General features: G+C 44.6%; 1 protein-coding gene across 1 annotated transcript; it reads left to right on the top strand.

Annotated features, from left to right (window-relative positions):
* Window positions 1-4,074: 4,074 nt before the first annotated feature.
* Window positions 4,075-21,897, top strand: PSMB1 (proteasome 20S subunit beta 1). The gene is made up of 6 exons (XM_043456905.1): window positions 4,075-4,254; window positions 7,254-7,361; window positions 12,216-12,297; window positions 14,632-14,761; window positions 20,534-20,640; window positions 21,610-21,897. The coding sequence occupies exons 1-6, from the start codon at window positions 4,142-4,144 to the stop codon at window positions 21,793-21,795; spliced, it is 726 nt and encodes a 241-aa protein (XP_043312840.1). The 5' UTR covers window positions 4,075-4,141; the 3' UTR covers window positions 21,796-21,897.
* Window positions 21,898-51,125: the final 29,228 nt, after the last annotated feature.

Raw genomic sequence — 51,125 nt, 5'->3', positions numbered from 1 at the left:
CGCCCGGCTTTCCGGTCCATCACCAACTCCCAGAACTTGCTCAGACTCACATTCATCGAGTCGGTGATGCCAACCAACCATCTCATCCTCAGTCGTCCCGTACTCCTCCTGCCTTCAATCTTTCCCAGCATCAGAGTCTTTTCCAATGAGTCAGTTCTTTGCATCAGGGGGCCAAAGGATTGGAGCTTCAGCATCAGTCATTCCAATGAATATTCAGGACTGATTTCCTTTAGGATTGACAGGTTTAAGCTCCTTGCAGTCCAGGGGACTCTCTAGAGTCTTCTCCAGCACAAGAGTTCAAAAGCATCAATTCTTGTTCAAAAGCATCGATTCTTTGGCGCTCGGCTTTCTTTATAGTCCAACTCTCACATCCATACATGATTACTGGAAAAACCATAGCTGTGACTAGACAGACCTTTGTTGGCAAAGTAATGTCTCTGCTTTTTAATACACTGTCTAGGTTGGTCATAGTTTTTCTTCCAAGGAGCAAGCATCTTTGAATTTCTTGGCTGCAGTCACCATCTGCAGTGATTTTGGAGCCCAAGAAAATAAAGTCTGTCACTGTTTCCATTGTTTCCCCATCTATTTGCCATGAAGTGATGGGATCAGATGCCATGATCTTAAGGTTTTTGAATGTTGAGTTTTAAGCCAGCTTTTTCACTCTCCTCTTTCACTTTCATCAAGAGGCTCTTCAGTTCCTCTGCACTTTCTGCCATAAGGGTGGTGTTATCTGCATATCTGAGGCTATTGATATTTCTCCCAGCAATCTTGATTCCAGCTTGTGCTTCATCCAGCCTGGCATTTCACATGATGTAGTCTGCACATAAGTTAAATAAGCAGGGTGACAACATACAACCCTGACATACTCCTTTCCCTATTTGGAACCAGTTCATTGTTTCATGTCCGGTTCTAACTGTTGCTTCTTGACCTGTACACAGATTTCTCAGGAGGCAGGGAAGTTGGTCTGCTATTCTTATCTCTTTAGGAATTTTCCAGTTTGTTGTGATCCACACGGTCAAAGGCTTTGGCCTAGATAATAAAGTATAAATAAATGTTTTTCTGGAACTTTATTGCTTTTTTGATGATCCAGTGGATTTTGGGAATTTGATCTCTGCCTTTTCTAAATCTAACTTGAACATCTGGAAGTTCTCAGTTCAAGTACTATTGAAGCCTAACTTGGAGAATTTTGAGCATTACTTTATTAGTGTGTGAGATGAGTGTAATTGTGCAGTAGTTTGAACACTCTTTGGCATTGCCTTTCTTCGGGATTGGAATGAAAACTGACCTTTTCCAGTCCTGTGGCCACTGCTGAGTTTTCCAAATTTGCTGGCATATTGAGTGCAGCACTTTCACAGCAGCATCTTTTAGGACTTGAAGTAGCTCAGCTGGAATTCCATCACCTCCACTAGCTTTGTCCGTAGTGATGCTTCCTAAGACCCACTTGACTTCACATTCCAGGATGTCTGGCTCTAGGTGAGTGATCACACCATTGTGGTTATCTGGATCATAAAGATCTTTTTTTGTATAGTTCTCCTGTGTATTCTTGCCACCTTTTCTTAATATCTTCTGCTTCTGTTAGGTCCATACCATTTCTGTCCTTTATTATGCCCATCTTTGCATGAAATGTTCCCTTGGTATCTCTAATATCCTACGGTTCATTTAGGCATAATCACAGGTTGTAATGCTTGTTAGCTTGCTTCCTTTGTACTTCACATAATCAATGAGGTTGTGTGCTCCTTAAGGACAGGAAAGATTTTACAGAATTTTTGTATCCAAGACAGTACCTGAATAAATACAATACTTCTCTGTCCATAACCATCAAAGAAAACCCTTTCTTTTACCCTTTGTTTACAGTAAAGTATAGGAAAAGTTTTAATTAAAAAAGTACTTTTCAAAACTCTTTTTCTGCTTCCAGAATTGCATGTATATATCAGGTAGTCCATTCTATATTAGTCAAAGGCTTGCTTGTTTTTTTAATTAACATTCTTAAATTGTAAAATATGATATTCACATAAAGTATGTAGACATGTATACAGATTAATAGATGGTATTAAATCAAGTAAGGGCAGTACAGGAACCAAGAACTTCCAGATGTACAAGCTGGATTTAGAAAAGGCAGAGGTACCAGAGATCAAATGGCCAACATCCGTTGGATCATAGAGAAAGCAAGGGAATTCCAGAAAAACATCTACTTCTGCTTCATTGACTTCGCTAAAGCCTTTGACTGTGTGGATCACGACAAACAATGGAAAATTCTTAAAGAGATGGGAATACCAGACCAGCTTATCTATCACCTGAAAAACTTGTATGCAGGTCAAGAAGCAACAGAACCAGACATGGAACAATGGACGGGTTCAAAATTGGGAAAGGAGTACATCAAGGCCATACGCTGTCACCCTGCTTATTTAACTTATATGCAGAGTACATCATGCAATATGTGGGGCTGGATGAACCTCAAGCTGGAATCAGGATTTCCTGGAGAAATATCAACAACCTCATATATGCAGATGATACCACTCTAATGGCAGAAAGCAAAGAGGAACTAAAGAGCCTCTTGATGAGGATGAAAGAGGAGAGTGAAAAAGCTGGCTTAAAACTCAACATTCAGAAAATGAAGATCATGGCATCCGATCCCATCACTTCATGGCAAATAGATGGGGAAAAAGTGGAGACAGTGACAGATTTGATCTTCTTGGGCTCCTAAATCACTGCAGTGACTGCAGCCATGAAATTCAAAGACGCTTGCTCCTTGGAAGGAAAGCTATGACCAACCGAGACAGTGTATTAAAAAGCAGAGATGTCACTTTGCTGGTAAAGTCTGGATAGGCAAAGCTGTGATTTTTCCAGCAGTCATGTACACATGTGAGAGGTGGGCCATAAAGAAGGCTGAGTGCCAAAGAATTGATGCTTTTGAACTGTGGTGTTGAAGGGACTCTTGAGAGTCCCTTGGACAGCAAGGAGATCAAACCAGTCAATCCTAAAAGAAATCAACCCTAAATATTAATTGGAAAGACTGACGCTGAAGCTGAAGCTCCAGTACTTTGGCTACTTGATGCAAAGAGCTGATTCATTAGAAAAAAACCCTGATGCTGGGAAAGAATGAGGGCAGGAGGAGAAGGGGGGCAGCGACAGAAGATGAGATGGTTGGATGTGACCGACACAATGGATATGGGTTTGAGTAAATTCTGGGAGATAGTGAAGGACAGGGAAGCCTATCGTGCTGCAGTTTATGGGGTTGCAAAGAGTTGGACACGACTTAGGGACTGAACAACAGCAACAAAGGGTTCCCCTGGTAGCTCGTTGGTAAAGAATCTGCCTGCCAATACAAGAGACACAGGAGATGGGTGTTCGATCCCTGGGTGAGGAACATCCCTTGGAAGAGGAAATGTCAACCTACTCCACTATTCTTGCCTGTAAATATCCCATGGACAGAAGAGCCTCCTGGGCTATAGTCCATGTGGTCGCAAAAGAGTCGGACACGCCTGATCAACTGAGCAGGCGCACGTTAAACCAAGTAAAGAAACCCAGTATTGCTAGCACTACAACCTCCAACCCATCCTTAGCCAAGCAGGACCTTTCCCTTTAGCCAAAGTCAGTTTATTTTCTTGCTTTGGCACATCCCTCAGTTGCTTTATCCATTCTGCAGTTTATGGACATTTAGCTCATTTCCAGTTTGGGGCCATTAGGAACATCTTTATGAACATTCTTACACGTCTTTCTGGCCAGGGTACATACCTCGGCGTGAAACTGCTGGGTCATGATGTGTGTGTATTTTCAACTATGTCAAGTAATGCCAGCCCCTTTTCGAAATACAGCTGTACTAATTTACACTCCAATAGAGTCTTCGAGTTTTCGTTGCTCCATAGTTTTTCCAATTTCTTTGTAAGCTCAGACTTTAAAATTTCTACCCATCACGAGTGACTTCGAATGTTTGCCTGGAAAAGAAAGCCTGCACGTCACTGCCAGGTCTCTTCGAAGAGCGGGCGCTCGCTACCAACTGAAAGGCAAGGGCTCTGGCCTCCAAGAGCAACGACTGGCGCGAGATAGAGCGGCCGGAGGCAGCGCCGCGGAAACCGGAAGCGGCACAATTTCCGGTCGAGGCAGCCATCTTGCCGTGAGACAGCAGGAGCGGAGCCACGGGATGTTGTCCTCCGTTGCCGCGTACTCGGGCGCGGGCCGAGACCTGGCCATGGAACCTCACAGCGCCGTGGGCCCTTTGCAGCTGCGCTTTTCGCCCTACGCTTTCAACGGAGGGTAAAGCCCGCAGAGCCGCCGCTTTCTCTTTCTTCCTCCATATCCCTGCTTAAGCCTGTCTGCCTGCCGCTGCCCCTCCAGTCTCAGGCCTCCCTCTCCGAGGTTTCTCGGCTATGTCTTGTTCTTCAGGGCTTCACCTTATAGGCCGGTCACTGGATCTCGGTGTGGACGGCCAGCTTTACGTAGACAGCAGATAGAAATTTGACACCTGATCTCCGCTCTGGAAGAGTTTTAAAAATGGACCTAACGTTTCCTTTCTGTCTGAACGTGTTTCTCGATCCAGCAGGCACGGGGCAGGTTGAGCAGCTGAGATTGAAGAGTTAGGTTTGATTGGCCATGTGATTAGATGTAGTTGTATCTAGCTAAAAGGTCTAATCAAATCACCATTTTGAGTTCTTTTAAATAGCAGGTAGGATTACTTGCGCAGACTTAGTTTCATTGATCAGTGTTTATTTTTAAGGGTTAACATAAGTTCAGGGAAAAAATACTCAGAAGGAGGACCTTTGATTATGTGTATTCTTGCATGTTGTATTTAAGTTTTCCTTTTTTTTTTTTTTTTAACTTCCCAGCTTTATCTTAATACTTTTCCTTGATAGTGCACTAAAAGAACTAGGGTTGTGGAAAGACACTCAGTTAGGACTCCTAACTGCGAAGAGCTGTGTATTTAAGCATCATTTATAGTTTGCCAGCCAAATTTTGTACTTTGAAAGGTACACACCCAATTAATTAATCTGGTAATCTTTAAAGACCATCTGATGAGCAGATTAATTACTCAGGTCCTTATGGGTTTGAGGGCTTCCCTGGTGGCTCAGATGGTAAAGCGTCTGTCTGCAATGCTGGAGACTCGGTTCGATGCCTGGGTCGGGAAGATCCCATGGAGAAGGAAATGGCAACCCACTCCAGTACTCTTGCCTGGAAAATCCCATGAACAGAGGAGCCTGGTAGGCTACAGTCCATGGGGTCAAAAAGAGATGGACACGACTGAGCGACTTTACTTACTAAGCTTTAGTTTATGGGTTTGAAATTTTAATGTAGATTTTTGGGGTACTTGCAAAGAGGGTGGAAGTCTATGATTTTAGCCTTGTCTCTGACACTAAAGAGCAGTGTGTTCTTTGGTACCTACCTCTCAGCTTCTTGAACCCAGATTTCCTTATCTTCCTTTAGCTACTCATAGTTTGAGAGAAGAATCAAAAGAGAAGCATTTTGTAGATTGAAAACAGGTATCTTTTTAATCCTCATGATGACTGACTGTTAGATAATATATATCTCAATTTTACAAATGAACTTGGGCCCTTAGAGAACCCCAGGACTTGAATCCATATCTGTGTTGCTATGAAGTTTATGAATATTTTTATCATTGCACTTTTAAATATTTCCTGTGACAACTAATGAAGTGGTGGGATCACAAAATGAGTTATTAGACCCATTTCATGAGACAGTTGGAGATTCTGCTTGAGACTTATAAGGTATTCAGTATTTATTGCTCACTTTCTAACCTTTGTAATCCAATTACTGCTCTAAAGTTAGTGCTTATGGCTTTCTGATATTAAATTACCTTTTCTTAGTCTGTGTTCTTTTTCTTGCTGGCTCTTGGGCAGCCTTTGCTTCTACAAAATAAGACTTAGTCCTGTGTCTTTTTCTACTCTGACTGAATGTGGTTAAATTCCAAGTGATTAGCCTGTGCATTTGTCACTGAATACTTTAGGATTATGCCATTTAACTCGGTCAACCTTTAACACAGGAACTGCTAGTATCATCAATTTGATAATTTGTCCAAGGTCACAGAGCTGTTAAGTGGCATGAACAGGTTTTGGGTAACTTCAGAGTCCAGGTGATCATACTTACGCCAGAGGGATCATAGCTAACACTTAACTGGAGGACCAGTTATGTTTCAAGCACTGGTATAAGGCTTGACAATTTAGTCCATTTAATGCTTGTAACACCCAAATAAAGTAGCTACTGTTGTGATCTGTGATATGTGTTTGAGGACATTGAGGCCTTGAGAAGTTAAGCACTTGACTATCTCATATCCTCTAAGCAGGAGAGCCAGACTTCGAACCCACACAGTCTGCTTTTAGAGCTCATCCTCTAGGCCCCCACTGAACAGAGCCACAGAGGGAAAAGGTTGTTCTTTGTTGGTCCATTTTCCAACAGATGCTTGGGTGTCTCCTGAGTGCAAGACAATTATATAAGGACTTGGATATAAAGAAATTAAAAACATTAAGTCCTGGGACTCCCCTTGTGGTCCAGTGGTTAAGACTGCCCTTCCAAAGCATGAGACACGGGTTTGATCCCTGGTTGGGAAACTGAGATTCCACATGCTGTGTGGTGTGATCAAAAAATAATAATAAAAACCACATTAAGCCCCTTTCTTGAGCTCAGATATCTTGTGTTGTATCACTATCTACACCTACCCCAGCAGGCAGGGCCATGGCCTTTGGCCATTTTATAGAATCAGTAATTGTTTAATGATACATATTAATCAATGATATGTTTAATTTTTTGACGATAGTGATAATTTAGTGATGTTTGTGCTTAGTCGCTCAGTCGTGTCCAACTCTTTGCGACCCCTTGGTCGCATGGACAGACTCTGTCCATGGGGATTTTCCAGGCAAGAATACTGGAGTGGGTTTCCATGCCCTCCTCCAGGGGATCTTCCCAACTCAGATATCAAACCTAGGTCTCCCACATTGCAGGCAGATTCTTTACCAGTTGAGCCACAAGGGAAGCTGGATGTTTCTGTAATCTTCTGCTAAGGAACCTTTGCTCTGATTTGACTTGTGTTTTTAAGGGAATCCTTAAATTTTGTTTTTTTCCCAGATGACTTGTAGCCAGGGATCCTTTCCCATGACCTTTTCCTCTTCCATCTGAATCCTGCACTTGATTATATCTAGTAGATTTTATCTCAGTATGTGCTATGGAGCATTCTCATATTGGGAAAGGTGTTATTAATGTCCAGAAGAATTCATTAATTTTGTTTTTCCTTCTTTTCTCCTCAGTACTGTATTGGCAATTGCTGGAGAAGATTTTTCAATTGTTGCTTCTGACACTCGATTAAGTGAAGGGTTTTCAATTCACACACGGGACAGCCCCAAATGTTACAAATTGTAAGTAAATATTTCTAAGGACATGTTTTCAGCACCTTGTGATGATTTAATGCAGCGAGAGTCAGGTTTTAAATGATGTGTTTCATGAATTTTTAGGTTGCCTGTTTGGAGCTTAGCTTGCATTTTTGTTAGAAAATTATTTTCTAGTAATTCAGTATGTAGTCTTCGTGATATTTTCCATATCTAGGTACCAACAGTGTTTTTGGTAACAAATATTTTTTACTCAACATCTTATAAAAAATTCAAATATACAAAAAGGTAGGATAATTTTGTAGTCAGTGCTCATATACTATCATGTAGATCTTATCAGCATTTTATTGTTACTACTTTATCATGTATTTTAATCCTTCTGTGGGTCCTTTAATATATTGGATTCTTTTTTAATCTGCACCTTTAAAAAAAAAAAAACCTAAAACATTCAATCTACCCATATCTTAAGCAGTTATATATATCCATAGCTCACAGTTTTAGTGGGTGGCTATGTTTTTTCTAAAACATAAGAAAATAAAGTCATGTGTACTGGGGGTGGGGGGAATCTGCATAAATTACTAACTAAGTGCACCTTACATTAACAGTTAACAGTGCTTTGTATTTAACATTTTTGGACACAGTTGAAAATGGTGGTTACTCTTACGTTAGTACACAAGCACTTCTTAATCCTGTATTCTAGCAGGAGTGGACTGATGAGGTTCAGGTCCTTTGGGTGGGCCTTGTGGTGCTGCAGGGCATGGCCCAGCCCACACCGTAACCTAAAGAACAGTTAGCTTGTCTTCATCTTCCCAGTTCCATTTCTGTCCACTTCCATCTTTTGATACCCTTTTCTCTTCTCTGACTTGTAGCATGGTGGTGATTTAGTTGTTAAGTCATGTCCGACTCTTGCGACCCCATGGACTGTAACCTGCCTGGCTCCTCTGTTCATGGGATTCTTCAGGCAAGAATACTGGAGTGGGTTGCCATTTCCTTCTCCAGGGGGGTCTTCCTGACCCAGGAATCAAACCCTGGTTTCCTGCGTTGCAGGCAGATGATTTACCGACTGAGCTATCAAGGAAGCCCTTGTAGCATAACCATGCAACAATTTTTGTCTTTTAAGATGTAACTTTTATAAAGTGAAACTAGTAAATATCATGAATAAAACTTAAATACATAATGTTATAGATACTGTCCTTGTACAAGAGTGTGCTCATCTTTGTAACATTCTGTTTTAGCTTGTGTGCCTCCTGAGTGCGTACTCTCTTTTTTTTGTGTGAGTACTCTCTCTCTTTTTTTTTTTTTTTTAAATGAAATACTTCAGGTATATATAGAGAGAACAGTATTACTTCTGTGTTCCTGTCGTGCATCTCAGGCACTGGGTCACACATGAATTGATAGCATGCTCCTGATCCCATGCCCTTTGGGGCTCACCTAGAGCCTAGCCCACCTCTTCCCCAACTTGTTTGAAACTTATATTTACTCTTTATTCTTTACAGAAAAACTCTTCTTCATTTAGGTACCTAGGTATTTGGCAAAAGCATCTTGAAGCTCAGATTTTGGCTTACCCTCCTGGTACTATCAGCCATTCTTGGTAGTACAGGCAGTGAAGCCTTATGGTATATTGTGGTCTTTGGCTCAGTGCAGTGAGGTTGGTTATAGAGAGATCAGGAAATGCTGGTGATGACCCTAGAAGTGTCAGTGGTCTCCCCAGTTGGACAGGTATGTTTTGTGTGAATCATTCTTTTATTTCTAAAAGAAAGGGCCTCTGCTGATCATTTCTTGATGAGATGGGTTTAGGTTTCCTTATAAATATCAAGACTTAGGAATTAACTTTTGAGGCTTCAGTTCATTTCAGTTGCTCAGTCGTGTCCAACTCTTTGCGACACATGGACTGCAACATGTCCGGTCTCTCTGTCCATCACCAGCTCTCAGAGTTTGCCCGAACTCATGTCCATCGAGTCAGTGATGTCATCCAACCATCTCATCCTTGTCGTCCCCTTCTCCTCCTGCCTTCAGTCTTTCCCAGCATCAGGATTTTTTTCACTGAGTTCTTCTTCACATCAGGTGGCCAAAGTAATGGAACTTCAGCTTCAGCATCAGTCCTTCCAATGAATATTCAGGACTGATTTTCTTTAGGATTGACTGCTTGGATCTCTTTGCAGTCCAAGGGACTCTCAAGAGTCTTCTCCAACACCACAGTTCAAAAGTATCAGTTCTTTGGCACTCAGCTTTCTTTATGGTCCAACTCAGATCTGTACATGACTACTGGAAAAACCTGGGCTGGAAGAAGCACAAGCTGGAATCAAGATTGCCGAGAGAAATATCACTAACCTCAGATATGCAGGTGACACCACCCTTATGGCAGAAAGTGAAGAGGAACTCAAAAGCCTCTTGATGAAAGTGAAAGAGGAGAGTGGAAAAGTTGGCTTAAAGCTCAACATTCAGAAAACTAAGATCATGGCATCTGGTTCCATCACTTCTTGGGAAATAAACGGGGAAACAGTGGAAACAGTGTCAGACTTTATTTTTGGGGGGCTCCAAAATCACTGCAGATGGTGACTGCAGCCAAGAAATTAAAAGATGCTCACTCCTTGGAAGGAAATTTATGACCAACCTACATAGCTTATTAAAGAGCAGAGACATTACTTTGCCAACAAAGGTCCATCTAGTCAAGACTATGGTTTTTCCAGTGGTCATGTATGGGTGTGAGAGTTGGACTGTGAAGAAAGCTGAGCGCCAAAGAATTAATGCTTTTGAACTGTGGTGTTGGAGAAGAGTCTTGAGAGTCCCTTAGACTTCAAGGAGTTTCAACCAGTCCATCCTAAAGGAGATCAGTCCTGGGTGTTCGTTGGAAGGACTGATGCTGAAGCCGAAACTCCAATACTTTGGCCACCTCATGCGAAGAGTTGACTCATTGGAAAAGACCCTGATGCTGGGAGGGATTGGGGGCAGGAGGAGAAGTGGACAACAGGATGAGATGGCTGGATGGCATCACTGACTCGATGGACATGAGTTTGAGTAAACTCCAGGAGTTGGTGATGGACAGGGAGGCCTGCTGTGCTGCGATTCATGGGGTCGCAAAGAGTTGGACACGACTGAGCAACTGAACTGAACTGGCAAAACCATAGCTTTGATTAGACGGACCTTTGTTGGCAAAGATACAGAAAAATTTTATCAAGTACTCTCTGGTGTACAACCCAAAGTACATTTGGGTTGTATTTGTTTTGTTTTGGAGAGTCATTAAAATAATGTGTATGCTTACACGTGAACCTAGAGCTTATCTTCACAAACTTGCATGAGTATATCTGTAGCAGTGGAATTTTTGAGTGAAAGTGATGTGCATTTAAGTTTTTAGTACAGGCTGTCAAACATCCTTTCTAAGAGTTGGATCAGTATACACTCTTTCCCACTTTCTGAGAGTACCCAATTTTCACAACCTCACTAGCAATAAACATTATTATTCTACTGGGCTGAAATCGTCTCTTGTTTAGATTTTAATTTATGAGTGGTATGGAGGCTCTTTTATATGTTTATGGTAACTTGTGTCTCTTTTTATATGACTTTCATATAATTTAGGGGCTTCCCTAGTGGCTCAGACAGTAAAGAATCTGCAGGAGACTGGGTTTGATCCCAGGATCAGGAAGATCCCCTGGAGAAGGGAATGGCCACCCACTCTAGTATTCTCGCCTGGAGAATTCTCCTCCTGGACAGAGGAGCCTGGTGGGCGACAGTCTATGGGTTTGCAAAGAGTTGAACACAACTGAACACTAAAACTTTCATGTAACTTACCTGTCTTTCCATCATAGGTTTTTTGTTTTTTGTATTGGGGTATTATTGACATTTGGGGGCTTCCCAGGTAGTGCAGTGGTAAAGAAGACAACTGCCAATGCAGGAGGTACAAGAGACGCAGGTTTGATCCCTGGGTCAGGAAGATCCCCTGAAGTAGGAAATGGCAACCTGCTTCAGTGTTCATGCTTGGAAAATTCCATGGACAGGAACCTGGCAGGCTTCAGTCGTGGAGTTGCAAAGAATCGGACGCGACCGAGCACAAACATACCTAGGTGGCGTGTAACATGTTAGTACTTCCTGGCATATAGCATAATGAGCCCGTAGTCGTGCATATTGCAGAATGATCACAATTAGTCTGTCACCACACAAGTTATAACATTTTTTTTTCTTATGATGAGAAGTTCTAGGATCTACTCTCTGAGCAACTTTTAAATATACAATACGATGTTATTAACTATGCACCTTATCCCCAAGAGGCATTATGCTGTTAATGCATTTCATATTTTTAGGAACTATTTGTAGAATAAGGAAATTAAAAGTAGACTTTGGTCTGGTCGTGTATACTACAAATATATTTTCTTAGTTCTTTCTTTTTCTTTTTGGCTACACTGAGCAGCTTATGGGTTCCCAGTTCCAGGAATTGAACCTGGGCCGTGACACTCCCAGTTTTTTTGTGTTTTGTTTTTTTAATTCAAATTTTTATAGAAGTTTTCATTTTTCATGCAGTCAAATCTATAAAGCTTTCTGTGTGGACATTGGGTTGTATTATATGTAAATTGGCTGCCCTCAACCTAACCTTATTAAAAAAATTCGATCATATTTTCTTTAGTGCATTCATACTTGCATATTTATTCTCATACGTCTTTATCCACCTGTAATTCGTTTGGTATAAGGGGTGAGACTTCTGAATACAGGAATCCCCCCTCCATGTGCCTACATGTCTTGAGTAATTTTAAATTTTAAATTTATTCACCGAATGGAAATGGGAGTTTGTGAGTTTTAAATTTAAAATTACTCAAGACATGTTTTAATTTACTGTCAAACCAACTGTTCCCTGAAATGTGGTGTTCTTGTTTTGTTTTTTTTTTTTAACAGAACAGACAAAACAGTCATTGGATGTAGCGGTTTTCATGGAGATTGTCTTACCCTGACCAAAATTATTGAAGCAAGACTAAAGGTAGATGCTTTTGTACATGTCTACACTGATGAAAGCTAATAACAACAGTTATTTAGATTATTTTAAGCATACATCATGGCTATTGCTAGCTGGAGAAGAACTAGTTTTAGCAGCTGAAACTTTAACCTACCCTACAAATGACACAATCTTGTTAATACAGCCATCATCAAAGTAGCATAATGTAAAATGACAGCAAGTTCCTTTCTGTTAAAATACACATACAGTATGAAGTAAAGGACTGTCTCTCCTTTTTGAGGTAGACTGGAAGGGGTTACTTCTGAAGATACTCTTCTCAGAAATGAAGTAAATCAGTTTCTGCAGAAGAGGCAGGCTTTTAGACCGGAGCTTGGTTTTGAAACACCATCAGCCAACACATCACGCTCTCTTGACAGCAGTGTACTCTCAGCATGAGCAGAAGAAGGACGAGCCAGCTGTTTGGACTAGAGGCACAGTCATTATCACCTAACCCCTACCAGTCTTTAGTTGACAGCCAGCTGAGGAAGGAGATCTGACACAAGGTGGATGGGAGTGCAAGAGAACGGGTGGGGTGAGGGAGAAGGACGAGAATAAGATAGGCTAACCTGCAGTGGAGTCTTCAGAGGGGCTGACGCGGCACCACCTGTGTGTCTCTGGGAGCCGGGGGTGTTTGAAGAACGAGGGAACTGACTTGACAGAAGCAGAGGCAGGTCTAGATGTTGATTCTGGCCTGTGATACTAGCAGCGTTGGCTTCAGATCGTTTCAGGGAGAGCAGGATAGTCATTTGGGCTGCACTCATACAGATTTTATCAGTAATGGCGCTCTTCTTAGTTCGTCAAGTACAGGGTTAGGGTAGGATTCTCAGTCACCGTATGTCAGTACTCAGAAGTGTAGCTCTGTTTCTTAGTTATATAGCTTGGTAACATTTTTAAATTCCTATTCATGATATTTACAGTATCAGTATTACATCTTTTTAGTTTTCATATTTTCTAGGCTGTATATTATAATAATTTAGTAGTTGGTAAGTTCAGCTGGTACATGAAAAGGTTAGCAGGCTTGGTGTTCTGTTTTGCCTGCTCGCGGATAACCCTTAAGATCACAAGTAAGGTTATTGGAGTTATGTAATGAATTTAACTGACACTTACCTTTTTTAATGTGTAGAAATGATTTCATTGAGTATTTACCAATTGTTAACATTTATTTAAAATCTATTGATACTGAAAGCTGTAGTGACGTAGGTATTGACATCTGTATGATTCCTAATGTATATTTTGTAAATGGCATTTAGAGGACAAAAATAAAGCTGACATGGAAGGTAGTATTTTGTTAATAAAATTTCAAAAAGGTAAACAGTGAGTTCAACTCAATGCACAGTACTTAAAAATTTTCTTTCACATATTGTGTAAATGGTGAGGTGAATAAATACTGGTGCTTGGTTTTGAAATGAAATGAAGAATTTTCTTTATAATCTCGGGAAAAAAATATTTGTATTCATCAACTTATATAAGTAGCCCATTTCTCCTCTTTCTTCAGTATTTTAATTGTCATTGTTAGATTTTATAGCAGTTCTTAGGTTTCTCTTTCGAGATGTTTGCTGTGGCTGACAAAGAAATCGGTGAACTTAAATTAATTTTATTGGATAATTTAAGATTGCCAAGGGTGTAGTAAATCTACGATCAGAAATCACTGTGTCAGGTGCTATTTTGGATACTTCTGTTCTGGTAGATGCTCTAAGGATTATGACCCTGCTGTCTGCTGGATTCATACAGAGTAGAGCTGCCCCCGTCTCTCGCAGGTACCCACTCTGAAAAGAGAGAGGCTTGTCTGAGTCTGATCAGGAGTCAGCCATTTGGTTTCTGTGGCAACTGTTTAAGTCTGCCCTTGTGCAAAAACAGACACTAACAGTATGTCGTGAATGAACAAGGCTGTGTTCCAGTGAAACTTCACCTAAACAAGTGGTGGGCTGGATTTGGCCCATGAGCTGGATTTTCCTGACCACTGTCAGTTTGCACAGTGGAGAGCTGAGTTTGGAATACCCTCTCCAGGTTGCCTCATGTGATCTTGTGTGTATTTGCTCTTGAGTTAAGAGGGCCTGAGATGAGGATGGCATGGAGAGGAGCCTCCAAACTGGAGAGCTGAGGGCAGCTTGGTGCTCTCTACCTGAGAAGTGTCTGTGGCCCTCTCAATGGTAGGACATAACATAAAATGTTTCTGTATTATTGTGTTGTTTAATCATGAAGGGCGTCCTTTTTCATTTCACCAGGAAAGGCTTTCATTCTTTCCAATTTGCTGTTCATTGTTCTAATCTTTAGTGTATTCTACCTCTACATGCCTGTTGATTTTGTTAATAATTGCAGATGTACAAACATTCCAATAATAAGGCCATGACTACCGGGGCGATTGCTGCGATGCTGTCTACAATCCTGTACTCCAGGCGCTTCTTTCCCTACTATGTGTACAACATCATCGGGGGGCTTGATGAAGAAGGTAGGATGTTTCCTTTTTGGGTGATGGAGTGGGTAGCATTTCTTACATGTGTGTTTCCATCCAGAGCTGATAAAAACTGGATACCATCTTACCCAGCAACTTTATTTTCTCATAATTAAGGCAGTGAAGAAACTGAAGCTAAAAGGGAAGTAAAGGATTATCCAGTGAGACACAGCAGGTCGTGTGTTAAGTGAATGTTGGGCATTCAGTTCTTTTACAGATAATTCCTCAAGATCTTGCATGAGTTCAGTAGTAGATGTTTAGCATTTTAATCTTCCAAAAAGAAACTTGACTTGGAGAAGCTTGACCTAAATATGATTCTAAGTAATGACACTTCAGTAACAAGCATATTTGATTTCAAAAAGTTGTTTTGAAGGTAATGTGTAAAAGAATGCTTTTCCACGAGTGTTCTTGGATCATTTTTGAAACACCTCTTTAATTTTCTGTCAGAGTTGGACCAGGAGGGCCAGGGAAAATCAGTGTTGTTACTTGACATTTTCATGCTTCTATTGATCTAAAGCTGTGTTACCCGGAAAAGGCAACAGCGTTTTTCACCAGATCTGATGTGAGTGAACTTTTAGTGGCTTCTAAAAATCAAATACCATCTCCCAGGACAGATCTGTGCGGCTGTTTAGAGTAGTCCATTCTAAAAAGAGGGCTTTCCTGGTGGCTCAGATGGTAAAGAATCCACCCTACTATGTGGGAGACCTAGATTCGATCCCTGGGTTGGGAAGATCCCCTGGAGGAGAGGGCATGGCAACCCACTCCAGTATTCTTGGCCTGGAGAATTCCCATGGACAGAGGAGCCTGGTGGGCTATAGTCCATAGGTTAGCAAAGAGTTGGAGATGACTGAGAGACTAAGCCCAAGCACGGAGATTGTGAAAAGAAGGTACAGAAATGTCTAAGGAGAGCATGGTTGAAATATCTGTGCCTTTCTTTCTTTTTATAAAAAAAATTTTATTTGTGTTTGGCTGTGCTGGGTCCTTACTTCTGTGCAGGCTTTTCTGTAGTTGCAGGTAGTGGAGGCTGCTCTGTGCTGTGGTGCACAGGCTTCTCATCGCAGTGGGTTCTCCTGTTGTGGAGCACCAGCTACAGGGTGTGCGGGCTTCGGGCGTTGTGGCTCCCAGGCTCTGAGGCACAGGCTAAGTAGCTTTGGCACATGAGCTTAGTTACTCTGAGGTACATGGAATCTTCCCGGATCAGGGATCAAACCCATGTACTCCTGCATTGGCAGGCAAATTCTTTACCACTGAGCCACCAGGAAAACCCAAGTCTGTCTTTCCGAGAGGGAAGTTTCTGGGTCAGGAGGAGACAGGTTCTTTTCATCTTCTCTCTCTAGTTTTTGCTCCTGTCCATTCCCATTCACAGGTGTTTTTCTTTGTTCTCCCTTTCTTTCTCAACCCCACCCCTCATGTGAAGTATGGGAGCGTTCTGATCACTTTAGGTTGACATAGTTTTTTCAGGCTTTCATATGTAAAAACAGAAAATATAGAGCATAGAAATGGTGAATAGAAATTAGTTACCCCTTAACCTGAGTAATTATAGCCACAGGTTAGCTTGCCTAACACCCAGCATGCTTCTGCTGTCTTTTTTTTTTTTTTTTTGACTGATTTTTAGTCAAAGGATAATTGCTTTACAGTATTGTGTTGGTTTCTACCAAACAGGTTCACCCATTACCCTGTCCCTTGAACATCCCTCCCACCCTCTAGGCTGCTGCTGAGCCCAGCTTGAGTTCCCTGAGTCACGCAGCAGGTTCCCGTTCGCTGTCTGTCTCCCATGTGGTAGTGTGTGCTTCCCTTACTCTCCCTGAACACGCACGACCTCCCCTGGTGCCTTTTGTAACTTCAGTTATGTCTGATTTGAGTGTCAGGCTAATAAATTCAGATTTTACCAACATGAATAGCAGCTACTATTGAATTTCAGCAGGCCAGACAGTGTCGTTGAGTTGTTCTGAGTGTCACTGATTTGAGAAACCACATGTGTACTGACTGGCAGAGCTCAGGTTTGGATCTGTTTGACTTCAGAGCCCTAGGCTTTGATTTCCACGTGCCAACACTCTAGCTTGCTTTGGTGGTATTCTCAGGCTTTTCTAACCTTTTTCTTTCTCCTAATCTTGTCTGGTTTAATTTGATTTTTGTTCCTAAGAGGAATTTCTGTGTGTAGTGAAATAGTCCTTTGCCTTCTTTTCCTGTTTCCCAGGACAGTCTTCAGCACTTTCACTCCCATCCTTTCCTCTTTCTTGGTTTATTTCTTTGTTTAGTGGAGTGCCTTGCTAGAGAAATTTCTGAAGAAAGGCATCGGGAGACCTTTTTGAGTCTTTGCTTTTACAGTCTTTTCTCTATCCTACTGTTTTTTGCTTTTTAAAAAAACTTTCCCCCACATGTTGTGTGGCTGTTTGGGGTTTTTTTGTTCTGCTCTGAAGATGTTCTCAACTTCAGTGCCTCGCTCTTCACTGAACTTTTTCTGTTTCCTCCATCATTAATTTCCAAGAGTTTTTTCTTACTTTCCAGCTCCTTTATTTTTTTTTAAGTATCCTTTTACTGCTAGATTTTTGAGGTACTTCCTTTGAAAGGTTCTCTGCATTTTATCAGATTGCTTTTTTGGTCTTGTTTATTTTGGCTGCGCTTTTCTATATTGGAGGCTTCCTTCAAATTTCTTTTGATTTTGGCTGTCCATTCATACTGAAGAGTGATAATCAAAATTTGGTCATAAAGGCATGTGGTGGAGTGGCTCATCAGGTCTCCATTTAACACTTCTGTTCTTGAACCTGCCTTTTACCCTGTCTGTGCCTAAGCCTTGTGCTTCCAAGTCCAGAGCCTCCATTGAGGCTTGAGATTGTTTCCTGTCTTTTGTGTTGGAGGTAGCCTATGTTCCTGATGGAGACCCTCAGGACACTGGGTCAGCTGACCGAGCACAGTCCGCAGCTGCTGCTTAGACCGCTGTGCCTTCACCTCTCCAGTTGCAGTCATGACCTCTTTTAAAAGAATCTTCCCCCAGGTTAACGAGGACTTTGGTTTTTCTGGAACAAAAACAGTAATGTTTATAGAAGTAGTCAAATAGTATTGGAAGATACAAAGGTAAAAGTGGGAATCCCCGAAAGCCTGTCCCTAGAGGTAATTACTGTTAAACTTCTTGGTATGCATATATGCTTGTGCACTGTGTAAGTAGGCCATAGTTCACATGTTTTTCCTTGACTGTACAGTGGATGTTTTATCACGGGGTAGATTTGTGCCGATGGATAAAGACGTCGGTGGTAATTTTATGGCCAACACGTGGGGTAGAGCTGCACCACTGGTCCTCTGAGAGTCATCTACATTGTTTCCAGTTTCCCTCATATAAACAATACTATGCCTGCCTGTATATAAAATTTTGTGTACTTCTCCTGTTACGCTTATCTCCCTGGAAAAAATTCCTGGAAGTTGAATTTCTAGATCAGAGAATATCTGTGTTTTCCGTTCTGCTGTTACCACATGCTTGCCCATCAGAAAGGGTCCTGCACTCACCAACAGGGGTGTGAGGACCATTTTTGTCTTTTGTTTTGGGGTTTTCTTGTTTTGCTTTGGCATCCTAACCAGTATCAGAATTTTAACACATTTTGAAAGTCTTTGCCTAGTAAACACATTGTTATAATTTATATGTATTCTTTGTTTTTATTGAGTTTGGCTGATTTCATGTTTATTGCCCTTTTCATTTCTTTTTTGGAGACTGACCCATGTCTTGGTCATCCCTTGTTCCTTTACGTGCAGGTTAGTCTTTTTCTTGGTGATTTATGACAACTGTTTTCAGCTTATGTTACAAATGTCTCTTGCTTTTTCTAAAGGGTCTTGGACATATTCTACTCTTCGTTTTCCTCAAAGCTGTCGTGTGTGGTTTTCTGAGGTTGGCTTCCCTCGGGTAAATCTTTTTACATATATATAGTTTTATTTAGTCATGTATGGAATTTTGGCTCTGCCGGGTCCTTGTTGCCGTGTGGGCTCTTCTCTGGTTGTGGCGAGTGGAGGCTGCTCTTTGTTGCAGTGCTCGGCCTTCTCATTGCGGTGGCTTCTGTTGCGTGGAGCACGGGCCCCGGGGTGCATGGCCTCCTGGGCTCTTTAGCACAGCTTTAGTAGTTGTGGCCCTCAGGCCTGGTTGCTCCACAGTGTGTGGGATCCTCCCGGCCCAGAGGTCAAACCTGTGTCTCCTTCATTGGCAGGTGGATTCTTTACACTGAGCCACCTAGGAAGCCCCCTTCCCCTTGGGTAAATTTTTAGGACCTTGTTTTACTTGTGGCCTGTTGGCCTCATGAAAGATAACACGAGGTTTGGTTTTATCCTTTGTCTTTTTATCCTTTATCCTTTGACTTTATCCTTCATAGCCCTTTGCTTATGTGTTGAAGTTGGTGAGCTTGCTTGCTGCAATCTGGGTTCTTGTTCTAAGCTTACTTCTAGCAGAACACTTCTTCAGGTTTTCTCAGATGTTGCCTTCTTGGTGGGGTTATTAGGCTTAGGGTTATCTTTATGTAATTCTGCAGAATTCTGCATGAATCTGTTAGTTTTTAAGTCATACTTTATAAATGACTCATGAGTTCTCACACTCAGAACACAGTTGTTTTTAAAAGTTCTCTTTAAAAGTTATAGTGACATGTGTTCTTTTTAATACACTCAATACCAAAGCTTATAAAGTGATTCCCTTTCCTCATCTCTAATCCCACAAAGATGAATGAGTACAGTTCACGTATTCATCTTTCCGTGTGTTTCTCTGTGCCTGTGTAAGTGTGTGTGCTGTTTACTTAATGCCGTTAATGAAAATGAAACTGCCGTGCACACTGCGGCTCTTCCTTTGGCTCGTCCTGTGGGGGCGTCCCGCAGCTGCTTCCTAGGCTGTGTTGCTGTGTGGACATAACATTTTCTGCTCATGGATTTCAGGTTGCTTGTAAATTTTTGATCTTTCAGAGATAAATAAATGATCCTGTACATACTGCTTTGTGTGTTTATATAAGCATTATTTGTAGGTAAATTTTAATTCTGTAAGTGAAATTATTGCTGGATCATAGGGTACATACTTTTATAGTTTGATGGATTCTGACTCCAGTGGCATGACAGTTTATACTTACTTCAGGAGAGCCTGAGAACCCATTTACCTACCCCCTGACAAGTCTCTGTAACTGTCATGGTAAGAATCAGTGTACTCAGATTCTGTTTTTCTTACCCCCAAAAAAGTACTAGTGTTTTATACTACTAGTATAAAACAAGTGATTACATTTTAGGCAAATCTAGCCTTTTGCATGTGACATTTGTGTTCTTCTGGAATTTCTTCTTTATTAAATTGATTTTTTTATGGTACTGATGCTAAAGATGTGCTCACCATTAGTCTAAAAACACATAATAAGTTTTTTGTGCTTCTGCTTATATTTAACACTAGGAGAATCTTAAATGCATGTCTGCACTGCAGCTGCACCAGTTAGTTTTCTAGGAATGTTGTGAGGAGTTTGGTGCAGAACTTAGAGTAGCAGCTGTGACCGCTAACACCCCATGTGCACAGGGAGCCCCATCACAGTAGTTGGTGACAGCAGCTTTGAGAGTATGAAGCTCCTTGTGGCAAGTGCCATCATGCACAGGAGTGGGCAGGAGGGCCTCCAGTTGCGTTCTGAAGGGAGGGGAGGAGCAGACCGCACTTCTTAAATTTTAGCCAAGTTGATAGTCCATATTGTGTCGCACTTTGATTAGGTTTATTTTACCATAATTTGGGAATGTTGTCAGGATGCACTCTTACGGAGACTTTTCTTCTCTAAGGGAAGGGAGCCGTGTACAGCTTTGACCCGGTAGGGTCCTACCAGAGAGACTCGTTCAGGGCTGGAGGCTCAGCCAGTGCCATGCTGCAGCCCCTGCTTGACAACCAGGTAAGGAGACTGCATCCAGGAGGTGGTGGGTAAACCCAAAGTGCCTTCCTTTGCCTTCCCTTCATTAGCCAGGGGAGCCGAGAAATCATGGCATTTTTGTAATTCACTGCTGAGCTTGCTTGGTTACTTGGCCTCACCCACCTTCTTGTCTCTGTTCTGCTGGTTCTCCTGTGGCCACTCGCTTACGTGGCTCCAGCTGCTGCTTCTCGTGACTTCGGGGTGCTTCTGTCTACAGTGGTTGGTCCATGTTTTCACTTCTCCTTTTGCCATTTTTATGTGGAGATCATGAAAATGCATTTCTTCCCCAGTCTCCATTTCTGTCACCTCATTTTGTATTCTAACTTCCATGTATATTTTTAATTTTTCCCTTTTCTGTTATTGCTGGCTGCATTCATGCCTGCATGGCATCTTGCCTGGATCATTGTGTTAATTTTCTAACATCCTTTTTGCCTCCTAGCTTACTTCCCTGTTTCATCCTCCTTGCTTGTTTGAAATATGTGCAGTTACTTCTGCTCATTGCTTATCTACCACATTTCCTGTCTCTGTATTCCACTCAGATCCTTGAGATGATGTGCCTCCCCATCTCCACGCCTCCATCTGGAATGTGACTCCATCCTTTTAACTCCAGTTTATCTGTTAGGATTCCTCTACTCAAATACATTTCCTGGGGGGGCTTTCCTGGCTCTATTTTCTTCTTAGTTTCAGCACATTCTATAACCATACTTGGCTTTCATGTGTCCACCCCGCTGCTGTGTGCTTCTCAGAAGTGGGGACTTTGTCTTAGTGGATGCTTGTCAGGTGTCAGGTATGGGTAAATTCAGCCAGGTCTAGAAACATTTCACTTGGGGGACATTTTAAGTTTGTGTGATGTATTCATTTTGACTCCTGAGACCTATGAAAGCTTTGGGGGAGACTAGACCTCCTTTGCATAATCACATGATGCCTCATCCAAGTTTCCTGTCCCACTAGGTTGGTTTTAAGAACATGCAGAATGTGGAGCATGTCCCGCTGTCCTTGGACAGAGCCATGCGGCTTGTGAAAGATGTCTTCATTTCTGCTGCTGAGAGAGATGTGTACACTGGGGACGCACTCAAGATCTGCATTGTAACCAAGGAGGGCATCAGGGAGGAGACTATTCCTCTGCGGAAAGACTGACTTCTGGGCGCTTGTCACTGATCAGCTCAAAACTGGCCAAGTTTGTACCTTGAAACTGTTGGACTAACTTGTTTTATTAAAAAATAAAGCCTCAAGCACTTATTTTGTTATAACTTGTCTTTTTCCAGGACAGAACTAGGAAACAGAATTTCTTTTTCATTTTCTTCATTCTTGTATTTTTCTGTCATCCAGAGCTAAGCAGACTCTTTTGGTCAGTTTATCATCTTATGATAGTCAGCCCATCTTACAAAGAACATGTTTAGAATTTATTTAGTCCACCTAGCTTGCCTTGATGGACAGATTACCTTTAACTGTCTCAGTTTCATTGAGAATGAAATTAATATAAGTAGAGTATGCTAAGATCTATCATCCCTGGAATGACTATTTTGGAGGAAAATCTTCAAGTCAACCAAAACAGAAAAAAATTGTAAAAGCAAATAGCCCTTTATATGGACTTTTGCCAGCAATCTGCAATAATTGTTATAAACAATTAAGAAATGTTAAAATTGAGACCTAAACTTGGATAGAGCTGAAATTTTTGCTTTAGAACTATTAAGTACATTCTAACTCTATTACATATAATGTTGGAGTAATTTTTTTGATGTTGAACAAATTATTTATTACGTTAGGGGGTGTGATTTGCTTTGTGGGCTAAAAAAAATGGAATTTTACTGTTGACTTTCCGTTAATTTAAATGATCAAAAACCCCTAGTGGATGCATATTTGAAATTTTGTTCAAGAAATACTTGTTGAATACTCTGTCCTAGGCAGCAGAGTGCATTGGTGACATCTCATTCATTTCTCTTAGAACATCACAAGTGAAAACCAGACTCTTCCATTCAAAATGTATTTGTCATCTTTATTATATAGTTATCCAGAGAAGCAGAAGAAATAGGATATAGATTTATTATTAGGAACTGGCTCGCGTGGTTCTGGAGACTGAGAAGTTCCCATTACCCGTTGTCTGCAGCCTCAAGACCCAGGGGATGTGGGTATGAATTCCAGTCCAAGTGTAAAGGCCTGAGACCAGGAGAATTGATGGGTGTGAGACCCTGTCCCCAAGGACAAGAGAAGACTGTGGTCCCAGCTCAACATGAAGAGAAAACGAGTGGATGATGCCCACCCAAATTGGGGAGGGCAACCTTTATACTCATCCAATTCAAATGCTAATCTCATCCAGAAACCCTCACAGACACCCAGAAAGAATACTTAGCAAGGTATTTGGAAACCCTGTGATCCAACCAAGTTGACATAAAATTAGCCATTAAAATTGTCAGCTATAGGTGTATTTTATTCATTTCAAAGGATTTTCTGTTAATTTGAGATTTAATTTTTCACTACTTAAAATTATATAAATTTGTGCCTAAACTTTTCTATTCGGTCTTCACCTCCCAAGGTTTCTAGGACCATTTTCCCCCAACCACCAGGGGCAAAGTATTTTAGCCTAATATTCCTCTAGACTAAATGTGGTTTCCCTGAAGGCCTTGTCCAGAATGTGCTAGATGTGAAACCTCCTAGAGCTACCTCTGACTCCAGTTGTTTGAGTGGCTTTTATGTTTTATTCAGTTACATGTGCTCACCTGAAAAAGGTAGCCTTTTAGCCTTTGATAGGTTGGAGGAGTAATTTGCTTTTACAGTTAGCCAGACTCATTACGATTCCAGTGCCAGGTGACTCTAGTGGTAAAGAATCCACCTGCAAGTGCAGGAGGCAAATGATGTGGGTTCAATCCCTGGGTTGGGAAGATTCCCTACAGGAGGAAATGGCAACCCATTCCAGTATTCTTGCCTGGAGAATCCCATGGACAGAGGAGCCTGGTGGGCTACAGTCCATGGGGTACAGAAAAACAGCTGGAAAACCCTTCAGGGAAATGACTGAGACATTTTAGAAATAAAGACTGTTTTCCTACCAAGTAATTCATTACCTGGTGGACTGTAGCCCACCAGGCTCCACTGTCCATGGGATTGCAGAGTCAGACATGACAGAGCAATTTAGCATGCTTGCAAGATTCCAGTGATAAAGCTCAATTATGTTGAGACTTGACTTTATAGATGAGTTATGTTCCTGCCTGCAGCACAGAATTGAAAGAATCTGATAATACTAGAAATTGTTGGGGGAAAACACTTAACTCTGGAGGCATCAGCCATGGCTTGATTTACATCCACTGAATTGGAATGTTGTGTACATGTTTGTTTTTTCTTTCATTGTCAGAGCAGAGATGCTGTTTTGCAGTCTGCTCGACAGGGTTGCCCAGTAGGGTAATGCTGGCTAAGCTGAGCCTGTGACAAGCAGGGGCCACATTTCCTGCTGTAATTGTGAAGGCAGCAGGCTGAGACGGTGACCGTGCAAGCCTACTTGAGAAGAATATGAATTACTTGATAGGAAAATGGTCTTTATTTCTAAAATGTCTCAGTCATTTCCCTGAAGGGTTTTCCAGCTGTTTTTCTGTACTTGTTATTTAGGAGAACCCTTCTGACTCCAGAATCTCCCATACTGTCTGTGAGTTTCAAGGTGTGACTAATGCATCCGTATATCGGAGCTGACTCGCTGGAAAAGAACTTGATGCTGAGAAAGATTGAGGACAGGAAGAGAAGGGGGCGACGAGATGGTTGGATGGAATCTTCGACTCAGTGGACATGAGTTTGAGCAAACTCAGAGATAGTGAAGGACAGGGAAGCCTGGTGTGATGTAGTCCATGGGATCTCAAAGAGTTGGATGTGACTCAGCAACTGATCAACAACAACATATTAGAATTACATAGAGCACTTGTTAATAATTCCTGAGCTCACCCCAGACATACTGGCCTAGTTTCTGGACTGGGATGTGAAAATATGCATTAGAAAACTAATACCCAGGTGACACATAACAGTTTGAAAACCCAGGAATCGAACCTGGGTCTCCTGCATTGCAGGCAGATTTTTTACCAACTGAGCTTCAAGGGAAGCCCTAGGAGACTTTTAATGAGGGATTGACTAGAGGTTTGACCTTGTGCAGTTAAGAGGGGCTAGTTAGATGACCCATGAGTGTTTGGTGCTGAAGCCTGAAGTCCGAGTGCAGCAAAGGCTCCTGGGAAGGAACAATGGGTATAAAGGGAACTCAGCTGGATTGGAAACTACAAACTGGGGTGTGAGGGCATTCCTACCAGCCTCACCACCTCCAGATCTCTCACTTCAGTGATGGCTGCAAGGGGCTGAGTTCCCTACACCCAGCACAGCAGCTAGGAGCAGCTGCAGAGTGTCTGGCAGAGCCGAAGGCACCACCACGCCCATCAGAGGGGAACAAAAGGAAGACGGCACTGCCCATCTTCCCAGGTTGGCAGTAGCAGGCCCACACCTAGCAGGTGGGAAGGAAATTTAGGTTCAACCCACAGAGGAGGTGGCAACTGTGCCCATGGACAGTTTGGACCACAGGGAACCTGAAGGCAAGGAGAGCTGAGGGATAGGAACCTCCTCCTCGCATTCTGCAGGTCAGGACGGAGGGTAGGAGAGAACAGTTAACCTCCTGGGGCTTGTTTTCTCTTGGACAGAGAGGGGCTCCCAGTGTGTCTGCAGCTCAGTACATCCAGCGGAGGAAGGGGCCCTGACAATCCTGGCCACTGTCGCCCTCTCTGAGCAGATGCCCGGCGGCGGCTGTTCCAAAGGCATCTGTTCTCTCTCCTTGCGTGAGATCAGCTGCCCATGTGGCTCTCCCTGGTCTGAGTGGCTCCGTGGAGTGTGTATTCATCTTTGAAAATGTTTTTTCTATAATGGGAACATCTCTATTCAAGAAAACAGCCTGGGAAAACAAAAAACTGAAATCAAACATGGGGTGTGAATGGATATCCACAGGGCTGACTTGGAAAGTATAGGTGACCTAGGGTGTGATTTCGCACTTGGTCCTCAAGCAGACGTAGAGCCTGTGCCTTTTCTGCAGCGAGATGCTTCTGGAGGCGCCCTGCTAGAAGCTGTGGGTTTGGAAAAGGAGTTGGCTGTGATCCAGGGAGGCTGTGAGACCCTCACTCTTCAATAGACATCAGATCTACAGGCCACTCTCCGAGGCCACCGGATGGCAGTGTTGTCTTGTCTGGCTGGGTATCCCACAGCTGGGGGCCTGGTGTTCTATAAGGAAGTGGTTGCTGATCCAAGATCTCCCAATGCAGACTGCTGAGCTCCTGTGAGAGTCCTGGGCCTGATGGTAAATCCTTTTCATAACCTGGAAGGAGGGTTGCCTTGCTATGTGCTAAATCCCTTCACCCTCATATCAACATGGAAAAACAGGAGATAAACCCAGCACAGTTGGTAGTAATTTGTACTGGCAGAGAGAAATCAAAAGTTGGTAAGTAGTGATCTGTACGAGAGGTCCTGGGCAAGGTGCTGGGGTGGGAGGGAGAAAACATCAAAAGACAGCTTCTTTGGAAACAGAACTTCCGGGGTTTACTCAGGCAGCTGTCTGGTGGCAGAACTGAAATTAAGACTCAGCATTCATTTTATTCTCCTGGGCCCTGTCTCTGGGTTTTTTCTCTGTCTTCTGCCACCAGCAAATCCTTTTATTTCTTGTACTTGAATCTATTCTTTCAAATGGACTGTGAGGTTATGATACTCTTGAGGACCTGAGTCTACCAGTTCTGTTGAGACCCTTGGTTGAAGAGTCTATGTAGGTGCTCATGGTAGAAAACACCCACAAAGTCATGAGCACAGTCTCCCCTTAATGAAGTTCTAAATCCCAGCAAGCAGGCTGCTTACTTCAAGTAGTAACTACACCCCCAAGAAAATGCAAGAAAAGACTTGCTTTTCTGGCATTTAACTTAATGCCTTTGGTTTAATACGAGTTGGCCTATACTGCTTTCCTTTGCCATTGGCAAGGAATACTTCTGTTTTCCTTGAGTATCACAGATAATTTTGCCTTTCTTCTCTTTTGCTCAGAGAGAAACCTAGTAACCCTGAGGCTGGCCTGCCTTAAATGGAAAAAGTTTAAAAAGGAAAAAGGAAAGTCAGCCATTATAATGATCACATTTTCTAAGCCAAAGGTTGAAACACGCTGTAATGTAGGGTCTGACCAAATAGTTCAGTTCAAGGCTGTCTTGCAAATATTAGCACTTGTAATAAAAGTTCTAAGAGTATCTATTTAGTTTTGTTTTTCTTTCCTAAAACTTATTTTTAACTATTTCAAAAACTGCACCTGGATTCGTTTTCTTCGTTCCAATAGTTTCATTTACTTTTGAATTGACTGTGGAGAACCATGTGGCTGGCCTAGAGGTTGGCGACAGTGCTGGTCGATTTGTGATGATGTGTTGTTTTCCCTCTTTGTTTAGGATGCTGAGAGCATTCCCCCACAAACCCTGAAACGTTGGTTAGCTTCTCAGGAGATCGTCTCGAAGTTCAGCCCTGCTCTCACTGCTTCTGGGAGGAGTGCTGTGTACAGACCTCTGGAGCCTGCAGGCTGTAGACGGGGAGGCCTCCAGGAGACCTGCCAACTGCCGTACTCCTGGACTCCAGGGCCCTGAAAGGCTTTAATGCCATAAGGCGCTGCCCACCTGTGGGTTCCTTGTGAACTTTAGACCTCCATAATGACCACATACCATTAAAGATAAGTTTGAGGTCAAAGTTTTGTAAATCTAGAATTCTATGTGTAATGATTGCTTTTCTATTTTTGCCAACCTCCTCAAAATATATTGAGTTTGGATGCTACCTAATAACACACCTAGTGAAAAAAATCTAATCAGTGACTTGGTTTGAGCTGGCAAAAAATTAGTTTGTTTGACAGAGTATCTCACTTTTAGCCAGCCATGTTGACATCAATAGATATACCTGATCATTCCCTAATTAGTAACTAATAAAGACTGTTGTTTTCATGAGCCATAAATAGCGGGGCGGTGGGGTAGATAGGGCCAGGATGGAGCTAACTGCAGAGCAGATACCTGCTGTGGGTGAGGATTTTTGGGCAGTTAGGTGATGGCATGGCCAGGGTACTAGTCTTCTCTGTTGGATTATGAAGCTGAAACCCCAGCCTTTTTAGTAAGATGTGTACAAAGTCTCTGGTTGTCTGGAGAAAATCACAGAGAATTCTGACTTCCTTCAGGCTTCGCAAAGGTGAAAGGAGTTTTAACCTTGAGCACACATTACAAAATTCTAATAAAGGAAATTATATTGAAGAGTATAGAGTTTCACTCAAAAAACGTGGTAATAAATGCTGACAGGCAACATGTCCGCCACACAAAAATTAAAGAAAAACTCCAGAGAAAATCACCAATTCCTTTTTTTATTCCACTGGAAATTTGCACCAACGTCAAACATCAACACTTCAAAAATAAGAAACAAACACAATTTTTTTTTATGGTTTTCACAAACCAGAGGAAACAATTACTAATCTAAACTTATCAGGAAGTTTGGTGAAGCTTATTGTTCCATTTCCCTCATAATTCTGTAAGAAAAATAGGTTTTTGCTTTCATGCTGGACAAGCTTTGATGTGAGCTCTTCATTTGCTCAGAATTCACAGCGACTTTGAGCCCTCCTGGCTCGGGTGCCTCCTGTTCTGGGTCTTCTCTTTGACTTGGGTGTGGCTGCTGCTGCCTGGATTCGGTAATTCCCCAGAAGGGTTAGCCTTAAAAGTGCCAACATGCTTTGGTTTATTACAAGGTGCAAAATATTTTTTCCTTGAATTCCTCAAATGCCTCATTCATTCACATATTTTATTATGGAACATTTCAAATGCATACAAAAGAAGTTGAGAGACCAGTGTTATGAAACCCTATGCATCCTTCACTCACTTCAGTAACTACTCCTGACCACCATTATGTCATCACCTCCTCTCCCCAACCCCACACACCCCAAAGTGTTTTGAAGCAAATCCCAGAAGTCCTATAACTTCATCTGTAAATTTTTCAGCCCTCTAAAAAATAGTGAATCACAATAAACTGTGGAAAATTCTGAAAGAGATGGGAATACCAGACCACCTGACCTGCCTCTTGAGAAACCTGTATGCAGGTCAGGAAGCAACAGTTAGAACTGGACATGGAACAACAGACTGGTTCCAAACAGGAAAAGGAGTATGTCAAGGCTGTATATTGTCACCCTGCTTATTTAACTTATATGCAGAGTACATCATGAGAAAAGCTGGGCTGGAGGAAGCACAAGCTGGAATCAAGATTGCCGAGAGAAATATCACTAACCTCAGATATGCAGATGACACCACCTTATGGCCGAAAGTGAAGAAGAACTGAATAGCCTCTTGATGAAAGTGAAAGAGGAGAGTGAAAAAGCTGGCTTAAAGCTCAACATTCAGAAAACTAACATCATGGCATCTGGTCCCATCACTTCATGGCAAATAGATGGGGAAACAGTGGAAACAGTGGCTGACTTCATTTTTCTGGGCTCTAAAATCACTGCAGATGGTGATTGCAGCCATGAAATTAAAAGACGCTTACTCCTTGGAAGGAAAGTTATGGCCAACCCTGATAGCATATTAAAAAGCAGAGACATTACTTTGTCAACAAAGGTCCGTCTAGTTAAGGCTATGGTTTTTCCAGTGGTCATATATGGATGTGAGATTTGGACTATAAAGAAAGCTGAGCACCGAAGAATTGATGCTTTTGAACTGTGGTGTTGGAGAAGAGTCTTGAGAGTCCCTTAGACTTCAAGGAGATCCAATCAGTCCATCCTAAAGGAGATCAGTCCTGGGTGTTCATTGGTAGGACCAATGTTGAAGCTGAAACTCCAATACTTTGGCCACCTGATGCGAAGAGCTGACTCATTTGAAAAGACCCTGATGCTGGGAAAGATTGAGGGCAGGAGGAGAAGGGGGCGACAGAGGATGAGATGGTTGGATGGCATCACTCCAGGAATTGGTGATGGACAGGGAGGACTGGCGTGCTGTGGTTCATGGGGTCTCAAAGAGTCAGACACAACTGAGCAACTGAACTGAACTGAAAAGATAATGATCATATTTTAAAATATAATTGCAGTTTCATAATCATATTTTTAAAGATTAAATATAATTTCTTTAAACTTTTTTTTTTTTTGTCTGTCCTGGGTCTTCGTTGCCTTGCATGAGCTTTCTCTAGTTGTGGCGAACTGGTGCTACTCTTCACTGCGGTGCTTGGGCTGCTCATTGTGTAGGCTCCTCCCTGAAGCACAGGTTCTAGGCCCACAGGCTTCAGGAGTGGCAGTACAGGGACTCAGTAATTGCGGCTCGGGGGCTCTAGAGGGCGGGCTCAGTGTTTGCGGCCCACAAACTCAGCTGCTCTGTGGCATGTGGAATTTTCCCAGATCAGAGATCGAACCCAGGACCCCTGCTTTGGCAGGTGGATTCTTATCCACTGCTCCAGCTGGGACGTCTCTTAAGTACAACTTCTCAACCAAATTTCCAGTCTATGTTCAAATTTCCTCAATTGTTCTATGTTCAAAATTCCTCATTCAAATCTGGAACCAATCTCTCCAATCTTCCTCTCTCGATGATGTCTCTCTGTGTATCAATCTCTTTCAGTCTCTTTCTCAGTTTCTTGAAATTCAATTGTCCAGAAACTGGGTGATTTGTACTGCAGAGTTCCCCACTTCCTAGTGATTGCTGATTGAATTCCTATAGTTTAAGTTTTTGTGTTTTCCTATAAATTGGCAGTTAGATTTAGAAGCTGGATCAGATTCAATTCAATTTTTCATCAACAGAGTAATCTATTGATAAGTTTATATATCTTATCATTGCTTAGATCAGCAAATTTGACCTGTTGCTATTAGTTAAATAATAATCTACTGCGATGAAATATCTGAGTATCACTGACTGCTTTTGTTTATGCCATTAGAAGATAAACTTCAGTTTCTAAAAAAGCCACAGCCTTCTTTCAATCATAGGTCTCAAACTCAGACTGGGCAGAGCTTCAAAAGCCTTCTGCTTGTGCAGGTCAGATGTTTCTTTCCACCTGCCCTGGGGTGGAGGGTACCTGGTCTCTGCCCAAACTGCTCCAGGGATAAGGGTTCATCCACCCAGCCTGGCCCCTGGGCCACAGGAAGCGCCATCACAACATCTCAATTTCTCCTTCAGGGCAGTGCATTTTCTTCCAAGGTTTTTTGTTGGTTTTTTGTTTTTAAACAGGGTTTTTATCATGTTACCCTGCTCTATGTTAATAATGTAAATATCACTTGCTTCCCAGACTGTCTGTTCCCTGGATTGTCAGTCCCCTGGACTGAGGGTGTTTTGCTTGCTCTTGTGACTCTTCTTACAGTTCAGTCTCTGCGTCAACACTCTGTCTCCTATGCCTGCTTGTGGTCACTACCTTCATTTACATTTTATTCTGTGGGTAATAGAATAGTGCCCCCTCTGCCTTCACCTTCAGTATTCTTGTTGGGCTGTCTGGGGAGAGAGCCTCAGGGAACCTGTCGTCTGAGTGTCTGTTCCGGCCCATGAAGACGGCTCCTCTGGGCACGGGGGCAGAGAGTCCGTGTGGCTGGTACCTCTTATGGGAGGCCCAGGTGATAAGGTTCCCTTTTAGAAACTTAAGTCCAGCTATTTGCAGTGGTGACTCCTCGAGCTCCAGCTGGCCTCCTGCTCCTTGTCGGCAGGGCTCAGATCCCTCGCGGCCTTAAAAGGAAAGTCAGGCAGTGGGCTGCACAGGCGGCTTCTCTCTGAAAGCGCCAAGAGGATGGTTTGAGAGAGTGAGAGGGTGCCTCCCAGAGCTTGGCCTCAAAATAGCCTGGTCATCTTGAGCTTCCCTTAATAGCCAGCCATGAGTCAGCATCCACAGTCTACGTGAAGCCTTTGTTGACCTATTTGTACTTGTTTGTGCCACTCTGAAGAGCAGTTAAATTCAAACAATTACCTGATTATTCTCTCTTATTTCCCTTAAACTAAAGCCATCTTTAAGTTTCAAGGGTGTCCTCTTGTCGCTCTGATCTGTAATTGGGTGGCAGATAACATGTCACATCCACTTGTGAATGTGCCTCAGGGAGGCCCAGTGACACCAGCTCATTGTCACCTTCACCTTCAGATGGAGGGTTTGCATGTTGCCCAAGTGACATCAGTTTCTGGGCAGAAACGAAGTGTCTTGCCTTTCGAGTTGATTCCATCACTTCCCAGCCGTGTGGCTCAGACATCCTTACTTGTGAAATGTGAAACGTTAGTGCTTCCTCCCAAGGAGGAGCGGGTGACGTAAGAGCTTAGCCCAGAGCCTGTGGCACAGACAGTCCTCAGGGGATCACGGTTGTGACGAAGCCTCAGGCTGTTCCCATTCTCTGGAGGGCCCACAGCCCTACTCCGTCTATCTGCCTAGAAACTCTTACTTGTCCTTCTCCTTCAAACCCTTTGAATTCTGGCTCAGGGTGCCTCTGGGAAGCTACTCCGGCCTTGCTCCGGCCTCCTCCCTCCCCTCATCTCACTCCATCTCCTCTGGCAGTCGCTCTGCTCTGTGAAGGGTGACTGCTCACTGCGTGGTGACTTCCGGCTGCTGCCCTAGAGGGCAGAGACCTCACCCCTTTGCACTCTCTGTCTCTACATCCATGTCTATCACTACTGCTGGATAAATACTTGTTAAAATAATTAATTAAACTAACTCAGGGCTGTCTTGCATAGAACCTTCACTGGAAGCTATAAATGTCTTTGATTCTTGAAGAATTCTTTGTTACTAAATGCAATTTTGTAAGAAAAAACCTTCCCAGCATAGGGTGTTGGGGGGATGGGGGTCAATAGGGGGATGGGGTGGAAAAGATAAAAAGAATTCTTGGTGGTAGGAAGTCTGAGGAGCTGCTGCACTGGCCTCTCCTCCCATCCCACTAGGAGCTTGGCTCCGAACTAAGCACTCGTTTCTGAGCTTAGGCGGCAGCAGCTGCCGTGCAAGGTTAGGGTGTGGGGTCAGGGCTTCGCAGCTGACCAGGGCCTCCTGTCGATCCCGTCCTCTCTGCCATGCGTGTGCCCCTGCTGGCCTTCTGAGGACTGGCCTGCCATCCCCAGACACTCTCTAAGGTACCTTGGGGTCAATTTGCTGGAAATAGCCCTAAGATTTGGGACCAGCTCCTCTCACTTCTGCTGCTTGGCAGTTCATGCTCTATGCATGCAAAATTTTATAAATGACCTGGCGTGATATGGTAGCTATATTTTCAGACCCCCAAACTGAGTCTGTCAACCTAAGATTGAGTTCAGACTTGTGAACTGTTTTATACAAGAAGTCTTATAAAGTTACAAATATTAAATCATATTTTATGATGTTTTCTTTTCTTTTTTTTTTTTTTAATGTGGGCTATCTGAAGAAGACTCTTCAGAGTCCCTTGGAGAGCAAGGAGATCAAACCAGTCAATCTTAAAGGAAATCAACCCTGACAATTCACCAGAAGGACTGGACAAGAGCTGACTCACTGGAAAATAGCCTGATGCTGGGAAAGGTTGAAGGCAGGAGGAGAAGGGGGTGAACAGAGGATGGGATGGTTAATAGCCTCACCGACTCAGTGGACATGAGTTTCAGCAAGCTCTGGGAAATAGTGTAGGACAGGGAAGCCTAGCGTGCTGTAGTCCATGGGGTCGCAGAGTTGGACATGACTAAGTGAACAACAGCAGCAAAAAGGAAGGAAAAAAATCCCACTATCAACATCAACTTTCAATATTTTTATTTACTTCTTTTCAGGTTTCTGTATGTGTATTATTTGCCTGTATGATTTATATTTTTACAAAACTCAAACTAAACTTGCCATCTTCACCTCAAGTTTAAAATTTAATAGTGATTATGAGGCACCATGTCAGAAAAGTTCCCATTTATAATAGGAATTTGTATGGAACTCCCTGGCAGTCCAGTGGTTAGGACTCGGGGCTCTCACAGCTGGGGCCCAGGTTCCCAGATTCAATCCCTGGTCAGGGAACTGAGATTCCTCCCAGAAAAGGATACAGTGTGAATTTGTGAATCTGAGTTCCTAAAGCTTGAATATCTACAGATCTGATTTTATCTGTGGGCCCTGTATTTTGGATATTCTGTATTGGTTCTACATTTAACTCATTGTTGTTGCTTAGTCATGTCCAACTCTTTGCGACCCCATGGACTGTAGCACTCCAGGCTTCCCTGTCCTTAACCATTTCCCAGAGCTTGCTCAAATTAATGTTCATTGAGTTGGTGAGGCGATCCAACCATCCCATTCTCTGTCATCACCTTCTTCTCCTGCCTTCAATCTTTCCCAGCATCTGTGTCTTTTGCAATGAGTCAGCTCTTCTCATCAGGTGGCCAAAGTATTGGAACTTCAGCTTCAGGATCAATCCTTCCAATGATTATTCAGGACTGATTTCCTTTAGGATTGACTGGTTTAATCTCCTTGCTGGCCAAGGGATTCTCAAGAGTCATCTCTAGCACCATAGTTTGAAGGCATCAGTTCTTTGGTACTCAGACTTTTTTATTGCCCAGCTCTCACATCTGTAAATGACTACTGGAAAAACCATAGCTTTGACTATATGGACCTTTGTTGGCAAAAAAATGCCCTGATTTTTACTACCCTGTCTAGGTTTGTCATTGCTTTCCTTGCAAGGAGCAAGTGTCTTTTAATTTCATGGCTGCAGTTACCATCTGCAGTTATTTGGGAGCCCAAGAAAATAAAGTCTGTCACTGTTCCCATTGTTTCCCCATCTATTTGCCATGAAGTGATGGGACCAGATGCCATGATCTCCATTTTTTGATGTTGAGTTTTAAGCCAGCTTTTTCACTCCCCTCTTTCCCTTTCACCAAGGGGCTATTTAGCTCCTCTTCAGTTTCTGCCAATAGGATGTTATCATCTGCATATCTGAGGTTATTGATATTTCTCTTGGCAACTTTGATTCCAGCTTATACTTCATCCAGCCTGGCATCTTGCATGATGTACTTTGCATAAAATTTAAGTACTCCTTTCCCAAGTTTGAACCAGTCCGTTGTTCCACGTCTGGTTCTAACTGTTGCTTCTTGACCTGCATACAGGTTTCTCAGGAGGCAGGTCGGGTGGTCTGGTATTCCCATCTCTTGAAGAATTTTCCACAGTTTGTTGCGGTCTACATAGTCAAAGGCTTTAATGTAGTCAATGAAGCAGATGTTTTTCTGGAACTCTCTTGCTTTTTCAATGATCCAATGGATGTTGGCAATTTGGTCTCTGGTTCTTCTGCCTTTCTAAATCCAGCTTGAACATCTGGAAGTTTCGGTTAGACTTTGCCCTGCTTCATTCTGTACTCCAAGGCCAAACTTGCCCATTACTCCAGGTATCTCTTGACTCCCTACTTTTGCATTCCAGGCCCCTATGGTGAAAAAGACATCTTTTTTGGGTGTTAGTTCTAGAAGGTCTTATAGGTCTTCACAGAACTGTTGAACTTCAGCTTCTTTGGCATTACTGGTCAGGGCATAGACTTGGATTACTGTGATGCTGAATGGTTTGCCTTGGAAACTAACAGAGACCATTCAGTTGTCTTTAAGAGTGCACACAAGAGCTGCATTTTGGAGTCTTTGGTTGACTATGAGGGCTACTCCATTTCTTCTAAGGGATTCTTGCCCACAGTAGTAGATATAATGGTCATCTGAATTAAATTTGCCCATTCCTGTCCATTTTAGTTCACTGATTCCTAAAAAAAATTTTTTTTATTCCTAAAATGTTGATGTTCATTCTTGCCATCTCCTGTTTGACCATTTCCAATTTACCTTGATTCATGGACCTAGCATTCCAGGTTACTATGCAATATTATTCTTTACAGCATTGGACTTTACTTTCATAACCAGACTCATCCACAAATGGGTGTTGTTTCCACTTTAGCTCAACCTCTTCATTCCTTCTGGAGCTATTTCTCTGCTCTTCTCCAGTAGCGTTTTGGACACCTTCTGACCTGGGGGGTTCATCTTTCAGTGTCATATCTTTTTGCCTTTTTATACTGTTCATAGGATTCCCAAGAATGATGAAGAGGTTTAACATTCCCTTCTCTAGTGGAGCACATTTTGTCTACTCTCTCCAGCATGACCCGTCTATCTGGGGTGGCCCTACACAATATGGCTTGTAGTTTCATTGAGTTAGACAAGGCTGTGATCCATGTGATCAGTTTAGTTAGTTTTCTGTGATTGTGGTTTTCATTCTGTCTGTCCTTTGAAGGATGAGGATAAGGGTCTTGTGCAAACTTCCTGATGGGAGGTACTGGCTGTGGGTAAAACTGGGTCTTATTCTGGTGGGCAAGGCCACGCTCAGTAAGTCTTTAATCCAATTTCTGGTGATGGGTGGGGCTGTGTTCCCTCCCAATAGTTTGGCCTGTGTTCAGTAGTAGTAGTTGCAGCACAGGTTAATTGCTCCCTGGAGTGTAAGATCATAGCTCCCTGACCAGAATCAAACCTGTGTTACTTGCATTGTAAGGCAGATTCTTACCCACTGGACCACTAGGGAAGTCCCTCCTTTTTGCTAATCTGTGCTAATTTATAAGTAAGCAAAGACATTAAGAAAAATAAATAGATGCTATTAAACGGTGTCTGCAGTGTAAGTTCTGGATGATACCAGGACCTGCAGCCACATTGCAAAGCACTGGTGTTTTTTCAGTTTTTTGCCTCTTGACTCTTCTCCATGTCTTTTCTCGGAGCCCTTGTGATGTTCTCTGTGCAGAATGCACAGTGCCAGCTGGTCTTGCCCGAGTGCTCAGATTCCCAAGTCCACACTGGACAGTGAGTGCCCCTGTCCTCCCATGAGTCCTTCATGGGCCCTCCTGAGAGTCAGCCGAGACTCGCTCTGTGAGAGAACTGTGTAGCATTTTCACCCTAAAAAGGAGCTTGCCTGTGTGAAGGACCCTACCCCTCTGAGGAAGGTGCTTGGGCGATGCTGCTGTGTGGCCCTGCTAACTTCACTGCACCTTCCTCCAGGTTGCAGACGGGGGCTCTGGCTTCAAGACAGCTCAGGGGAAGTCCTCTCTCTTAGACCCAATTCCAAAGTGGATAAAACATTTCTAGCTAAGTTTTCGCAAAGATGGAGTGGTGGAAGTCATAGTATATTAATCTTAGTGGCTGAGTCCCTCCCATATTCCACATCTTTCTATTATTTCTTACCCATTTTAAGTTCCCCACCAGTTAACTTGTAATTAAAGATTTTAATGAAAAAATTATTTTCATTGGTATTTAATATCCTTGTATTTAAATTACAAAATCCTATTCTGCATCTCATAAAATCAATTTTTCTCAAGCACATGGCTTTTTGTTTTCTGATTGACTGGATGGGAGAATTCACACACCACACACACACACACACACACACATTCTTCTCTGGAAAAAAAAATCTATTTTCTTGGAAAGACCACATCTATCTCTCTATTCTCAGTCCTAAAATAATCATAAGGCTTACTGAAACTTCATTTTCTTCCCTAGATCCATTGAAACTTAATTCCTAGTTCCTGCTTGTCTTGAACCCGGAGGACTCCTGGGGTTTCCACGCTAATCTCTGGGCCCCCACGTCCTTCCTGGTCCTTTCCACCCTCCACAGACTACAGACGTAATCTTCCTATAACGCAGTTCTGACCATGCCAGTTCCGTCCTTAGAATTATTTATTGCTTTTTGTTTTTTATTCACTTTAAGAATATAGTCAATAAATAAAAGTAACCCTTGTGGGATATGAATTAGAAGATAAATTTGGGATTAACAGATACACAGTATTATATATAAAATAGGTGAAGAACTAGGACCTACTGTATAGCACAGGGAGCTGTAATCAATATATTGTAATAACCTAAAAGGGAAAAGAATCTGAAAAAGAATACATACATACATATATATATTTATATATAACTGAATCACTTTGCTCTATACCTGAAACTAATACAACATTATAAATCAACTAGGCCTCAATAACAAAACAAGACAAACAAAAAAATTATATCTCTTAGGTGCAAGTCTATGTATTTTGACAAATGTGCATAGTTGGTAACTGCCACCACCACAATCAAGGTGTAGAGTAGCTGTTTCAACACCCCCCCCCCCAAATCCCCTGTGAATTTGGCAGTCACTGATCTATTTTCGGTTCCTTTAATTTTGCTTTTTCCAGAATACAATATAAATGGAGTCATACAGTATAGTAGCCTTATTTTATAATTAAACTTTTTACTTTGAGGTAATCATAGACTCAACGTAGTTGAAGGAAACGACACAGAGATCTCTGGACACTATGACCCTGCTTGTGTTTCCAGCCCCACCTTCCCTGCGGGTGCTGCCTGCCTCACTGGAATGGAAGCACACTGTAAGGTCACTGTCCATCCTCCCAGCTCTGTGCTCCCGTCTGAACCTTTCTCTCTCCACTGCATCCAGATAGAGCTGGAGAAGGTCTTCCCTCCTAACAAAGGCCGGTTATTTCACAGGCGTTTCTACCATCGCCTCTCACTGTCCAGGGCTTCTCTCCTCCCATTACGCCTCTTCCATCCTGAACTACTGATCATCACGTAGCGCTTGGTTGTCCTTATGGCTGAGCAGCTGTGCTGCAGGGTCCCCATGGAAAGAAACAGGAGAAGCTCCCTGGCCTCCTCCTCCCATCCAGCTACTGTTCCATTATCCTGGGCTTCTTTACGGCCAACTCGCCCCAAGCACGCTCTGCAAACACTGATTGAGCCTTCCCTGCACGCACCCTCCTGCAACACGCCCGAGTGCTCCTGTCACAGCACCACAAATACTCTTGGGCCAAATCTAACAGAGATCCCTCGCTTGGAACACTTCCTTTTGCCTGTCTGTGCTTTGTGATGCTGAGTTCTCCAGAGATTTCTCCTATTTCATTAGCTGCTTGTTGGCTCTTGGATCCCTGGATCCTTTCTCATTATCCAAGTTCTGGCTGTGGGTGTTTCTTAGGGCTCTTGGAGGCCACTCTTGAAGAAGGTTGGATGTGCTTTTCTTATTTAAGATTTTTGTGATTATACTATGCCACATGAATATATCTTTTAATTTAAAATCCACAATTACATAAAGAGTCAAAATTCCATTGAGTACTCACATCAGCCCCATTCTCCTCCATAACTAACCATGTCCCAGGCCTGGGGCTCCGCCAGCCCCTTCAGCCTTCCCCCTCCCCAGACAGATGTCTTCACGTTGTTAGGAAGAGAGCTTCCCTCAGCTGTTTGGGAGTTTGCTGTCATTTGTGTCATCTACCCTGTCTGAGTATTTATTCTTTTTCAGAGCAAACTGATTAATTTGTTCCTAGTAACTGGCATAGCCTGCAATTGTCTATTGACCTCTCTAAGAGGGCAGTCTTACTCACTCTTTACTGTCAGAACAAACCCTCTGGAGGCAGCAACCGTGAGCCTTCCAGGGCTTCAGTCCCAGTGCCTGGAGCGCACAGGGTACACAGAAGCAGCACAAAACATACTGACTTCAGTGCGGCCTGTGTTTGATGCCCATCCCACACGTACATCTCCAGACCACAGGCATGTGTACATATGTGTGCAGTCACCCTCATTACCCATGGATTTTGTACTTGAGAATTTGTTCACTTGCTAAAAAGTTCCAAGGGAGGAGAAGATCAGAGATACACAACCTCCCAGAGACAAAGGCAAGTGAGAAAAACACAACACAGCACGACAAACCCACACAGCGCTCATCAACACCTGAAACGCCGGCGTATGAGCACTACTGTGCTCTATTTCCCATGGTGGTTGTTGTTCAGTCACTCAGTCGTGTCCGACTCTTTGCAACCTTATGGACTGCAGCACACCAGGCCTCCCTGTCCTTCACCAACTCCCAGAGCTTGCTCAAACTCACGTCCATTGAGTTGGTGATGCCATCCAATCATCTCATCCTCTGTTGTCCCCTTCTCCTGCCTTCAATCTTTCCCAGAATCAGGGTCTTTTCTAATGAGTTGGCTCTTTGCATCAGATGGCCAAAGTATTGGAGCTTCAGCTTCAGGATCAGTTCTTCTAATGAATATTCAGGACTGATTTCCTTTAGGATTAACTGGTTTGATCTCCTGGCAATCCAAGGGACTCTCAAGAATCTTCTCCAACACCACATATCAAAAGCATCAATTCTTCGATGCTCAGCCTTTATAGTCCAACTCTCACATCCATACATGAGTATGGAAAAACCATAGCTTTGGTTAGATGGACTTTGTTGGCAAAGTAATATCTCTGCTTTTTAATATGCTGTCTAGGTTGGTCATAGCTTTTCTTCAAAGGAGTAAGCATCTTTTAATTTCATGGCTTAAGTCACCATCTGCAGTGATTTTTGAAGCCCATAACATAAAGACTGTCACTGTTTCCATTGTTTCCCCATCTATTTGCCATTAAGTGATAGGACCAGATGCCATGATCTTTGGTTTTTGAATATTGAGTTTTAAGCCAGCTTTTTCATTCTCCTCTTTCACTTCCATCAAGAGGCGCTTTAGTTTCTTTTTGCTTTCTTCCATAAAGGTGGTGTCATTTGCATATCTGAGTTTACTGATATTTCTCCCAGCAATCTTGATTCCAGCTTACACTTCAACCAGCCCAGCATTTCGTATGATGTACTCTACATATAGCTGAAATAAGCAGAGTGACAATATACATCCTTGACCTACTCCTTTCCCAAGTTTGAACCAGTCCATTGTTCCATGTCCGGTTCTAACTGTTGCTTCTTGACCTGCATACAGGTTTCTCAGGAGGTAGGTAAAATGATCTGGTATTCCCATCTCTTGAAGAATTTTCCACAGTTTGTTGTGGTCTACACAATCAAAGGCTTTAACGTAGTCAATGAAGCAGAAGCAGATGTTTTTCTGGAACTCTCTTGCTGTTTCTATGATCCAACGGATGTTGCCAATATGATCTCTGGTTCCTCTGCCTTTTCTAAAACCAGCTTGAACATCTGGAAGTTCTCAGTTCACGTACTGTTGAAACCTAGGTTGGAGAATTTTGAGCATTACTTTGCTAACATGTTAGATGAGTAGTTGTGTGGTAGTTTGTGGTGTTAGAAAAGACTCTTGAGAGTCCCTTGGACTGCAAGGAGATCCAACCAGTCCATCCTAAAGGAGATCGGTCCTGGGTGTTCATTGGAAGGACTGATGCTGAAGCTCAAACTCCAATACTTTTGCCACCTCATGCGAAGAGTTAACTCATTGGAAAAGACCCTGATGCTGGGAGGGATTGGAGGCAGGAGGAGAAGGGGACAACAGAGGATGAGATGACTGGATGGCATCAGCAACTTGATGGACATGAGTTTGAGTAAACTCTGGAAGTTGGTGATGGCGTGCTGCAATTCATGGGGTCACAAAGAGTCGGACACGGCTGAGCGACTGACTGAACTGAACTGAACTTGAGCATTCTTTGGCATTGCTTTTCTTTGAATGAAAACACCTTTTCCAGTCCTGTGGCCAGTGCTGGGTTTTCCAAATTTGCTAGTATGTTGAATGCAGCACTTTAACAGCATCATCTTTTAGGATTTGAAATAGCCTAGTTAGAATTGCATCACCTCCACTACCTCTGTTTGCAGTGATGCTTCCTAAGGCCCACCTAACTTCACACTCCAAGATGTCGGGCTCTAGGTGAGTGATCACACCATCGTGGGTCATTAAGATTTCCCACAGTGGAGAGCCCCAAAGCCTTTCCACATGAAGAAACCTTTATTTCTTTTAGCTTCAACAGTTCATGTGTCCAGAACTTTTTGTTGTTTTTTATATTCTTTAACAGTCCTGTTTTTATTTGTTTATTTTTGGCCGTGCTGGGCTTCTGTTGCTGTTCACAGGCTTCTCTAGCTGCGGTGAGTGGGGACTGCTCGCCGTTGGGGTGCACAGGCTCTGGAGCACTCAGAGCTCAGTAGTGGTCACACATGGGCCTAGCTGGCCCATCCCCCAAGGCATGTGGAATATTCCCAGACCAGGTATCAAACCAGTGTCCCCGGCATGGCAAGGTGGTTTCTTAACCATTGGACCACCAGAGAAGCCCAAGACTTAGCTCTTTTAGAGGGAAGAAAAGTGTGCCTGAGAACACAGCTACTAGAGATCTAAGTCAGTGACATGTTTTTCCGGAATCTAGATATTCACAAATGTGGCAGTGATAGTGATGAAAGGCACAAAAAAACTTGAAGATAAGGGCGGTTACTGCTCTCTCCCTTTCCTGGGGGCCCCTGTGTCTCCCCAGGGGCCACAAGGGAAGCTCTCGGAAGACATTTCTGGAAACTGACACACTTACTCTCTGTGGCGTGTAGATTAGAGGACCGCCCCAGATATCATCTTTCCCACTGAGCGTTCTGTCCAGAGCACCTGCCAGACTCCAGGCCCCGGTCCCCGTTCTGGGAGGAGCCTGATCCTTCTCCTGCTCTTTCGTAAACAGCAGGCACTCAAAGAGCCTGGGTCAAAAATACAGGGTAGGCTTCGGACTCACCAAGCTGGGGGAGTGGGGAGCCAGGTTCCTGCAAGCAGGCTGGAAGCTGTGTGATGCCCTATGTGTGCTGCTGGCTTGGAAAACAGGGTCCCCTGTCTCTTTCTGCCCTTGTTTCCTGCCATGGTGCCTTTGCAGTGTCTGTGGGTTATAATCTTGCCCCCTTACTGACTGTAGCCAAAAGGTAAAGCTTCACCTGTCTTGCTTGCTTAGGTGTGTGCCTGGCACTCAGGGTGCTCAGCAAGTACTTTTGGTGAACGAGTGGGTCCAACACTGGACGGTGTAAAGGCAGGAGAGTGGTGTCCAAGGGGACAAGGGCCCCCAGAGGCTAGTTGTTGGGAGCTCTGGCTCTGGGGTGAGGATCCAGGGGAGATGCCTGTCTGTGCCTCAGTTTCCACATCTGTGAAACGATGGGGATGGTGATAGCGTCTGTGCATGGGGCCACGGGAATTAAACTGAAAACTACCTGATATGTAACCAGGGACCAATAAGTGTCAGCTGGCACTATTGTCATATTCAAAGCTATTAATGCAATCAGGATAAAACCTGCTTTTCCCGGGTCTCCTCAGACTCTGTTCCAGATGAAAAATCGGTGAGGGGAAGGTGCTCAGTAGTCAGTGCCAGTCACCTGTGCCAGTCCGGGGTTCCCGCTTACCAGCCTCTGGACAGAGGAGAGCGAGGCAGCAGCAGGGTCACAGCCGTCACTGTTTCCAGCAGCACCTCGTTTCTCTCAAGTTTGGAGATTAACTCATCAAGCTAATTTGTGCAGCCACTTTGAAGAAGTGAAAAGGACCAGTGGGTCCTTTCCCAGGACCACCCAGGAAAGCCAAGGACAGGGGAGGCCGAGGGGTGGAGACTCAGTAGGTCAGCCTGAAGCTGAGCGCTTTGAAGGCCTGGAAGAGGCTCACCTGATGCTCACCTGGGCACCGGGGCTCCTGCAGATGAGGGGCCGGGCAACTTTCAGACCCTGGGAGTTCAGAGGAGGATGGTCCCTGAGGACGCCGCTCCTCAGGAGGGCGGGGGGGAACCTGCGGCCCCTCCGGGGCAGCCCCTCACCTGGACCCTCCCCCTCGCCTGGACCCCCTCCCCTCACACCTGGGCCCTCTCTCCTCACACCTGGACCCTTTCCCCTCACCTAGACCCTCTCCCCTCACACCGGGACCCTCCCCCTCACCTGGATCCTCCCCCTCACCTGGACCCTCCCCCTCACCTGGACCCTCTCCCCTCACCTGGACCCTCCCCCTCACCTGGACCCTCTCTCCTCACACCAGGACCCTCCCCCTCACTGGACCCTCCCCCTCACCTGGACCCTCTCCCCTCACAGCGGGACCCTCCCCCTCACTGGACCCTCCCCCTCACCTGGACCCTCTCTCCTCACACCTGGACCCTCTCCCCCTCACCTGGACCCCGTGCCCCTCCGACCCCACCCTCCACCTGGTCCCTGTGTCTCGGCTCTGGTCCCAGCCGCTCACCTCCGGTCGCCTGTCCGTCTCCACCTCCTGCAGAGAAGCTGGCCGTGCCCTCGGTTCCCCATGGGCCTTCTGCCTCTCAGGCCAGAGGCAGGTTCAAATGCTATCTTTGAGCTAGGAATGACTTAGGAAGGGCGGTGAGCACTGCTGGAACTCCCGTGTGTGTCTCCTGGATGGCCAGCGCCAAGCCGTGAGGCCAGGTAGCCGGAGCGTGACTGTTGGGGGGGAGCAGAGAGAGAGCCTGACAGAAACAGAGAGAGGGACAGAGAGACAGACAGACAGACACACAGAGGGAGACAGAGACACAGACACATGGAGGGAGAAGGGGCACAGAGGGAGAGATGCACACAAGGAGGGAGCGGGGAGGAGAGGCGTTGGCACCTGCTGGAGTCCCTCTGATCCCACACAACCTCCTGGAAGGGAAGCCTCCCAGTTTATAATGAGGAGACTGGGGTGCAGGGAGATTCAGGGGCAGCTGGGTTTGCTCAGTGTGTCTGGTCCCAGCCCTCTGAGTCTCCTTATTCTCTGGGAAGTGATGGAGGAAATTCAAAAGTAGGAAATTGAGAGCTCAAGCTTACTACATTTGTGTTGGGCCTGAGTGCAGTTTGCAGAATGTGAAGGGAAGTGCCCGCTGTCTGACCGAGGGGCTGTGTGTCCCCAGGTCAGTCAGCAGTGCAGGCGCCTGTGAGGCCATGATGGGGAGTTCCCTGCGGGGGCCGGGGCGGGGAAGGTGGTGGTGTCTGTGTTATTAAATCCCACAGTGGGGTCTGGAGCAGGGGGCACTGCAGGAGATTCCGAGCGCATTTCACGGGGCCTGGCTGGGAACACAGCTGCAGAGCTGAGCAGACACACAGGGCCCGCCTAGGGGCAGCTGCGGAGGAGGGCACAGATGGTGGCCCAGGAAGGCTTCTTGGGGCTCCAGGATCCCCCTCCCTCCGGGGCCCGCGTCCTGGGGGTGCCCCACCCCACCAGAGGGCAGGGAGTAATGCTAGGGAATCGACCAAGGAGCACAGTACCTGAGACAGGGATGAGACAAGTGGAGGGTAGAGAGGAACCCTCAGGAGGGTATTCCCAGCAAACAGCTTGGAAGACGGGGGAGACAGTCAGGTAACTGTGTCTCGATGGTAGTGCTCGTGTGTGAGACACACGGAAGGGTCTGATCTCTCGTTCCATTCTCAAAACCAGCCTTAGATGTAGTAAGCAGCTCCTGCCATGACAACGCTGTGTACCAAGTCACTCAGCACCAGCTGGTTTGGACAGTAAGTGCCCTTCTTCACACAGAGTGTGCAGGCTGCAAAGGCAGCCCCACTCTGGGCTGTGGGCAGAAGGCTGCAGGTTCCCTGGGGAGCTCTCAAGGCCTGGTCCAGGGTGCCAGGTCCACACTGATCCTCCTGTGAAGGGGAGGGTTGGGGGTGAGGATTTGCTGAGCAATAACTCAGTCGACCAGCTTGTTTTATAGCTAAGACAAAACAAGGATCGAGGATGGACTTGTTCATCTTCACCTTCAGTGAGATTGGGCCAAGAGCCCAGTCAGTCAGTTCAGTCACTTAGTCGTGTCCGACTCCTTGAGACCCCATGGACTGCAGCAGGCCAGGCCTCCCTGTCCTTCACCAACTCCCAGAACTTGCTCAAACTCGTCCATTGAGTCAGTGATGCCATCCAACCATCTCATCCTCTGTTGTCCCCTTCTCCTCCTGCCCTCAATCTTTCCCAGCTTCAGGGTCTTTTCCAATAAGTCAGTTCTTCGCATCAGGTGGCCAAAGTATTGGAGTTTCAGCATCAGTCCTTCCAATGAATATTCAGGACTGATTTCCTTTAGGATTGACCAGTTTGATCTCCTTGCAGTGCAAGGGACTCTCAAGAGTCTTCTCCAACACCACAGTTAGAAAGCATCAATTCTTTGGTGCTCAGCTTTCTTTATAGTTCAACTCTCACATCCATACATGACTATTGGAAAAAGCATAGCTTTGGCTAGACGGACCTTTGTTGGCAAGGTAATGTCTCTGCTTTTTAATATGCTGTCTAAGTTGGTCATGGCTTTTCTTCCAAGGAATAAGCATCTTTTAAATTCATGGCTTCAGTCACCATCTGCAGTGATTTTGGAGCACCAAAAAATAAAGTCTGTCACTGTTTCCACTGTTACCCCATCTATTTGCCATGAAGTGATGGGACCAGATACCATGATCTTAGTTTTCTGAATGTTGAGCTTTAAGCCAACTTTTTCACTCTCCTCTTTTACTTCATCAAGAGGCTCTTTAGTTCTTCTTCGCTTTCTGCCATAAGGGTGGTATCATCTGCATATCTGAGGTTACTGGTATTTCTCCTGGCAATCTTGATTCCAGTTTGTGCTTCATCCAGTCTGGCATTTTTCATGATGTACTCTGCACATAAGTTAAATAAGCAGGGTGACAATATATAGCCTTGATGTACTCCTTTCCCTATTTGGAACCAGTCTGTTGTTCCATGTCCAGTTCTAACTGTTGCTTCTTGACCTGCATACAGATTTCTCAGGAGTCGAGTCAGGTGGTCTGGTATTCCCATCTCTTTCAGAATTTTCCACAGTTTGTCGTGATTCACACAGTCAAAAGCTTTTAGTGTAGTCAATAAAGCAGAAGTATATGTTTTTCTGGAACTCTCTTGCTGATTCTATGATCCAACGGATATTGGCAATTTGATCTCTGGTTCTTCTGCCTTTTCTAAACCCAGCTTGAACATCTGGAGATTCCTGATTTACGTACTGTTGAAGTCTGGTTTGGAGAATTTTAAGCATTACTTTGCTAGCGTGTGAGATGAGTTCAATTATATGGCTGTTTGAACATTCTCTGGCATTGCCTTTCTTTGGGATTGGAATGAAAACTGACCTTTTCCAGTCCTGTGGCCACTGCTGAGTTTTCCAAATTTGCTGTCATATTAAGTGAAGCACTTTAACAGTACTATCTTTTAGGATCTGAAATAGCTCAACTGGAATTCCACCACCCCCACTAGCTTTGTTTGTAGTGATGCTTCCTAAGGCCCACTTGACTTTGCATTCCAGGATGTCTGGCTCTAGATGAGTGATCACACCATCGTGGTTATCTGGGTCATATAGATCTTTCTGTATAGCTCTTCTGTGTATTCTTGCCACCTTTTCTTAATATCTTCTGATTTTGTTAGGTCCATACCATTTCTGTCCTTTATTGTGCCCATCTTTGCGTGAAATGTTCCCTTGGTATCTCTAATTTTCTTGAAGAGATCTCTGGTCTTTCCCATTCTATTGTTTTCCTTCTCTTTCTTTGCACTGATCACTGAGGAAGGCTTTCTTATCTCTCCTTGCTACTCTTTGGAACTCTGCATTAAAATGGGTATATCTTGCCTTTTCTCCTTTGCCTTTTGCTTCTCTTCTTTTCTCAGCTATTTGTAAGGCCTCCTCAGACAACCATTTTGCCTTTTTGCATTTCTTTTTCCCAACCCAGGGGGTTTGGGGATTTTCGTGCTGGAGTTGAGCTACAGATACCTGGATCAACTTGAGCCGGTTTAAGAAGACTTAACTCAGGGGATGGTACTTCCAGAATAGTCGACACAAGCAGAGAGCAGGCTCTAAGTTGCGTTTCCAAAACAGCTCCTACCTCACGCTTCAGGATGGGCCTGGTGAGACAGCTGGTGCTTCTGCTTCCAGCAGTGGCCCAGCCACGCCTGGCTTCAGGATTAGAATTTAGAAGCATCACATGACAGTGGGCACACAGACCTCAGGAGAGGGCGCTGGTGGTTCCAGGCTTCTGGACAAGGCCTGCCTCCAGGGCTCTCCAGGCCCCACCCTCCTTGTTCTTTAAACAAAGAAGAGTGACTCTGGGGACTCAGGGCTCCTCTGTTAAGTGACAGTGGCAGAGTCTGCATGATGGGACCAGAAACCGCAAGTCTGACCCTGGACACTCGCTCTGTGGCCACTGTGCCTACGTGAAGGTCTTCATGCCTGGGCAGCCTCCTGAGCTGCCCTCAGTCATGAGCACATGCGTGGTGTGTTCATGCGCATGCACACTGGAGCACAGACCTGGGTTTGGATTATGGCTTGGAACCCTAACCCACCACTTGTTAGCTGTGTCATTTTGGTCAAAGGACCAGTTTCGCAGACCTCCGTCTACTCACTTGGGAAGCAGTGTCTGCCAGTTCAACATGGCACCAGGCCACCTGAACAGGAGTCTGGGAATTTCCCAGAGACTGGGAGATGCTGTTGGGGTCTCCAAAAGACCCCTGACAAGGAGCCCTCTTCTGCATCTGGTTCAACCAGGATGAGACACCCCCCTGGGTCCTGGGCCATCATGGGCTATGTGCAGCTCCAGCTACACCAGCGCCACCCTCTGTGAGAAGACAAAGTGCATCTTGTTGAGAACTGTGCTCGGGCTCACGGATGTAGGGCCCTGCCACAGGGCTCCTGTGAGCACAAAGGACACGGTAAACTCAAAGGCCAAATGGACATGACTTGTGTAGGACTCACTGACTTTTCCAGTGGGACTTGGGAGGACCTTTCATTGGGGAGGAACTGACTACAACACCACACCAATGGGGTGTAGATGACCCACGTTTTGCTGAGTGTGTCAAGACTGCCTTCCTCCTCCCACCCCACGGTTTCCTGAGTGCCGGGGTCATCTCTTCCACTCACATCCCTGGGACACACTCCGCCAGGTGGCCAAGGTGGGCTCTCGCTCAACCTTTCTTCCCATGCACCACTGACTGTGTTTCGGGCTTCAGCTGAAGTTTGAGGCTAACCAGTGAGACCTCACCTGCCAGCAGGGTGGGTGGGGGTGAGTCTGCAATTCCTGACTTCCCTTCCTCACTCTCTGGGGTTGCCTGTAATGCCTCACCTTGCCAGGTCACCACACAGACTCCTCTGAACATTTCTGAGTGGGATAAGAGGCCAGAGCAAATGGTCCTCTTCCCTTTTTGCTGACCCAGCAACTGGTAACTGACCAGCAGGACAGCTGCCTCCCAGGCAGGCCTGGCTGGCTGGGGAGATGAGAGAGGGGTTGACATCCCTGAAACTGGCCCGAAGCTCCCATTACTGAAGATCACAGTGCATATTCAGACATGGTCACTTGAGACAAGAAAAGAAAAACAAAACAAGACAAAATGAATAAGCCAAAACAATTAAAAGGTAAAAGAAAAAACACCAGAGTCAATTTTCTACTTTTCGTTCTCTCAGGTTGTCAAATAAAGGTCATTTCCCTACCATGTTTTGAAAAACCAAGGGAACGTCTCTGAATTATGAGCACTTGTGGCAAATTATTTAATATTTGAAGTGCCACACTGAACGAGTTGCCATGGTGAGTGTGTCATTACCATTATTAAAGTCCATGTCCTGTTTAATCCGTTCAAAGACTTTCACATACCTTTCCATTTGATTCCATGGTAATGTTTGCAGCAAAGGTTGCTGAATGTACCATTCAGCTTTTTAAAATGAGGAAACTGAGGGGATTCATAATTTGTCAAGGTTGCTTTAAGGAACTTCAGCACATCTGGGGAGACCATGAATTCTTACAGAAATATGGTGCAGACAGTGAAGAGAGGTAGGGACGTGGCTGGGGGTGCAGGTGTGAGGTGACCCCCAGGGTGAGAGCTGGGGTGTCAGCTGCAGCACTGGCAGGGGCTCCCTGAGAGGGAGGAGCCGCATCCCTGTGTTGGAAGAGGACTCCAAAGGGCAGGGAGACTAAAGAGTTTGTCCAAGGGCACACAGCCGGTGCCGGCTCACACAGAGCCCCTTGCACTCCTCTGCCTTCCCCTTGCCCCTGCCCCAGGAAGGGCCGGAGTGCGAGCAGGATTGCGAGCCCAAGAGGGTGGGAGAATGTCGGGGACAAGGGCCTCTGGGGTCACCCGAGCCCTCATCTCAGTCCTGTCTCCTGCCTGGTGGGCTGTGAAGGGAATCCCTGAGCCCCTACCCACATCTTGGCCTGAATCACCAAGGAGCCCTGGTGTCTAGCCGGGCAGCTCAGACCAACCTCCACTGGCAGGAAGGGCCTTGGCCCCACGGGCTCTGGTCCACTCACGCGGCCTGCAGTCCTCCTGGCCGGGAGGGAAGGACAGAGGACGCACCTTCAGATTCAAGTTTCTACTCATAACCGAGTTGTCACAGAAGAAGGAAGAGTGAATCAGATAGTGCTGGGAACCAATAACAGGATAGGGAGCTTTGGAACCTGTACAGACCACCTGTTGGAATCTGGCCAGCCAGTCCGACAGCTACTTGCTGAGGGGTGGTCCCACTTGGGGTGGAGGGGCAGCTGTGTCTGGTGCCACCATTAGCTGGTACCTCTGCTGGGAGAAGTGGCCGAGGGCCAGGGTGCAGGGCTGCCAGCCCACACGCGTCAGTTCTGTTCCTGAGTCAGAGGAGCAGTAGTGAGCACCGGCCAGAAAGAAGCTGCCTCCCCGGGGCAGAGGCGAGAGCGTGCGGCCTGTGGCCTGTCTGGAGGGGGACTTGGCCCAGGGCCCCGAGGGAACAGCTCAGATGGACAGTCACTTGTCCACTGCTAAAGGAGGGCTTGTTTGGAACTCTGTCCACTTGGTTTTCAAATCACTAAGACCGCCTTTGACAAGCAAAGTTCAAGTGTAAATGGTGTAGCTATGAGTCAGGCTTTAGAAAAAATGTCAGAAACAAGTAATCTTGTGTAGGTATTTTTCAGGTTGGCAAATTTTGAATAGAAAATTGTCTGTTCTAGGAAGGGTTTTCTGTTGACAACTATCTCACTAGTTCATGGTGTGTAGCAGCCAATGTTGAGACACTTCTCGTAGACAAAAATCAAGTTCTTTCTGAAATAGTATTTTTGCAGGATTTGGGCCACAGGGCTCAGGTTAACTACAGTTGCCTGCTGTTTGCTGCTTCTGGGAAAACTGCTCAAACAGCTGTGGGGGCAAAGAACCCAGCTACTCAGGTGACACTGCAAAACAGTGATGGAAATGAGCAGAAACAACTAACATATATCATTTGGAGAGTTTCTGGTAAATTACTATTCCATGACAGAGGCTAATCCCCAGGAAGGTCAAGCATCAAATCATGCATTCAAGGAACATTTATTGAGCACCAAGTGTGTGCAAGCGATACTAAGAGGGCAGTCCCCCTGCAGGAACAGGCAGCCCCGAGCCCCATGCTCTGGGCACCGTCTGAGAGGTGGTTTTGAGTGACTGTGCTCATGTCTCCAGGGCTGCAGCAACACACTCCATGGCCGGTTCTTGGTTTCCCAACTCAATGAGAAACATTTAGGGAGCTTGGCCACGTAAACAAGTCCAGGTGCATCTACTCCAACTACTAGATTGAGTTTTCACGCATCCATGCAGCTGAGGCATCCACAGCACTCCCTCCCAATGGGTCCTCCTCTCTCTCTTTATCCTTCAAGTCCTGGCTCCTTCTGGCAGTCTCATCAGTCAGCCCTCTGCCTGGCTGGGGAGGGTGGCCAGAGGGGCACAGTGTGTGGAAAGGATCAGAAGCCTCAAGCTGAGCACCTGTGAGGCAGGCCCACTGCAGGGCAGACCCCACAAAAACCTTCTGTGCAGGAAAGTCCCCCTTTCATCTCATCCTGGGAGTGGCTCCTGGAGGCCACTTTTGAAAATTCAAACTCGTGCACCTTTTCGGTGGTGCCTCCCTGCCATGGGG

Source organism: Cervus canadensis, chromosome 33, assembly GCF_019320065.1.
Source record: "Cervus canadensis isolate Bull #8, Minnesota chromosome 33, ASM1932006v1, whole genome shotgun sequence".
NCBI classification, from domain to species: Eukaryota; Metazoa; Chordata; class Mammalia; order Artiodactyla; family Cervidae; genus Cervus; species Cervus canadensis.
This window is presented reverse-complemented; position numbering and strand designations above follow the sequence as displayed.

Excerpts from the sequence above, each read along its gene's own strand:
- PSMB1 (XM_043456905.1), top strand. The coding sequence starts at position 4,142 with ATGTTGTCCTCCGTTGCCGCGTACTCGGGCGCGGGCCGAGACCTGGCC. Across the intron at positions 4,255-7,253 it reads CCCTACGCTTTCAACGGAGG|TACTGTATTGGCAATTGCTG; the intron begins GTAAAGCCCGCA and ends TTTTCTCCTCAG. Across the intron at positions 20,641-21,609 it reads AGCCCCTGCTTGACAACCAG|GTTGGTTTTAAGAACATGCA; the intron begins GTAAGGAGACTG and ends CTGTCCCACTAG.